Below are 70,884 nucleotides of genomic sequence, written 5' to 3' on the forward strand. Positions count from 1 at the left end.
TTTTCGGCGTTTTTTGCTGTTGCTGGTTTGCGCTGTGCGGCCTGTACTTTGTCAAGCTTCTAATTCGTTTTCTTTCGTACATTTTTTTGTGTACGTTGCTTTTGTTGCCTTTTTGCACTGCTTCTTAAAGTAGTAAAAGCTGCAAATTACAAGAAGTTGTGTGCGATTTCGTTTGTTGTTATATATTTTTTTCGAACGTGCGCTTGAAAACTTTAATTATTTCGTCGTGTTTTTTTTTTGCTCAATCGTACTGTCGTTGTACGTTGATTGTTAGTTACGCCGAATCATGGTTAGAAGGTTCATTAACATTTTTTAGCAATGGCCATGAAAACAAACTATCGCATAATATACACGCGCATTCGGTTCGCTTGCCAGCTCACTCGCTCCGATACACACACATTCAGCAATTCATACCAGTAATTTAATGTAGATTTTGAGGAAGAGAGACTAAGAAATCGCTCACTGTCTACGCTCGTGTAATATGTGCCCATTGTTTCGTTGATCGAGCAAAGCCACATGAATGCTGTTTTTCGTTTCATTTGAATGTTTCTTTTATTCGGCTACCATTTTGCCGTATTGTCTTCTCGCTGGTTTTCACTGTTAATACACCGTACACACTGATTCAAGTTATGATCGTTCATTTTTTCTTCTTATTATTCTTCGTTTTTTTTTCTTTTGGCTACGAAATGGCAAGCAAAATAGCAACAAGTCGAGTGCGTTTTGAATTTTAGGCAATCGAAAACATTTTGGCCTGTGTACAGCGACGTGATGTTATTTGTTGTGAGTTTGACGAACAAAAACAAATTCGTGTTAGACTATATCGGCCGTTTTTTTCTTCTACCTGGGAATGCGACGGCGTTCAATGCTGTTTAGGAAATGATTTCCGAGCAATAATAATCTGTTTTTTTTTTTTTCAACGAAATCATTTGTATGTGAAATAGCTGATGACTTGGCTGAATACGAATGTGTAATCAAAGCCCGACCAACCATTCCAAGTTGAATCAACCACAACAAGCTTCAACTTGATGTAATGATATTCATTACGCATAGCAAACCACACATATATTCTCTCTCGATATAAACTAGATGTATATTGCTTGTGGTTCCGTGCGTTGTCTCTAAGAACGTGTTGCCTGTTTTTGTTTCTCCTTCAATTTCTTGCCATGTTGTTCACATCGCGTTTTTATTTCGGCAAATTTGATTGTGATGTAATTATTTCTAGCACTTGAACATAATAAAGCATTTTAATGGGAAAAAAACATTGAAAGAATAGATCCAGTGGAAAGAAATAGAGACTGCGTAGTTTCTTCTATTCTAAACGCCACAAAGAATTTCGGTTTTTTCGCCGAACTTGTGGATCGAGAAAAAAATGCTTTTGCCGCAAAAAACACGACAACAACTAATGAGCAGATATTTCACTTGAATGATAAATGACAAGAACGCAGAGAATTTGGAAATGAGATCATGATTAGCGTATCAGTTTTTACTTGAAGTAAAATGGGCAGCACCGATGTGACTTATTGCTCTGGCTATTGCGAAATGGGTTTTTTAGTGGAAACAATTAATTACGTTGTGGCAAAGCACCGTGGTTTTTTTTTCTTCTTCAATTTAACTTCCGACACATTCCAAATTGAATTAAAAACTCTTTTTCTTTGCTAATTTACAACATTAAATGATCAAAGATCGAACCGCGCGCCGCAAATTATAATGTAGAATGAATATTCAAAAGAGATTATTGTGGCGAGGTGACTGAATAAAATTGAGCACCTGTATACTAATGCGATTTCTATTGGTAGGCTCCATGGATCTTGGCAAAACGGTGGCAGCAAACGATCAAGCACAGGCGATTTTTCGATTGCGTTGATGCGTCTCTCGTGTAATAATCAAATAGCGATGACTATCATTAAATTAATCATTTGGCAATAAATTTTCAATTTTGTGCCATTAGACAACGACAAAGACTTAACAAAGTAATTCCAAAGCGCAAAAGCAAATGAATAAAGTAGTTTTATGATGGTTGCACATACTGATATTACGCTGGCGATGGAAAAAAAGCGACACAGGGGAAGAAAGAGATCTAAACAAGAGATTACAATTCATTGCGCGTGATACAAAAGCTTAACGGACTTTTGGTCGAAAAGGTCTGGCGCAATAGTGCAATCGTTAGCGATTGCATGTAGATACTGCTGTACAGAATGATAGCTGTTGATTTTGGATGCAAAAAAAAATTCAAGTCAATTTGATAGCGACTCTAATCGAATTCTTGAATTCACAGAGTTTGGTCGTGGCTCCTGAATTATCGCCTTTTTCTCTTCGTCATTCGGCCAATTCGGTGTTCTTTTTTTCACTGTGTAATCGAAATCCGCAATCAATTTACTATCATCTTTTTGTTGTGTGCCTTTTTGTATATTTAAGCGAGCATGTCTTCATGACACTATAAAAGCCACCGAAAAAAACCGGCTTCACAAAATATGCACATTAATGGAATACAGAAAACATGGTAACAAAAACGCACAGCAACGTTGAAGAAATACAAAAATAAATGTGTGTCTTTATTTTATCTCGTCGTCTCGTATGCGTCTAAAATCGCCGTTTGCTACTCGATATGTGTGCTTTTTTTTCTTCCTTCTTTCGTAGTTCGATATTTATGCTTCTTCTTTATTTTTGTTTTGTTACGTTTCGATTGTATTTACCGAATTACCCGCATTTCAAAAGAGCAGTGTATTTTAAGATTCAGCAAAATTCCGCGTACAAAAATCGACCATCATTTTTTTTCTTCTCTTTACATTCAAACAAAAACAGCAATGGCACAAAATACGGCTCGGCTTTGTGTGTGATAAGACATGCGCCGTATTATGGTCTACCATGGCATCCATTACTTACTTACCTCTTGTGCGCATTTATATATTGTGGGTATATCGAACAAACGTTTTTCTGTTGTCCTGTTATATATGGCGACCCACCGAACTCATACGATACATTAATAACCGCGCTCACGTACGCGTTTCGCCTCGTAAAAACAACTGATCCAAACAGACAAGCCACGATGCTAAGCATGAGCATGTCCCTCTCCCTCTTGCTCTCTTTGGCTCGTTTAGTTTTGTGCTGGTCGGGTGTTTATGCGAAAAATAATAATGTAAATTTCGCGAAAAGAAATAATGAAATATCTGAAGCAGTCGGTTGAAAAGTGAGAAGCATTCGTGTCGGAGCCAATTGAGAATTGCTGAGATTTTGTGTTAGAAGGTAAAAATTCCATTTTCGACGTTCCTTTTCGACATTCATCTTACCATATGTAATTTTCTTGTATATTTTTACCTCTTGTTTTTTTTTTCACGTTCTTCGCGCTCGTCTTCTTGAAGGATTCAACAATGACGTTGCATTTTGCGTTGGGCCGGCATTATCACGAAAATTTAAGAGAAAATGATCAAAATTAATTTGATGGCATGATCGTTGAGCGAAAATTTCATGCGATGCGACGCAATGGACTACAACCAAGAATTGGTCAAATGACTGAAAAAAAAAACATTTTTTTTGCAAAAATATTCTTGCAAACAAATCACACTGAAATCGAGAAAGAGACGCGAAGGTAAGCGAATGTGAAGAAAAAGAATGAAAAAAAAGATTGCACAAGCGAAAGATATATGACATTCATATCGTTTCATTAAAAAAATAACCATAAATATTTAACATTACAGGAATACATTGAGTGTAGAATGAAAAAAAGAAGAAGCGACAAATGGAGAAAGAGAGAAAAAAGCACTCTAAAACCAGTTATTACAATGCCGATGTCTTTCTTTTCGTTTCGTCCCGTACATTAGCTTTCGTTCGCAAACCATTCCGTATGACTTTGGATCGGTCTTTTCCGTTGTCTTTTAGCAACAGCATCAGCGGCTGTAACAATAGCAACAACAACACCATCATCAACAATGTTAGCTCCTTTTCCAGCTCTCGTCCATGAATTTCATTCTCGTCTTCGGTTATTTCGCTTAATTTCATTTGATTGTTTGCCGTTGTTCCTTGCAACGATCAGTTGCATTCACAGATTCACTCTGCTGTTCGTGTTCACAATTGAAGCGAGAGAACTGCTGGTGATAGCCAAGCGAATCAATAAAAAAAAACTGGGAAAAGAAGGAAAAACAACAACATCGGTTGTTGCATGCATGAAATTGTCTTGCTTTGATTTGTTACCTGGTTGCGCGAATAATAATAATAATGCATTTTGACTCAAGCCACTTGAAACAAGACTCTATTAACACACTCACTGACTTGCATCGATAGGCATACAAACACCAATGAGCGCAATGAAATTGAAAAATTGTATAATCGGTTGCGGTTCGTATGCAGAAATAAATCTACAACATTGGCTCTCGACAAGAACCCAGAGCAGCAAAAAACAACAACATACAACTAAAATAAATGGAAAAGAAGAAGCCAAGAACTGCCAGTGCCTATCTTGCATACCAAACGAATCTGTCTATCTCATTCTTTAGTGGTTAAGTCGAGAAAAAAAAAATCAGAATCTAAGTACGACGATGCGAAGCAGCGCAACGCGCACGAAAGATCGAATGAAAAATGTACAACTCCAAACATCGTTCGAGTGGTTGGCAAAACATGGAAATGTTGTTATTATGATCATACACAAGAAAAATATTAAATTGGCATGTTTTAAGCGAATAAACGTGTTCGCATACATAAAATGCAATAACACCAGCCAAGCAAAAATATACTTTTGACGATATAAATCGCAAGAAGAGGAAAAAAAAACATACACACAATCACCGTCGACGACGACGGTATACTCGTCGGCACATACGAAACAACCGATCGAAACGATGGTTTATATAAACCACTAAGGTTTCTAACATAAGTTAAGGCTATGTATAATGTACACATAATGAACGAAACTATGCACAACGACCAAGTACACGTTAGGCAAATTCAAATTCGTAAACACGCTAGTTCAGGTTCAGCATTTGCCAAACAACAACATATAATAGAGAAGCATATAGACATAGCGAAACAGCGGAAAAATAATCATTTTTAACCATGATCTTGGCAATGGATTTCAATGTAGTCTCTTGCTCTCTCTCTTTCTGCCTCAATGTAGCCAGCCAACAACCATTGAATCTATTTGCATCACATTGGTTAATGTTCGCATTACTTTTTGCGCGTTCGTTCCGTCGTCGTCGTCGACTACTTCTTCTTTATTTCTTTTGTCTTGTATTTGTTGCGTGATTTTTTTAACTTGCAATTTTGCTATACATACATTACATTCTGTTGAATGTTGTTTCGGTGTTTTGTTTTGTTTTTTTTTTTTTTTCAAAGTAAAGTTGTTCGCATTGTGTTTGGCACTAATGTAAATTTATGTAATGTGCTTTTCCGTGTGTCTATATCTATTCTCCCTTTCAAGAGTCTATCATTTTCTATTGCTTCAATGAGTTGCTCTTGAAAATTACCGTGGAATCGCGCCGCAATATATAACGAAGCGAAAAAAATACAATTAGACAAAAGGAAACGAGGAAAAAGAGAAAAAAGAATCGACTAAGAAATCGCGGAAAATAAAAAGGTGATCGGAACAAAGGCGCTGGAGGAATCGGAGACAATACAACAGTTAGAGCTTGAATGGCAGAAGTGATCTAACTTGTTTATGTCATCGGCATGTATGAACGAATTGAATTCGAAAAAATGATTTTATTCGCGGTGTTTGACGACCAGACGCTCACATATCCATCGAAATGAATACCAGAATGTCAATAGATCTGTGTCCATTTGTCTATAGAATTCCATTTTCATGCAAAAAAACACAGTCAAAGAAAAGGAAGTTTCGCAACCCTTTTGCATTGTTAATTTTCTGTCTGTGCACCGGAGCAAATGGCTTAATACGGATCACTTTGTAGCGACTTAAAAATAGGTCTAGCATGCCAAATGTTTATTTTGCGTATGTATTTTTTTGTCGTTCATCGCACATTACGGCATATGTCCTTAAAGATTGAAAGTGCGCAGTAGCATGTAATGTGCTCCTTTTTCTCACTCAATAAAAGGGTATTTAAATAATGCGTCGTAAGAATGCTTTGAAAACGGGAAATCGAATCCCGTTAAATAGTAATAGGTTGTCTTGTCTGCACACTCCATTTCGTCGTTCAATTCCATTGAAAATGCTGATTTCCCCCTTCGTTTTGCCATATGTATTCGAACATATACAGCCGAGTCATGAGTCATGGACAACAGCAATTGTCAGCTGATAGGAAATTCATTGCTTATGCAAATCTTTTTCGTTGATTTGGTTTTTTTCATTATAAACACTTTAAATTACTTGAATTCGTCATTCTCTCGATGTTTTTGTGTGCATATATTTTGTATTTTTGCAAATACGATGCCAGACGTTATTTTATTGCTCAGCTTATGCACAAAGGAATATTTTTACATAGATACGACTAGCACTGAGTTTATGTGGAATGTGACAAGAGTTTGGTACGCATTTTTTTAGTGTTCATTTTGAAAGTAGATAAACCAGAGACAAACCAGAATAAATGTTGCCGAAAAACTCTTCTACGCATCTTCACCTTTTTTTACCCTTCACAGACATGTGTATAACGTACTGTAAATCATTTAAAAAATATATATTATTTTCGCAGTCATGATAAGCATGTGTCCCGTTTCTTTCCGACTTCTTTGCTCGCTACAATGCTCACTCAACTGATAGTGTGATTTAAACAGCAACGAACATAGTAAAATATATGTTTCTTTTTATTGCCAATTTGTTTGCCAATTTTTACTTTTTTCATTTCTTCTTCTTTTTCGTTGACACTTTGCATTGTTGCCATATTCACTTTTGTTGAGTACCTCTTTTTTTATGGCTTTCAAATATTTTTGTTTACCCGTTTCGTACAATCGTATCTATTCTTTCGCTCGATGTGCCTATGGACAGAAACGAAACAGAATGACAAAAGAGACCAAAGAGTGCCGAAACAACATTTAATTATTCAAACTTAGTTTCAGGCAATGGACTGTTTTTTTTGTTTTTTTTTTTTTCGATTTTCTTTTCTTGCAAAATCGTGTGCCAATATATGCTACAGTGAGTATATGCCTCCGTCTTTGCATGTAAATACTGTCTGCACACGATGGGCTAGAGTGAGTTCGTAATAGTCGAATCAACATGTACTACATACATGTACAGATTGTTAATATGCGTGCACATTTTGCAACACTGTCTTTTTTTGCAGAATATTTGCTGTGTTGTGACGCGCGCAGGTAACAAAAAAGTCAGTCATCAACAATATGCCCGATAAGAAGGATTTGACTTGCAAAACTATTGAAGAAAAAATAAAAGAGAAAAAAGTTTATTGCTTTGGCGTAAAGGTCACGTTGTGCAAAGGGGTTTGTGATTTGCAATTTTACGGTTATTTGTAGTCACACAGACACACACGCGTACTATAGAAAGAATAGAAGTTTATTATTTTATTTATTCTTTTTCTGTTATCTCTTCGTTTTTCTGTCGACGACTGCAAATATAATCCTTTTGTGCATCCCTTCATATCCTTCGTTTTTAAGGGTTTGGCTTGTTGAAGTTTTCCAGAGAAATCCATTTTGACTAATCGACATTGGGCAGGAATTAGTTTTCTAAACAATTGAAAACTTTTCCTTTTAACGGTCATTAAAATCCAGACATGTGAAGATTTTGGTTTTTTTTTATTTTGGTAAATTATGCAATGCAGGCAATTACTGTTAACACAAAATATTCGCACAAGAATAAAGTATATGACTATCGATAACGATTTCAAAATAATGACAGCAAAGAACAAAAGGAACTTAGTATATTGTAGTCATTCATTCTCATCGTAGGTTTTTCAACGGTTCTTTTTTTTCTAAAAGGAAGAGTTTTGTCATAAAAATAATATGTGAGATGAGAATGATGAACAATGTCAAATACAAAAGACATTATATGGATATTTGAGATAAGACACATTTTCCAAATTTGTTGATTGTTAAATATTTGAATAGGTAAATTTATTCTTAAAAATAGTTTCTAAAATCTTGCATTTATCGAAAAAGGCATGGAATGTTAATATCGATTAAAAATAGAAAAGAAAACAGCATTGATTAGTAAACAAAATGTGAAAAAAAAACGAATTTATGATATTATAAATCTGGAAAAAACCGGCAAATAATAACCCGAAAAAAAATTAAATCTAAAACCGTTAAGCAATAGGTCGTTGCTACAAAACTGGTTACCGAAAACATTTGTTTATTGCGACAAAAAAATACGACAAATAACGAAATAAAAAATTGCCCATATTCTTCGCCGAAAGAAAAAAAGAGTTGTTTTCTTCTTTTATTCGTTCTCAGGCGAATTTAAATGTTATATTGCCAGCGAGATTTGTGAGCATTTGGTTTCTATTTCGAAGAAGTTTTTATTCGTCACGCGTATTTTCATCATTTCTCTAGAGATGGCATGTGTCGAGTGTGTGTGTATGTGTGAAGCTGTGTATTGGTTTCAATGGCATTGTTATCTGTTGGTCTCACTTGATTTGAGAGCATTGTACAAAACAATCGAGCAAACAATCTGGAGATAGCGGTGATTTTCGTTTCGTCAATTCAATACGCAAATTGAACAATGTTTACATATAGTCAGTTGAATACACCAGATCGATACACACAGAGTGAAAGAACTTTCCATACAAATCGATCTCACTATCCAAACAAATAATCATGAGATTTATTTCTACTGCGCAACAATCCAATTTTTAAATTCAAAATGTGAAACAGATAGAGCGAAAACGCAACAATCTTTTTGGAATCAAATGCTTCTAGTTTTGCTTTGATTGGCTGATGGCAAATTGTGGGATTCATAATGTCACCATAATGCGTTCAAATGTAGATTCTCTCAGATTAAGACCAAAATTGGTGCCAGCTAAAAGAAATGAACGAGTTATACAAAGGTGAAATTATCGACTTCTTTGTCAGTTTGTTGATCCATCCAATTTCAGGCACACAAAAAGTATTCTTTTGTATTATACTTCAAAAGGCGCTCATCGTTTTATTACACGTGTTTTTTTTTGTTCAATTTCATAATAATCTAGAAATCCAGCAATCTGAGTCAGCAAAACATCATTTGGCGATCATCTTCCGTTCTCACATCTATATCTCTATAGAACGTAAGTATCGGTCGCTATATGCAATAATCTCATTGGGCTTCGAGAACGGCATACACAAAAAAAGCTGAATAGAGATGAAAGAAATGAATAGAAAAGAAGCAATATGTAAAACTACAAGCGCGACATCGTGTCGTACAAATGTTAACGTTAGTTGAATTCATTTTTGTGTCGGCTTCAGTATAGCGACAATAAACAACAAAACCAAACAAACAATGGATATAAAACAGCAAAATCCAAACGGAACCACTGGATTTCGTTCAAAGCATGATGTGATTCATACATGTGATGTTTGTGAGTGTGCGACCGACACGCTCGACTCCGGATCTGTTCCACATGACAAGAGTGAAGTTTCATCACATACTTTTTTTTTCGCTTTTCTCTCTTTCCCTCATCGGACTGCGCCGTACTGGACGAGAGAGTGATGTGGAATTTTACAGTAAAGAGACGTAATAATTAGAAGGCGTCGGCAATATACAAATTGGTCGTACTTTGATTTAGACGATACTAAATGTACAGCAATAAAAAAAGGCTTGAAACAAATAATAGCATGTTCTTTTTATTTCAATAGTAAACTTTGTGTTTCGCAAAACAATTTCAATAGTTTAATTCCTTTGAAAATAAATAAAACAGGTTTTTTTTTGTTAAAACAAAAAACAAACATTCAAAATTTTGCGCAGAATATAACGATCAGGATCACAGGTCAAGTGAGTAATACGCGAGAACCGTCAGAATTGTTGTCAAAATAAATGTTCTAACCTAAAATAGAATGTTCCACAAAGTAAATAAATTTTGTAAATTCGTGATAAAATGTCCAAGCCAAAAATGAGCAACACGAAACTCTTTCGATCATTTTGAATTCCAACAGCAATTTTGAATTGTTTTCATGCTGGAAAATGATGAAATCAGAAAAAAAAGTTTTGAAAAAAAAAAAAAAACAGATAGTTGTCACAGTACCCACATTGCCAATTGAAGACAAAAGAAAACGTTGGCAGCCAGTTTAACTTAAAAATCAATGCAAGCACCCAGCTTGGCTGCTCATTTTTAATGAATCGAAATGAAAATGTTGTGTTTTTTTTTTGGACTGCCATACGGGTTGCGAATATTTAAACAAAATGTGTTGAGCATATTAAATAGAGAGCAAAACAGTGTTGTTGTGACAATCGGTGAATAACACAAATCAACGACCAAAATGAATTAAATCGGCGCGAATACGGTAAGTGTATTTTAACCTAGGCCTTCACCGCAATCGCAACTGAATTCAATTCGGGCATTCAAAGTGAAACATTGATCAGTTCAAAAAAGTCGTTGTCGGTTGTGTCGATTGTGCACCACGAATCACCAAGTCAAAGCCAAAGTCAACCCGAACGAATATGAACACACAGCGTTGCCAGCTTCATTATTGCAAGCCCGAAAAATATCCAAGAAGCGACTTGCGCAATCCATTGTTGCTTGGATCGCTTCGAATCAGTATTCAAAGCACATATATGTGAATAAAAATCAAGGCGCACTCACGAATACACGCCGCTCATTTTCAACATCAAACCACATTGATTCATGTCGACTCGCAAGTTCACAGGAAAACAAAATTACGATTCTTTTTCTTCTGTTTTCTTCTCTTTCGACCTATTGTCGCACAGTCGCCGCGATATATACAAAACGGTTTCGTGGTCTGTTAGACCTTCGCGGATTTCTTCAAGAATCGTCGTATAGTAACATCAACATCAGCACCAAACACAACGACAAAACAAAGCAAAGTCGATGAAAGACAAATGGCGAAGAAAGAAAGAAGCAAGAGGTTAAAGAATAAAAACGAAATGAAATGAGAAAGAAAAGCAATGCGCATGATACCAAATCAAAAGTGCCAGAATGAGCAAAAGTATAATACATCAAATGCACGCATACACACTCACACGAATGGATGTGAAAGGAAAAAAAGTGATGCGAGGTATTTTCAAGAAGAAAAAAAAGCAAACACACACACACACAAACACATTAAAAATGCAGAAGAAGAGGTATAGAATCAGAACTGGTTTCCAACGAAATAACAAGTTTTAAGACGAAAGAAGAAAATTAGCCATTTTCTCTCTATGCCTCAGTTTCATCATTTCACAAGCGTTTGCACAATGCACTCTCTCATCAAGAAATGTGCTCCACACACATGTACACATCACTAAGCACGGGCAAATATTCTAAGCGTTACAAAACAGTACATCAATTTTAACTCGATCCACTCCAAAGCCATACACGCCATTCAACGATTGTGGCGACTTGAAAACGGCACCACTGTAACCGAGAGTACGGATTTGTGTGTCGGTTGTGTTTTCTTTTTTTATTTTCTAAATTTCGATGAATATATGTTAGTTATGGAATAGTTTTTTGAGCGACTAACTATATGGACTATGGATTTGAATAGATTAAGAATGGAGAAATGGAATCAAGACGAAATTAGTATATAGATGTGTGTTAACAACTATAATTATGAGTTCTCAATGAATTCGATAGGTAACAGGCAGCAACAGTCGCGTATAAAACGATTTCAACACTTGCGAAAGGCAAATATAAGCATCACGTGAATCATTCAGATTTCATTTCTACTTGCAACACTCATTATTATCGATATTCATATTCGAAGCAAGTGAAATTCGAAATGTGTTGAAATTCATTCTGTCTTTTGACGTTAACAATGAATAAACAAAATATTTTGTGCTATTTTTTTTCTCTACCTATCGCATCTATAAATAACATCAACGGTTTTGGGATGAAATACGAAACCTGATTCGATCTCCCACCCCAAATTTCACATAGCACCCAATGAATAAACAATTCGATTCTCTTTTCTTTCTCCTTTAAAACCGCAAGCAAATATTTAAAGAATGTCGAAACTCCATAAGGAAATACGTTGAAAAATGACGTTTTATAATATTTAAAATCTTAAAAATCGAACAACTGTCATGTGAGAAAGATGATTAAAGCTGTAAAGGTCGTTGCGGTACATCATCTCATACATGCTCTAATCCGACAAGAAATTATATGAAAGAAACCGAAAATCAGCATGGAAAAAAAAGAAATAACAACTCTGATTCACACATCAGTATACATACAATGAGATAGATTGCAGTGAAGCATCAACAACAGCATCGTCAGCAGCGAAAAAAGGCATACTCGAAATTAATTGTTAGTGATTTCATTTTTTCACCGTTATTTGTGCACGTCAAAATCGAGTGAGCGAGAACAAACACACGCGCGGCATAGCGAAAAACAACAACAAAAAACTTGCTTTGACTAAAAAAAGAATGATCTCATTGGTTGTGTATTCTCATTTCGTTGTGTTTCATTTTAATTTCATTTGTCTCTGTCGTGCGTTCATTGTCCAATGGCATCGCAGAAATACAGAGAATAGCTAGTAGTTTTTGTTGCTGTTTTTTTTTATTTATTTTTTTTTTTTTTCGTTCGTGTGTGCTTTTGTGCTAGAGAAGTGCGCGCGTTGCTTTGCGCATACATGATGAGATCGAAAATATTTATTGTTACACGACAGAGAAAGAATGAGATGAAGAGCGGCCCGTCCATACACATATAGGGAGATATTACGTATATAAATATTATACTATATATATTACGCGATATTTTATTCATTTTCGCAATTAGCATGACTTGTTTTTATTTCTCATTCGCTCACCGTATACCGTTTTCAGCTTCTCGTGCGCGGGTGCGCGCTCGCGCACGTTCGAGTCTGTTTTCTGTATTCATTTACTGGAACATATATTTTATTGAAATTTATTTATTGCGCGGTTATGCGCGAATCAAAGAATGAAAGAAAGGAGATGAAGAGAGACATATGAAACGCAAAGAAATAATGCGAAAAAAAACAACAACGATGAAGTCGACGACGGCGGCGGCAGTGATCATTCTCTGAAAAGAACGATTCTCCAGTGCTTCGTATCTCTTTGAGAAACGCGCATTATATCGACGAGAATGCTTTTTGTTCATATTTCTTCTTCACGCGAATATATACACAAATATCAAGTTTGTTGTTTTCGGATGAGAAGGGGAATCGCGCCAGTGTGTGTAGGTTTCTGTGTCTAAATATGTATGCTCATCTATTGGTTGAGATTATAAGCGCACGGTATATCGCAAACACTGTTCTTTCTAGGTCTTGTTGTGGCGGCGATCCGACTGCGTCAGTGTACAAGTAAGTATGTAAGTAAGTTGGTGATCTAGCAGTACTACGCTTATTCGATGTTGTTGTTGTTTTATTTATTTTATTTTGTTTTCTTCTGTTCTTCTACTGTACTGAACTGATCGATCGGTACTCTGTGTAAGAAAGCGCAAGCGAGACGGTCTTAACTCGCGGCTCATGCACAGACAGATAGGTATGTGTATTAACAGCTAGCTGTATGCTATGTGTAGCGCTTTTTGTGTTACCTGAACTATGTTTTCAATTTATTGTTATTATTATTATTCTCCAGGTTCCGTGGCGTACGTTTGTTGTTGTTGCTATACCTCGTGCTGTTAGTTGTAGTTGTAGTTCTTCGATATTCTTTTGATGCATCATTCATACGATGTTGAGACCGATTTTTGTTTTGTGTGCTCATATACGCAGAGAAATGGTTTGGCAGGCGGCTTAAACGAAAGCACCGCTCGTTCGTTCGCTCTCACAAGAGCCATTTCGCATACGTTGTGTGTGTATGTGTGTGTGTGTATGCGTTATTCTCTGCTATATGTATTCTTTTATATATATATATTTTGTGTGTCGAAGTCGGTGAGGTGAAGAATAACCGATCGTACACACTGATATCTCTCTCTCATACATCGTCTGCGTATCTTTGACTGAATCATACGTAGGAAGTGTGTGTTGTTTTGCTGTACTGTGCTTTGCTATTGTCGTTGTTGCTGTTACTGCTGCTGCTGTTGCTTCAGGTATACCATTGTTACCTTTATTCTCTCGTATTTTTAACACAAATACCAATACATGGGCCGTTATATACCGTTTGTGATGTTGATCGTCGAGCACATACGGCAGCAATGACAGCGGTACGGCGAAGAGCCAAGCAGTGGAAAAGATAGCTGTAAAGTGTTGCAAGGTAACAACTGTGTACATTAGGAGTTGGATAGCTGAAGAGTCTACGCGTGTTTTTATTTTCGGTCTTTCGTTTAACGGTTTTAAGAGAAAAAAAATAGAATCCAAAAGAATAACACTTTGATTTTTTCCAACATAAATTCTTTGTGAAACTGAATAGGAAAACTGAGAGAACTTTATAAATTTTGTAACAAATTGTGAAGCAAAAACAACAAAGCGACAACATTGATCAACTTAACTTGGATTTATCAATCAAATTTTATTGGGATTAAATTTTCGTTGAAAAAAAGTCAACTTCATGAATATCACATTGAACTGTATTGAAAAAAGTGATTTTGACACAAAATGTCATCGTTTAAGTACTTTAAACTATTTTATGTGCAGCTGGTGAATAACTCAGGCGTCTTTGTCAAATAAATTTATTTATCATTTTTTTTTGCAAATGGAAGATTAAGAAGAAAGTGTCAGGCAATAACGAGTTCTCGATGAACAAGAACGACAAACGAAAAAAATAATAATAAACAAACGACGACTACGATTGAATATACTTAAAAACTATTCAAATTCAATTGAAACGCAATAAATAAACAATATCCGATTGGTTAAAGTGACTATACTGAACTGTGGTTTCTAATATACATGTGGAATATTTGTGTGATCATACCAAGTGTGTGAATCAGTTTTAACCAGACGGAATTGAACGAGAGATAAACGGAGTTTACAAAGAGCGAAAAAAACGACTCAAAAAGAATAACAAACACTTGATTTAAATCATATTTATTTTTTCGATAAAAGAGAACACATAATACAAACGACAAAATGCCGAAAATATTTTTGATTAAAAATCGCTTACATCAACAGCAATTGAAATTGCTCGAGTCACAGAATTTGCTTGCGGCAAAGAATGACTTGGGATTGGGTGATCGCGATGAAGATGACTCTCACTCTGGCGATGGACAAAATGAACCATTATCCTTGGTTTCACGTAACAGGGACAGAGATAGCAATGATTCTGGTGAGTATCATAGTATATCATTTTGTCTTCTTATATTTTTTTAATGCACGGGTTTATAAATGTCAATTTCAAAAGAAAAATATTTCAACATGTCAAATTACGCACATCAATCGACGGATCATGGGAATGATTCATGGGATTATTAAAAATTCATTAGTCATTCCATCGGTTTGCCAGATGAAAAAGTGGCTGGCCAGAGCGTGGGACGGTTAATCCAGTGAAACAAAAGATTCAAATGCATTTGATGACTTTTTCAAAATGAAAACGACGAACCCTTCTCTTTGAAATCGCAACCACCCTCGCAACAAAAGCTTAATCATTCCGAATTTTATTCTCAACATTATTGAAAGTCATGGCGGTGAATCAAAAACCAAAAATTCAAAATTAGGAGCTACACCAAAGATGGCATTCAACTTTCTTTCATTTTGAATGCAGTTGAAATTCTGATTATCATTCTCGATTCATTGTGAAAAATTGATTATTTTGCAAACTATCGCATAGTTAATATCTCTACCGTTTTTAAAGGTGGGATGAATCACAAAGCCATTAATTAGATAAATTACATCTCGATCACTATCATTAAGCCATGCATATTACCAGATGTAAATTTTTCAGATCTGGGCGATTTCAATTTGCTTCTTCTTGAATTCATTTAAGGTGAAATGATTTTTTTCTGTTCTTTTCAAAAATCATTAAAAAAAAGACTTTTAATGCAACTTTTTGTGAACAATTGACCACAGGTATCGACACAAGTACACTTCTGCGAAGGTATTTTACTACTTTGAAATAAGTGAAAATGAGTCGAATGCGCGCGGTAACCCAAAAATGAGGAAACAAAAATTTGAAAACCAACTGACCATTTTGCCATTGTTTTCTTTCATTATCTTCCAAATGGAACCCAACCAAATATGTTGCCTTCATTATGAGTCTTAAAATATTTGTATCAACTTTCCTAACTGAAAACATTTCGATAGAATTTGAATGAAAAGGTTTGCAAAACTTATTACCTTTTTTTTGTGAAAATAAAATCACTTTCACCATCGTCAATATAATATTTCTGTCATTTTTTCTTATGTCAAAAATATAAGCAAACGACATCAATAAACGATATTATATAAGTGAAGTATCGACAAATTGCATTGATAATAATTATAAAAATCTACAGTCAAAAATGTGAACTGATTATATTTGAAATGTGCTAATAAGGGAGACCCGTTTTATGTTCGATATTGAATTTGCAGTTTAAATATGACAACAAAAACAATCCAGCATATTTATCAAGTGACGGTCACAAGTGTAATTTACACTTCATCAAAATGCGATAATATTTAGCTCAACTCAAAGCTTCCACCAGTGTATGGTGAGCGCTCTTAAATGTGTGGATAAATGAAGCAAAAAAAAGATATAGAGACAGCGATTGCATAAAATGTCTATTGACCCACGATCAATTAGCAATTCGATTAGTTGACGTGTTTCAATGTAATCGTGTTCGTTCATTCGCATGTGAGATCGTGATCACAAATCAATCAGCGTTGTTCTAGAATTCAGAACGACCGCAAACAACTTTGGCAATCAGAACATGTTAGCGTTTTTGTTCTAGATTGATGTTTCTCTCTCCCTCTCTCTCTCTATCTCCGCATCATTCTAAGGCTCGTTTCATCCGTGCGCTGTCAGTAAAATACAAACTGATGAAATCTTTCTTATCAGATGCAGTCGTAAAAATGATGTATGTAAATTTCGGACGTTTTAAATCCTCAGTTAATGGGATCAGCAACCAATTTTTTTCCGATTCAACACGTGTTACAAAATGTCAAATTAATATGCAAAATTTAAATGTTGAACTTTACCTCATTTCTGGCTTCGGTCTTGTTTTTTCAAACATAGTGTCCAACATAACCGATTTTTGTGCGAAACGAATTGAACGTAATTAATGCGCTATTCAAAAGATACGATTTGAAGAAATCGTCAACAGCATAGCAATTATTCATTTAGGTGTATTAATTACTGCTTAGATCACACACATACTGAATATCTGTGCACACCGCCAATTAAGTATAGTTTTGCGGTGCAATACTAGAACACTTTTTTTGCTCTCTTCGTTTCGAACATTATATATCAACACAAGTGCATGGTTTACACACAAAACGGAGTACAATTGGGCCCGTTAACACATGTTAAAATAAGACAGCGGTATGTAACACACACACGCGCATACAAAAACGTTTAAATATTCATTGAATATTTTTATTCACCTTGGTCTTGGCATGAATTTTCAGTTATTTTTTTTCTTCATTCGTTTGCGATGCAAAATGTTCGTTGATCGTTGTAGTCGTCGAACGACTTTGTCATTACCATGTGTGTATGTGATGGCATCACATGTGTGTGTGTGTGATGCCGCCAAATGTTCTGTGATAATGAAAGCAATTTAGAATTGTGAATATATTTTTGGAAGCTTTAAAAATGACATGCCTTTCATTGATTTTGGATGATGCATGATCAGGCTTAATTGATTACATCACATAAAATTGCATGACAAATGCTTCATTGTTGTCTGTTCTTTTTTCTTTATTGTGTTTGTCAAAACGATTTGCAGTTGCACATTTTCAATTTGCAACTAGTAGACAATATGTATATATTACATCAGCGTCACATTCAGCGAAGACAGCACACACCTGTGTACAATAAAAAAAAAGTGCGAGAGACAAAGAGACTTGTCTTTTGTGTGTTTGAATCAACTTGCCAGGCGGCAGAGTGCAAATTCTCAACACACTGAACGAAATTTTTGAAAACAGCGACAATGGAGAGAAAGAGAAAGAAAAAAAGCGTCAGGCGCATGTCGCTTGAACCGATGACGAGACTTCCACTGATATAAATAAATAAATACTCGAACCACATTATACACAAAACGCATCGATTATTATAATGAAAAACAACAGCAAAACGGACAATTTTTAGGTCAGGGGCAACATGATTATACTGAATGTATACAGCCGTTGCCGTTCATCGTTTTCTTTTCGAACGCTTTTTTTTCTCTGTTTAAACTCATTTTATTCGCATAAAATTGTTCCGAAACGAACTACGCCTGAACAAAAAAAAAAAAACAACAGAAACAGCGCAACAACAGCAGTACTCACCGTTTTTTATTTTTATTTGTTTCGACGCGCCTTTTTCGTCAGGTTTTGCAAAGCAACCGTTTTATTTAAAATATTATCATCAAACATTTTTTTTTCAATATTTTTCGGCAATTTCGGCAAAACCATCCATCAAAAGTGTTGCGAATCGATTAAAGCCAAATTTGGAAACAAAGAAAAGATGAAAGACGAATGAAGATCGCACAAATTGACCGTTGCTTAAAATCGATATTAACATGACATTTTGCTTGCAATATCGAGATACAGATAACGATCGAAATAGATAAATCAGTCAAATTGATGTTTAAGTGAAAAATCACTCTAATTTTCAGATAAATGCTTTTAATCTCTTTCTCTTTCGTTCATCGGTTTAAATGCTTTTGAAGATTTAAAAGAAAAAACGCAGAGTTGTGCTGATTTTTTCGAACGAATCACAATGCAAACACACATACATAAGATCAAATCATTATAATTGTCGATGTTTGAGAAGATTGAAATAAAGCTCGTTTTGCTGAAAAGCGAAAATGATGCGAGCGAGAAAAAGAGGCATGGTTCAAGCGATCGCTTGAATGGGGCCACGGTGATTTTGTTGTAAAGTCGTTGTAAAATCGATGACCGTGAATTAAATTATGCATTTCTCACACGCCACCAACAAAACGGTATATTTATATTGGAATAGCATCGATTGAGTAGCAGCTACAGCAGCGGTGACCGCAACAACAACACCATCGTAAAAACGCGATTTCAAACTCATAATGTAAATGAGATGCAGTGCGCATTTAAAAAAAAGGCTATTCCATTCCACTTAATTATAAGATTTTATTTGTTGGAGAATTGACAAATTGGGTCGATATTTGTATTTAATAGAGTCTCTATTCATCGGCATAATTTTTTAAATGTTCTAACTTGAACTGTTCTAATAATGACTTTGCTGCCCACTGCATGTCTGATTGTAAAACAACTGGAATTGACATACATGAAGCAGAAGGAGGGGAGACAGAGACGAAAAATTAATCGAAAGTTTTTCTAATTGCGTGATCGCCATTGTTGGAGTTTTTTTGAATGTTTGTCCAATTCGATCGCCTGATGTTTTTTTGATAAAAATGTACACAAAAATAAAAGATTAAATGGACTCGATCGAAGAAAAGTCAGTCAGAAGAGCAGACGATTCAAAATAATTACATTTTTCCCTTTAAATATGGGAAATTACAGTTCGTTTGTGTGTTTTTTTCTCTCTCCTTTCCACTTCACGCATTTGTCTCAATAAAACCGGACGAAAACTAGACCAGACACATAAAAAACGATTCACGGCTCATTTCGATTTTTAAAACCAAGCAAGAAGCAGAAAAAAACGTTATCTCATGCGTTACAATAATAATAACCCCACACAAAATACCACCACCAATGCACGCTGGCCATAAAATCGTTTCTCGAAACAGAGAAAAACGTCGACGACGAAACAACCTTATTCACCTCTTGTGTTGGATGATTTATACCTTCGAACGATGATTATTGTATTATAAAATGAAGTGAACGAAGGCGATGAAGATGATGACGATAAGATTTGTTTTTTTTTTTTCATTCTTCATTTTTCCTTTTCCACCGACTAAGCCAACATAAATGCACAGAATAATAATGATTGTGGTCGACGCTTTTGTGAAGCGATATTTTGTTGCTCAAGCTATAAATGCGTGATCGTCGCAAGGTATCAGCTCTCTCAGTCGGTTCTTTATCACACTTGGATTGGTGTTGGTTGGATTGCATTTTTTTTCTTTCTTTCATTCGTTTTGTATGTTTGAACATGCACTTAAATAAACTCTTACAAACACACATGCAGCGAGAGCGAGAGAAGAGAAGAGAAAAAAAAATCCATCAGACAACAAAGGAATGTGGAGAAAACACGATTTGAGCCTTAAACAATTTTATTTTACAGTTTACACAACAACGATCGAATTATGCTGGAACTCTCGTGATGGTTTTGTTGCATCTAAATCTAACCAAAGTGAAAAGCCAGACAAAATAACATTAACACACCATAGAACGAAGCAAAAACGAAGGCAATCGAAAGAACGTGAACCGAATTTCAGAACTGGATCAAACAAAAGAATTTCTACCTGCGCGCTCTCTTCAACACACACACACGGACTTGTTGTGTAATTTGCTTTATCTCTTTCTCACTCTCCCTCGCTTGCTCTATTGCCTTTTTTAATATGCGTGTTTCACTTCATGTCTCTATCTCCGACGATATAGTGTTTCATGCATCTCTGTTACACCAGCAGCGATTCATCATTTTTTATCGTCTTTCTTTTTTTTCTCAATTTCTGATGCATTAAATAATACAGCAGCGTCAGTCATTACCGTATATTTTATACATATCATGCTCCTTAAACGTGAACGAGAAAATAAAAACATGCGAAAATTCAACAAACCGTACGGTTGGCTTTGAGAACCATTTAAACATATTCAAAAGGAAGCTCTAAAACGAAGACCCATACAACATAGCAAAGAAGAGAATAAAAAAAATTCAACGAAGACGAAAAGCTATTTTATGATACAGGTTCACACACACAACGACAAGCATACATTCTTTTTTTTCCACTCTATAGACCTCCCTTCGTTTTTATAATGTTGTGCACTGGGTTAAAAAAAAGAGTGCATTCTCTCTTTTCTTGACTTGTTTTCGCATTTAAAGCAACAGGGCTTCACAATGCTATTGCTACGCATGGTATGCTCTATGTTCTAGATGCATTCCCTTGAAATTAACATTTAAAGTTGTTTGTCATCTTTGATCATTCTTCTTCTTCGTTTCTAAAAAACACATTCATACCTTTAATGAGACAATTTAGTTTGAAAAATCTTTTGTCTGTGAGGAATTCAATAGAAAAGAGATACACACGAAGAAAGAAGCAACATTGTCGATTTAATTGAAAATATTTCTGACCACGTATTCTGACCAATTCATCTCAAATGAAAACAACAACAGCAACAAAACAATCGACATCGAATCCGAAGGTGATTCGCAAAAACGTGTCACCAGCTGCAAAATGCCGATAGATTATTATTACGGTACTTTTTACACAATGTGTATACATGAAATATGTTGAAACTGAATGCGTATTAATGGCAACGGTTGTCGTCATCGTCAAGCCAATGGGCGTATTTTTTTCGCATTTACTTATGAGCATACTGGGCCCGCACATGTGTGCCATTGCTATCCGAGGGGATGATTTCAAGGTAGCATGCGTATTATAATTGTCTTTGTCATTTGTCTCATTTTCACATATTTTTTTCATTTGATCAGGTGTGTATTGGATTCGGTTTCAAGTGCAAATAAGCTGTTCCCATTGTTCAAACGTTTGTCAACAAATGGCCAATGTTTTCTTTTGCATAAATCACAAACTTAAGCTATTTTAACAAATGTTCGACGATTAAAATTGTTCAAATAAAGAAACAAACGTTTCGCACTATTGCTCTAAATTTCTATAATTCAATCACACTGCCTCCAAAGACATTGATTTATTTACGATACAAATGGTATCCAACCGAAATACAAACAGAAAAAAAAATGTATTTAAATATAGTCGAGCCAAAAAAAGGAAACAATCATACCGAAAAAAGATTTAAATATTAAGTATTTAAATTAAAATTATATACACACACGCACACCGACGACGGTTGCAGGTTAATAAACTACTCAGATGACAGTACGTTTCAAGGTCAATAAATGACAATACACTTCACAACTTTAAATGTTGTCAACGCCGCAAATGGATTAATATATAAATATATAGTGACACAGTGCGACAATAAATTAAATAATTGAACAAAATCGGTGTGCGCACACATATCGTGTGCACTGTGTCACATGAATGGCGAATTCAATTTGTTTCAAGTTTAATTATTTAAGAAGAGAGAATAATGTATTGTAAATAAAAGCAACAGTTGGTAGCCATATGCATTGGCTTTGGTCGGGTTGACAGTAACAAAACCAACGGGATACATCATGCGTAACGGAGTGTTCGCTTCGATTGTGTGGGAACACAGTCAACTTTTCGGATATAATGAAGCATATGCGTCAATGAATTCAAAACAACCTAATATGGGCCATTTGATATGTTTTCCTTTTACAGGTTCGCTTAATTCACCTGGTTTAATGATCGGCATGGCTCCTATTTCTTTCTCATTCAACTTGCCTAAACAAATACCCACTTTTTGTTGTTATTTATCTTTCAGTTGAGTGGTTTATTGATCACGAGCAATCGATAAACAAACGTAATTGTAAAATGTGAAATTCCATCGCTTATGAACGAAGAATCTAAAGTATGTGTGTTGTACTTATTTCAAACCTCAACCCAATGACCAAATCAATTACATTCCATTAATGTAAAGCCATTTCAAGAGTACATAAAGCCATTTTTTGCATCGACTACATTTGAGGCGATTATTTTTCGAATCGATTTTTATTGTATTACGACTATTCATTTCAGGATTATGACCGCATTTATCAATAAAATGTAATTACTAAATTGTATTATGTCACACTTTGAGCCAACAATAGTTTCGTCTGTGTTAAAGTTTTTGTGCGGTTTTTCCTGCATATTTGAGTTGCTGGACTGTATCAATTTTACTGGCGACATACAAACAAAAGAGAGAAAAAAACACACTACAACACACGCTCACATTTTTTTGTTGTTGTTTGAAGATTCATTCTACATTAGAATTTTATGGGACTCCATTATTTATTCTATGCATGCATACATCAAAAAGAACATCAAACATTGATTCAAAACAAACAACATGAAATTTTTCGCATGGCAAAACTGAATGGGACGTACACCGAACAAACTTAGCGCGACAAAAATAACATATGCGCCGTGATTGTGTGTACAAAATTTTCGTTTCTATTAACGTACACACTCATCGCGTTTTTTTTCTTTTGCCTCGACTAAACTAACAACAACAGCAAAATTGTCGATAGAATATGTAGAGAGCGAATGAAAATAATGATATATAAAAAATAACGAACTACCGATGTGCACACTGAATGAATAAATAAATACAACCATTTCGATTCCCGTCGTTCCGAAAAGCCATATTCCAAATGGTCTGACGAAAATACAGAGAGAGAAAAAAAAATTGGCAAGAATTAACACACATACATACTCACACACATTGACGCCTCAATCATTTTCATTTATTTACACTTTTGTTTGTTTAAAAATCCACTTTTTTTGTATTCAATTGACATTCCCGAATATAAAAAAAAAATCCGCGTATTCAATATTATATGAGTTTAGTGACCTAAATTAAAAATGTGGCATTTTTTCGTTCCTTTTGTCATTTGGGTTTGGTTTACCGTATAAGCCACAGTACGGGCACGATCCATGCGTTGTTAACGACAGCAGTAATGTTTTTCTGTGACCATAAAAAAGCAGCAACAGCAGCGCACCCGATTGCCAACCAAAATTCGAATTTCAAATTCTTCTCTGGCCACCGCACACATACAAATGAACATTCATCAGTATGTGATTTGCATTAATATTTATCACCCGGAGGATATTTCACCCGAAAAAAAAAACTCTTTTTTTTTTCGACGTTAAGAAATTGTGATCTGTGCTAAAATTTTCCACTGTTCAGAAAAATTCATGAATGTAATTGTTCTCTGTAAAACAAAACAAAAAATCAGTGTCAGGGCAATGAAACGACTCCAACGATTCACATAAATGTTACCACGCAGAAATGAAGGAAATCAGTATTGAGCTGCGTGCGAACAAAGTTCAATCGAATCGTTTCGAATTCTGATTCTATGGCTGTTGGCAAAATCTCCAATTTAATCAGTGCAAGATAATTTATTCATTTATCCCCACATTCGTTTCAGTGTGTCTCTTTCAATCTTTCGTCTTTCGTCTTTCGATTGAACGACTTGGGCTAGTTTGTTGGTTCGTTTGTTCATTAAACATTCCGAAATTCTTTTCGGACAAATAAAGGTCGATAGACTTTCAATCACACGCTCGTACACAATTCCACATAGAACGAACATCATCTCATGAATAATTCGCATTTTGACAGAGGCGATCGTCGATTTTGGTTTAGCGGCCAACACATGCGTAGACCCATAGCATAAAATGTAAATATATCGATTCGTTGTCAAACACATTTTTTTTTTCTTTTTTTATATGTTCGATCATCAAATCGGTAATAAAAATTGCCACACACACCCGACTTTAAAAGTACAAAGACAAACAAAGAATATATACAAGAGAAGATAAGACGATTGATGAGAAAAGGCAACACACCAACAGTGTGTAGCAACGGTTTTATATCGATTGAAATAAAAAACCAACTAAAATGCAAAATGATGTCTCCCAAATTAATTTTACGAAAACCATATTTCGAATACGAATATATTGCATGCAGTTTTTTTTTAGTTTTTGTTGACAAATTACCATTCTATTTTCGTTAAAGTGGAACGTAGTGGAGAAATAAGAAAAAAAATCATCGCTTATCCTTATCACTTGCGTGATATAGATAGAGTATAGTTGAAATGCAGCAGTGAACACTATGGCTATGGCATATTATGAATATTCATTTAAAGTCCACGTGTAGCGAGAAAAAAGACGTTATTACATAGATTTGTGAGTTGAATACATTCAGTTCAAGGTTGCTGACATTGTTGCCGTATGTTGTTTTAAAAGCGAAACACTCACACAAAAAATGAACTATCCAAAAACCCGCTATATTAAACCAGAAACATCATCCACTTTACGAAATGTATACCGATAAAAAACAACATATAAATGGCATCTTATCTCGTTTCGGAACAAAATGTACGATGACAGAGAGAAAAAACACACTAATGTATGGCTAAAATTAAGCGGATCCGTCAATAGAAAATGACCATTGCTATGAATACCATAATGTCTCTTACTATAGAGAGTCAATATAGTACCGTCAGTGCTAATTCACTCAAAAGTCACACGATAAAGCAAATATCATTGTGTATTACATGGTCAAGTCACTGTATCCTACAATTCATTCACCGTATGTGTGTGCGTGTGTATTCAACCTATATGCATTAACATTGTAATCTAATTGCATGGCATGAACGAAAAATCGTTGATCCGTTAGAATGATATATACACCGCTCATATTCAGTCACATGTTTTTTTGATTCTGATTTTGTGTATCTTGTCTGTTTTCATCCATAATATCGAATAGTCATTACAATTCTTGTTCTAATGAATGTATTTGATGAATAGGCAAATTGTAAAGCGTATGATAATAGAGTCAACACGTAATTAGTGTCCATTTAACAAGTGAATAGCCCACCACAATGACATCGCTGTGAACAACAAAATAGTTCAAGTCACAGGTGATAAGCGTAGCTTTTGTGTGACCCAGCCTCAGATTTTGCCTCATTTTACTTTCAATTTTGTTGTTCGAGTTCCGTTTGAAATATTCCACTGTAAAAAGCGTTTAACTGTTAAAATTGCCGACCGATGACGGTTGAAGCAAAAAGCACTTGTAATTCAATTAAATGGAAATCGGTATTACATTTGAATAATCCGCTTTGAAAATATTGCACGTATTCGATGAAAATGTTTTATTTTCGTGCATTTATTAAAATTGCAAAAAAAAAATCAATCAAGATTTTCCGAACGCTGGCAGCGAAAAAATAAAAATAAAATCCGAGGGGGGCAAAGCACATTTTCACCGTGTTTTACAGAAACAATGAATTTGCATCGACAATCGACTATAATTTCAATAATCCGTTCTAGAAATCCGTTTTCGGTTTTCCCGCTTTAAAATCAAACACGTGCCAGTGCCAAACACGAATGCGGGGCACTTAACCGTTGCAATGAATTTGCAATTTCAAGTGAAGATTTCACTTGATTGGCCTGGCTACAACCGCTGTGATCTGATCTCTGTGTGATGTTTGATAGAAGAAGCAAAACAACGAGCACAAAAACACACACACTTCGCACATTATACAATGAGGGAGTTGATTATCGTGATAAGTAATTTTATCTTTAGAACATTTGAGCCGTTAACAAATACAGATTTATGCAACGGAATTTTTGTTTTGCTTCGCTTAGCTTCTATTCATAACGCATCGTGAAGTGATAGAGGGAGAAATAGAGAATAGAAACAGATATGATTCGATTACGTGAGATGTGTTTTCAATTTTTCTCGCTTTTTCTCGGTAAACTCATTTTAAGTAGATGATTACCTTTTTTCGTTTCGTTTCGTTTGTTACTTTTTAGTAATTACGAAAATTATAATTGTTTTTTCATCGATAGGAATTCTAGAACTTCAACACACAGTTCGATACAAACAAGCTTATGATTTATTAGCATTCTTTTGTTCGCAATGAATCTATACTTTGGAATCTCGGCGCAATTTTTTGTTGTTGTTTAAACAAAAATCTGCTTTTTTTTTCATTCTATCGCTTGTGTTTAATAAGCGTTGAAAAGCACAAGAAAAATGACTATTGTGTAACAAAGAAAGAATTTCAAGTAGAAAAACACAAGCATTTCGAACAAAAGCACTTGAGAAAGTCTGTGTTTAATTTTGGACAGTGTTTTTGTTTCTCTCTGTCACTTTTCTTCTGTCAAAGACAATCCTATTTACTTTGGAATATGCAATGTGTTGTCTTTTATTCTTCACGAAAAATGTGAATATACACAAATGTCGTCGGAACGAAAGCGAAAAACAGTCAATTATAATATGAAATATTCAATATTTACACAGAGTTTGCACAGACATACTTATTTTGTATTTATGACAATCTTCATGAAAATGATTATATCACCGTTATGTGCACAATTTTTAGGCGAATCCAGAACGATTTCATCAAAATAAAATATTGTCAATAATAAATTCTGGATTTTTTTTTCTCTTTTAAAATAAAATTGGATTGACATATGATGAAATATTCAAAGTTTCGTAAATCTGATGTGTCGAATTTTAAAAGAAGTAATCAAGTTTATAAACTGGCTGATACCAACCACAGCAAGTGTAATGTGTTTAATCACATGAACAGACGATGCAAACAAAACACGCACAATCAGAATAATAGCGTTAAACAAATAACCGGATTTCTGCTTTAAAATAATTTTCGCGTCTATAAAAAATATCGACCGTAATTTCCATGACAAATGAGCAAAAAAACCAGAACGAAACAAAAGCACCCGTTCGAAAAAGACACAGTGGCTACATGAAAAAAAATACGATTCCACGTGTATGCCAAAAGTGTGATGGTAGTCAGCGAAAAAAAGAACACGTTTGGAACAAATATTCAAAGCGAAAGCAAACGCTTAAATTCTCATGAATTGTGTTTTTTGTTGTTTGAATGATTTAAGTACCAGAACAATTGCTAGTTTGTACAAATGAACATAATTACATTTGTGTATGATACATTCCGTGACACATGACATAAGCGCGAAAAACAATCAACAGCCACCACATACCACAATCGAAGTAATTTATGATAGTCTGCCCATTGTTTTGGTACTTAAATTCATTTCAATTTTGTGGATTCGCTTGGATTGCCACATGAAATAAAAAATAAATCACACCGCACCGCAATTTGAAAAAAAGAATGTTAAATATTCGGGTGGTTTTGAGAAGAACATTTAGAATTTTCGATTAAAACATTCAACAATTTCATGGAAATGTGATTTGAATGGTGAGTGCTTAACCAAACAGGATGACTGGTGTAAGGCGTAAATTTACTCTCTCTCTGCTTCTCTTCAATTGGATTCGAAAATAAGTTTTCCGGATGAAAAATGACAAACGAAAGACATGAACATACACTTTGATTTCGATCACACCGTTTACAAAGCGATAAAATCAAATATAACCATTAGTCAAGCGAATGAAGTACCTGTCTGCATTGGTCGTCACTGAAGTGATTGGAATATTTGAACACTGAATGCACAAAAGGGAATACGGATAAAACGGAAAACAAAAATACAATCAAATTGATTAGGCTTTCGGTTTCGAAATGTGTCTGCCGTTATTTGGCCAGACATAAAAAAATGTATTGACATTGAATTTAAAAGAGCGAAGGAGAGAGAAAAAAAAAACAGCCAACAACAACAAAGTCTCTAAGTCGAACACTGATGCAATCTCACATGTCACGTTGTGTACCCTTTTTTCAGTGTGCTCCTTTCCAAATAATTTGGACAAGGAGAAAAAAAAAGAAGATCATTTATCAAATGGCAAGTTCTAAAAAAGGGGTTTCGCTTGTTCGTTGTTGTTTTTATGTGTCAGTATTTCTGGTCGACGGTGTACGCGACGGTTTCAAATGTTCAAATGAAAACATCTTTACGTTTTCGATGTGCGTCGATTATGTATGTCAATGGGGCCGATTAAAAGTTTATCATCTGCGGGTTGTGGCTAGCAAATGCATTTGCTTTTAATACGACCAGCGTTTTTTTTAAATATTATCGTTGCCGAATTTACCGTCGTCTATATATAGCAGTGAAGCCACCAGTCTCAGATGTTCAAATGCACTTGGTAACAACGACGATGACAAAAAAAAACTGGAGGAAACTGCTTGCCCACATATTTTATCACGTCTTTCAACCGAATGTGTGCTGTGGCAAATTTAGTTTTATTGATATACACATTGCATTGCATTATATAAGCGCGAACGTTTGCATTTTTTTACGATTCATTTTGATCCATGAGCCAACAACAAATATTGTATAAATTGCATTATTATCCGTATCGATGATTGAATGCGCACTCAAAACTATTGAAAACAAACGCGAGAGACAGGTGCACAAACCATCGAAAATTATTCACCGAAAAACATCTTTTTTTGTGTGTGGAATATATCAGTCGCGTCTCTAATGCGAATAGTTAAGATGTTCTCAATCCTTTTGTTCCACTGTCTTTCTATTCGCTTCGGTTATTGGTGCCGAAGGCGATAAAACGAACATATGTAATAAAATTGAAAATTGGTCTAATTTGAAGACTATAATTTTACGTATCGATTATCTAGACTTAGACCACAATTAGCAATGGATTTTTTTTTATTATATGATCACCAATTTGATGTTGCTCAATTTTCGCCTAATGACATATTGAGAATTCGCCACGCTAGTCATAGCTTGTAATTTACTATCGGCACTTTTTTCCGATCCGAGACAACCAAAATGGTCTTTTGTCAAAAAATATCGCTTCGGGATGACAAGAAACGGGTGAAATTGTTGAACAGGTTCATGATTTCTAAGCACATTTTTGGAAAAAAAATGTCCGTTTCAATGCGAAGAAGAATAAAGAAAAATGTTCGAACAGCGTTGAATTGAAGAAACGTTTTCCAATTTAGGGAAAAAAAACCAACAATTTATCTTAAGAACGGGGCATCATAGCAAGCAAACGAATCGAATAAGAAAACGAAGAAATGAAGTGTCATACCAAGCGAAAGATACAGAAGAAAAAAAAGAAAATCCAAAACTTCGTGAAGTGAACACACAAAGAGAGAAACACACGTACACATTAATAATATTGAATAAAGTGAAGAAATATATGCGCGACGAACCGGTTTTCACTGTTAGAAGATTGGGCCGTCGTCTTGGTCGTGCATCGTCAATTATTACTATTATTGCGGCTATTTTGTTGTTGTTGCTTCTGATGTTTTATTTTCATTATCATGCATTTAAATTGAAAATATATGTATTTTGGCTTTGGGTCTCTCACACACACGATTTACTTTTCTTTGTCGATTCGGTGGGTTTTTTTTCACTTCTCTCGTATCTTGCGTCGAGGGCCTACATTTTTGACTAGCTTCACTTCATACATACGAGCTCGATTGTATCTGTATATTCTTTGGATGCCGCTATAGTCGAGAAAAAGATGATATGCCGCTAGCCTCTTGGCAAAGATGAGAAATAAGAAAAAAGCCAACTAAAAGGTATTTGAAGGCAGAGAAAAAAAAATCCCATAAAAAACGAAGAACCGAACGGCTTGAATGAGCGTTCAATATTCGCGTTGAAGGCACACATAAATATGGCATTATATATGATCTGTGTTGTGTTTTACAATCCTTTTTCGATTCTGCGGGCAAACGTGATATTATCTTAATCGTTTCGGTCACAAGCATTCCATTCGTTGTTCCAACAGGACACAAAAATAAAACGTTGTCTCTCTGCATCCCAATCATAAAACAAATGTAATATAATAATATTATTCAAGACGTTCCGTTCCGAACGCAATACATTTGTATGTATTTTCAAGACGGCCGCCGAAAAAGCAAAATAGCACACACTAGTCAAGTGTTAAAACCAATTGCACCATTTGCAAAATAATCAATATGAGCCTTTGGTACATAAAACAGTCCAACCTTTTGTTTGACATGACTGAAATGGCCGACACACGAACCATTCAGTTGTGATTAAACAAGCAAATATTGTCTCATTACGCGCGCACAAAAATCGGCCTGCAGCGTGAAGGAGAAAAAAATGGGCGCTGTCGCCTGTTATTTCATTAAATATTCTCTTTTTTTTTCGACAAAAGAGGCCGCAAAAACGCCAAACAAACAAATATTACAGGGATACAATAAACGCGATTATATATACTAAAACTTGATTTATGCAAAGAAACGATTTACACATCGATACAGCTCAAGATCGATATTGTTTAAGTATTCACATTCCACAAGCCCATTTGCCCATATATCTTTCTGTGGCCAAACGGATGGACGAGTTAAACAAATGTTTGCATTTATCAGCTTCGTAATTAGCGTACTATTGCCATTTTTTTCAACTAATTTCTGTCCATTAACTCACTGACAGTAGGTAAAGCATTTTTTTTTGAAAATATCGTCTCTAATTCCAACTGGTTCGAGGGCGAATATTTAATCTCAATAAGAGATTAATATTGAAAAATGTTTGGTGTCAGGGCTTAAAATTCTAATTACTTTCGTTAAATTTAACATTTCCCAGTCGAAACATCCGCTATGTAGATCGCCTACATTTTGATGCCACAAATGGTAAGACTAGAAATGAAAAGAAATGAAACTATTTCGTAATGTAATAACATTCCAAATCTAGCGTAATAGTTGAAAACCGTAATGCCGAGTCAAAAAAAAGAAAGAAAGAGACATTGAAACGAATGGAACGAGACAGAGAGAGAGAACGAAAAATGCGCTGATTGTGAGAGAAATTCTCATTTCTAATTTGAAGCCAAGGCCGTTGTAGTGAAAGTTTCTGTTTTGTTCATCATCATCATCGTCGTCGTTTCCGTGTATAATAGATGATGTTTTTGTTGTGCCGTTGCATCGACACGGTTTATTCAGTGGAAAGTATAGCATAATATAAACCGAAAAAAAACCACGCCGAAATGAACATACGGCCACGAACATTATGCAATAATTTTCTAGTTGTTGGCGATATACACACGCTGAAAAAGAGAAATTGAATCATTTTCGATGTGACCGACTTTTTCGGTCGCAGCCAGCACATTTTCAACTCGTTTAACTCTATTGGTTCTGATTGAATGTGAACAGAGATGGAGCGCATTACACGTGCCACACAAAATAAATGAATTCATGGTGCTGTTGATCATCACAACAAGCTTATGAAATATTGTGTGCTCTAAATTCGGTTATTCGTTGTTTTCTCGCTTTTTGAATTTCGGAAAAAATCGTTTTTCTGATGTTAATAGCAAAAAATTAAATTATTCTTGAGCGAAGTTCCACTTTTGATGGCTGAAAAGACCATTTGAAATGTCATGTCTAAATTTATGTGAGGATGGACGGCGACGAAATTAGTATTTTTCCACTCATTGATATCGCAAATAAATTTAATCGAAACTAACGAATTCACGATTTAACGATGGGATTGTTCAAAGTTTAAAAAAATAGTGTCTTTTGGCAAAACGCTCCAATCAAATATTAATCAAAGTTGCACAGTGTGTGTCACACGAAAGAGCAAACAAAACGAAGAAGAGAAGCAGAACGCACGCAGTCAAACGCATACAATATACAAACCCAAGCATTAAGCATACACATACACACATCCGTTGTGTGCGACGGAAAGGTCGCTATGACATTTGAAGGTTAAGACATGAACGAAACGAAAAACCCGTGTGCTTCATACAATGTGTACGGTGGTTTGTATTGGTGCTCTGATCTCTGTCTGTTCTGGCTTGAGGAAGACATGTCAATAAAAATCCCAACGAAACGCATAAAATGTATGCACATGTACAGCATAAGATTTATTTTTTATTTTACTAATGGCAGGGAGCTCACAATAAACAATCGCAACTGCTTATTCTTGTGATCAACTTTAAATGATGATTTGCGTGAATGGCCGGAGAGTCTTTCACTGCACACATAAAAAATGAATTGTAAAACGGCCAATTTAATTACTCTATCTTTTGCGTTCGGTTCGCATAAAACTTGATTCACAGTCACAAATTTCGTTAGCACCAATAAAATAAAACAAAAAACTAACCATACAATGAAATGCGATGAAGAATACAGATATATTGTAAATATCGTACCGTTTTAAGCTGTTCTTTTATGACACCGTCAATTGTTAGCTAAGATATATGCGGTGAACTGCGGAACATTTTGTTCCGTATGATGCACAGAAAATGAGAGGCATCGATGGAGAAACTTTTTTTCTCTCCATTTCTGGGTCTTCTTTTCGTTTATAATCAAAACGATATGCACAATGCATAGTGAAAGTAAAGGCAAACCACCTGTGGGAATGTTTGGACATTCTTTTGTTATTTTCCACACAATGCCCGATTAATCAGTTTCAACGATGGATTTTTTCGTTGATTTTTTGAAAGAACATATTGTTCTTTTTTTGTCAATTCTCAAATGGACGGTGCCTGGTCATTTTGAATAAACTCTTTTTTTGGCTTTGGAAAAATCTAGGGAAAAATGAGCGGTTGTTATAATTTAATTGAATTTTGAGAGAATCGTGCTGCCATTATCAAATGAATTACGGATTTTTCAGTTTTCCGACGCAAAGAGTGTGACGTCTTTTGTCATTTTCACCGTAATTTTTCCCAATCTAAAGTGGTCATTCAATTTATTTCGAATTTTTTAATTAAATCAATAGACTTATGAACGTCATAAGGTGCAGCTAACTGTTAACTTAAAATGTTTAACCACTTTTCTTCTGGTCGCATTAATTACCTTTCAAATTTCAATCGATTTTAAGATTCGATCGCTTTAATTGTATCATATATTGAATGTAAAATAATGCCGCTCATTTTAATTGTAATATTCACTTTTATAGTTCGGTATCATTTCAAGATTATCATATGTCACATCTGGGAAAGTAAGTGGACCGAATAATGTCCGAAAAAAGTCATAAAATACACAATTTCAGTATATAATCATCATACGCACACTCGTTTCAGTCAATTAGTTTTTGACGGAAATTTGGTTCAATTTTTTGTGTGAATTCAGATTAACGAGTCAGCCACTGCACGACAAACGATCAAAATCCGTTAGTCGCAATCAATATAAACACTCACAATATGAGCGCGGCATTTTCGTGTGACACTGATGCTGTTGTTCTTGTTTTTGTTATTTGTTTCGTTCTTCTCAGGCCTTAATTAGCTTATCTGGCGTAAAAAGAAAAACAAACCAAGCAAAATGACTTGATATAAAATGCATTTATTATTTTAAGTGGATTCGATGCGAAAAAATAAATGTTTCAACGATTCTTCAAACGGTAAATTTGTATCATACGTTTACCCATTTCGAATATAATAATACCAATAACAATAATATTTGGACGATATAATCGAATCACATGGCAGTGGCGCTCTTGTGTTTGTCAAAATATTCCTGTCATTGTTGTTCGGTGGTGAACAACGTCAATCGTTGTACTACGTTTTTCACTGTTCTCTTTTCACAAATACATGCAAACCAACGACGAATGCGACGACAGCAACGACCTCACCGACAGAGATTTTGCATACCGCATTGAGATAATCGAGTTACAGTTAGTCACTGTGAAATATTCAACCAATGTGCTGGTACATTTATGGCAATAAAAAAAAATCCGTTTGATTGTGCGTAGATTTGACATTTTTCCTAACCAAATTGTTGTGTTTTGTATTTCTTTTTTTTATGTCATCTATGTTAAACGTGTTTTTTTTTTGTAATAAAATTTTCTATGCATTCATTTACAGATCGTGATATATTCAGCGAACAGAATCAACAAACAGAGAGGTCGAGCACATCATCATTGTTGGCCTCACTCAAACGTTCGGCTGAAAGACAGGCAATTGATCCAGAACGACCGGCACGTTTTATTTCATCAATATTGGGTGGTGGTATTCCATATGGTGCAATTGGACACGTGTTGACACAAGCTCAACGTAAATCATATCCAAGCATTCCAAATAAAAGCCACGACAAAGAGCGCAATCAACCGAAATTAATCAAAGAAAAGGAAACATTGCCGACAGAAGACACAATAAATTTAAAAACAAAACCGAAACCATCACGTTCACCATCACCGGAACCCGTAGTACGGTGTTCGGTCATCAAACGTACACCATCATCATCAACCGAAAGTGCATCGAAATTGATATCGGCACATAGCCGAAGCAATCGAAAAGATACCGACATTAAATTGCCAAAGGCAATTGTTGAGCATACAGCACATTCGGAACCGGAACAAGATCAACCCATTGATTATCACATTCCAAAGCGAAAAGACGATTTGGTCGATGAGAAGGAAATGAAATATCGTTTAATTAAACGGACAAGTGCAATAATTTCGCGACCCATTTACTCTATATGGAATTCACAAAGTGATTCAAAAATAATGTCAGCAGCAGCAGGACACGGACGATCAAATGGTCAAGGCGGCGGTTCGGGCCAAGGACAACAAAGTTCAAATGGTGGCAGTAGCAATGGCAGTGGTTTAAACGGATACGGTGGAAGTGGTTTGGGTGGCAACAATGGCAATGTTGGTGGTAGTTTGAACGGGGGTAATGATGGCAATGGCGGACGTGACAATCGTGAAAATCGCTCAAATTACGGTCCAAATAGCCCACCAACCGGATCGTTGCCACCATTCTATGAGAGTCTCAAGAGCGGTAATGGTGGAATTAATGCATACAATGCAGCTAACGCAAATTTCTTGGCACAAAATGGTTACAATACATTGATGGCATCGAATATGAACATGGACTGTGATACGACTCAGGAGCATTCAAGCAATAATTATTCATCGGAATCGACGGCATCATCGAATGCGGCCAAACAATTTTCAATGCTACACAATGCTGCGTATGGTCTCGTTTTGAAAGATGAAATCGATGACGATGCAATGAACAACATCAATCCGAATATGATGCAATCGAATCAAAACTATCCGTATGATGTCAACGATAGTATGATGGGCGAAATGAACAATGGCAACGTGGATCCATTACAATTTACAGCAACACTTACATTCTCATCACCGGCCGAACATGCATTGCTTGACAGTTTAACTGATGCCGTTGATTTGAGTTCATTTTTACAGCGGTTGCCAAACGATGATCAATCAAGTTCGGGCAATGATTTGGAAATTGCATCAACACCATCGCTTACACCGGACTCGGTGTCGGTCAATCCAAATGAAAACAATTGCCTTGAATCATTCCCAGAAATTGTACTTAATCGCAGCTATGATCGTGGACAATTCAATCTACCGAATGGTCATAGTCGCTACCATGAACCCAATCATCCGCCACCATATCAACAGAATCGTGACATTCAACAATTATTCCAGCATCAACATCAACAACAACAACAACAGCAACCACAGCATCCATCCCATCCAGCGCCAATTCAATCCGGTCATCAAGGACATCCGGTACACCATTCGGAACAATTATCGATCAGCCATTATGACATGGATTCACATAGTAATATGTCGTTGCCGTCACCCGGTTCGGTTGAAGCACCCGATGCAAAACCCATCATACAAAGTGTAAGTGGGCCTGTTAATGAAGTGGTTGCTAGCGAAGCCAAACGACGGGTAAGCATTTTAATTGGAATATTGAGATGCTATTTTTGTGTCATCTCGCTGAAAAATATTATGCTTGTGTTGAAATCAATTCAAATGATTTTACATTTTCAATAATTTTTTCCCGAGCCATCACTTGAGTTTCAAATCCAATTCGTATGCTTTCCTCGAACAGTCAATGGCCACGTCCTTTTTTTTTTATTTATACAGAGTAATGGTCTCTCCTCATATTAATCTTTTTTTTTCTTTTTTTTTTCGTAAATAGTTGGGATTGCCACCAGAAGTGCAGCTTGAATTTGTAAACGGTGGTCATGGCTTCAAAAATCCATTGGCTGTTGATACCGTTCACAGTCATCGCATTCGATCAAACGAAGAAGAAAAGAAGGCATCATCCGAAAGCAATGGTCCAAACGATGAGAATAAATTCGCATGCCGACAATGTTCGAAATCATTTGCACTCCAACGGCTACTTAATCGACACATGAAATGTCATTCGGATATCAAACGGTATTTGTGTACATTCTGCGGCAAAGGATTCAACGATACATTCGATTTGAAACGACACACGCGAACACACACCGGTGTACGGCCGTACAAGTGCAATTTATGCGAAAAATCATTCACACAACGCTGTTCACTCGAATCACATTGCCTTAAAGTGCATGGCGTTCAACATCAATATGCATACAAAGAGCGTCGCACAAAGGTAAATTACTTCATCAATATTTGCGCATTGCAATCGTGTATTAAATGTCAATTATTTTTTTAATTTTCAGATGTACGTTTGCGAAGAATGTGGTCACACAACAAACGAACCAGAAGTTCACTACTTGCACTTGAAGAATAACCATCCATACTCGCCGGCACTCTTGAAATTCTACGATAAACGTCATTTCAAGTTCACGAACTCAACATTTGCCAACAACTTATTGGGCCAATTGCCGATGCCTGTCCACAATTGAGCATCGTATACAATCATCGCGGATACGAATATTTCAAAAGAAGAAGAAAAAATCATCAAAAAATCATTAAGGATTTATAGCATCAAAAATTGTTAATCTCTTTTATACTCATCGAAATTGTTTATTAAGATTTAGATTTCTTTTTCAAATGATAATCGGCGCTCATTTTTCGGAGCGCAACAAATTTCGTTTAATTCTTTTTCGCGTGTTAAGGATTCTTATTATTATTTAAATATTGATAGCTCAAAGATTCATTCCATATCGATGTGGTACAATTTTTTTATTCATTACGAAAATTATTTGCTCACTTGCTCTGGATCAAGTAAAGTATGTCAAATATTAAAATTAATTTATTAATCGAACAGAACTGATATGAATATTTTAGGAACGAGTTAAATTGAAGAAATTAATATCACAATTAGGAAATGTAATCGCACTTGAAAGAATTTTCGCAAAAAAAAAAACAAACAAATGAAATTAAAATGAATAGAAGAATAATGAAAAAGAAATTGTAGCATTTGATGAACAAAATGAAGCATATTCCATACATTTTATATCTCATTTTATAAGAATAAAACAAACAACGCAAACTTATACATATATATATTGTTTTTAAAAAAAATGAAGAGGAGATCAAAACGACTGGTAAACTGATTGATTCGTTCTAACGAATGACTATTAACGAACGTAAATAGTTTTTTTTTTTGTTTACGAAAATTTCATATTTTTATGGATATATTTTTACACAAATTTGAGAAGAGAAAGAAAAAAATCAAACAGGAATTTTTATAAAATATCAAATCGAAGAATTTTGGTGATCAAATTCGGACCAAGTCCATATGTCATTCCAAATTAAGCACCGATTAAATTTTAAAACAAAACAATAAGTGAACGAAAAGAAGAAAAAAACAAATACAGAACAAAATTTAGAGCAAAAATACAAAACAAAGTTCATTCATTCAGATTCGACATCAATCAGTATTGAAACTCAAAACAAAGTATCGGGTTTTTTGTGCAATCTGGGTGATGGTTAAACTGGGGTTCATTTATTATTAAATCGTTTTATTTTAATCGTTACTACTACTACTACTATTAATAATAATAATATTCAGTTCCATTGCGAACGTTTTTTTCCTTTGATTTAAGTTAAAATTTTAATTAGGTTTTACTGAGACATTTAAGTTTAGACAATATTAATTGAAGAATACATATGATAATAAATGAAAAGACAATTAACATATTTTGATAAATTAAAAATTATATTGTTTGGAAATTCGAAAAAAAAAGGAAAATTCGTTCTCTTTGAGCAGAAAAGCGAAGAATTTTTATTGTAGAAAAACTTCATTTGTCCTACGATTCAGTCACTTGACAATGGAGTGCGGATTTTTTTTGCCCTAATTTAGAACCTAATCTAACAAATAACACGAATTGCAAATTGGCGCTTCCAAATGCTTTGTAGTTTGATTGAAAGAGAGAGAAAAAATACTAAACATCTTTTGATAATAAGTTTATTTTTTTTATTAATTTTTTATACGACATACATTGAGATTTTAAATGATGTTTGAAACAAATTCCAGAAATGAAAATTCCCTTCTGTATTTTCACCATTTTATTTGGTTTTCCGAATGGTCAAATGTCCAATATTGATTTTGATTGAAAAAAATGAAGAAATAAATGGATACTATTTTTTGGAAATATAAAATTGTGTACCAAGATCAAAGTAATAGGATTAGTCACGCACAATCACAATCAAATTCAACACATTAGAATTACCGCATTCTATTCGATGAAAATAAACTGCAGAATATCTATAAATCAAAATTTCTAAAATCATTTGTAACTGTTAAGCTCGAATTAAGCATATTTATTATATCCATTTAATATTTTTTATGGAAAAATCTGTTCTACACACAACACACATCAAATTATTAAAGAAAAATAGATCAATAAAATAAATCAATTGAGTTTTTTTTAAGCATAACATTTAACAGGTGGCAAATCAAGAAGCGTATGATGATAATAGTCAAATAGTTATTCTACCCAAAGGCAACACTTCAAACGGATGTAAGGGTCTTCAAAATCATGTAATACCTGAAGATACATTTCAAACACTGCAAATAGTATAGGTAAAATGTAATGTGCAAATTATATATTGTATCGGAATAAAATGCTTACCTCTGCAAACGTTTCCAAGTTCAAAACAGCAACGTCCATTCCATGAAAATAAAGTGGTCTCTGCGTATTTGCAATCATCAAAATGAAATACTTTTGAAATTGAATTGGCTGATTTTGCCAATTACTCTGGTACAAACAATTGATCACGTTTTAATGGCTTTCTGTGGCCCTTTCGCCAAAGAAGCAATACAAGATAAGACTTGATGAAACATCGATCGTTGCGAGTACACGTGTCAGCAAATTGAATTCACACGCAATAACTTTCAATTTAAAACACATGTTATGATCGTGTATTCATTCATAAGGCAATTTTCTTTCCAGATAAAAATTATAAATTATTATATTTGCGAAACTTAATGGAATTATTTTCATCGAGTATAGCAAAAATTTTGTATATAAAAAAAATAACAACAGTTCTACAATTCAGTATATCTTTTCATCACAAAGTAACGTGAATTAATAAACTTAACTAAACGAGACATTCCTAACAAAATTTTGCAGTGACAAAATGTTAAAATACAATTTTTTTATTTTAATTTTTTTTGGAATTTTTATTCCGAATATAATAAAAGCCATGCCAAAAAATAACGAAGACAGGTGCAATTTGATCAAAGCTTTATACAACTTGAAAAAAGAGGAGAAAGCATTGATGGTTTTTCAAGGAAAAGACAAAAAGAAAAATGATTTAGTTAACTACTATATAAAATATGTACCCGAAATAAGTTACAATGAAGCAGTCGATTTTATGGAAAAAAATTATCTGAGAGATGCACCAACCTTTGGTTCTTTGAGTATGTATATAATATATATATTTATTTATATCGTTATTTTCGTTAAAAAAATTTATAAAAATAATTCCTATAGATGCAACTGATGTAGTGCAGTTTCGGGAAAGTTGGCTGGATGAACTAAATTATGGAATGTCTGTGGCGTGTTTTAAAGAAGGATCAAAAGAAATTATTGGTTTAAGCATACTGTATGTAAGTGAGAAAATTGAATTTAATTATGAACAAATTGTATGAAATTCATTTTTAATATAAAGAAAAGAATCAAGTATCCTTGGGATCAAAGTCCTCAATTAACTAATGGATTTAATGTATTCGAACATTACGGAGTTAGCGAATACTTAAGAGGCAGTGGTATGGTCGTTTCGTCGGATTATCGGGGACGCGGCATTGGGAAGAAGCTTGTTGAGTGTCGAGAAATAGTTTGTAAAGATCATGGTTTAACAATCACATCAAGTTTATTTACAACAAAGTATTCAAATAAAATAGCCAATGATTGCGGATTTGAGACAAATATAGTCAGAGGGTAAATTACTAGGAGGATACAATTTTTTGATATGTTGCAACTAATCTTTTTAATTACTTACAGTTATTCTGACAGTGGCATGGAAAATCTTTCGATTTTGAAATCAAAGCGGTATAATTTTGCATCGAGTTCAAATTCTCAAAATAATCGACGAAATATAATGTGTTTTTAAATTTTAAATAAAGTAAAACACCTTTTTGACTTTGCATATTCGATTGTTACGTTGACGTTGACGTCACATTCGCTACTTTGCGGAGGAGACTGAAAAAATAGTATTCTTCTCTTCGATGTAAATTCAGCTGTGCATACATGTGTATTGTGTAATTGTAATTGACATTGCTAAAGTTCATTTTTAAGAAAAGAGTTCAGTAATATAAAACGTCTCATTGTTTTTGGCAAACTCAAAATAAAGGTGTTATATTTCAAACTTTAATCTCAATAATGAAGATCGTTTTAATCGATATAATCTGGATTTTTCATAGGATATTTGATTCGCTTGTAATATCTTTCGTAAATTATATAAACGACAGACAGCTCTGTTTAACTCTGTTTAAGTGACAAAATGAAAGCAACACAATATCTACACAAATTTTTCCAAGCAGAATGGATCTATGAACAAAGAGTTTCGCTTGCAAAAACTCATGTGATTCATTAAATCTGGGATAGATTTCATAGAATGATTGCTCAGTAGTATCAAATGAATTAATCATAACGATAGACGCTATCCCTTAATGAGACATTCATTATTTAGAATGAATTACTAAAATGAACATCATCGATTCGCCATTGGAATTTTAGTTGTTGCATGCGTGTTCGAATCGTTCATATGAAAATCACTCGTATTATTGTAATCGCATAATGTTCTTTCAAATAAAAAACATACACGAATACAAACCAACACATTACTACGTTGGGGGTTCTTCCATTTATGCTATAAATGATTTAAATTTACCAGCATGTGTTAAGAGATACGATACATTTCTACATGTTTGTTGTATAATATTTGTACACAGGGGTTGGTAATGTTACTTCAATATATAAAACAAAGTCTTCATCCAGTTTTCGATTGTTTCACTTGCTCGGCGACGGCTTTTAACATTGATGCAAGCAAAACAATGCACAAGGGATGAGCGAATTAATGAATTTTTTAAAAAAAATTGTGATGAAACGTATCACATTAATGAAAAGTGATGAAAAAATTATACGCTAATGGAAGTCAATGAGGGTCGACCGTCGACCGACATTGTTTACATAAGATACATTTTCATTGATTTTCATTGGTGCTTCGTTATTTTATTACTTTTTATTAAATGTACATTTCCGAAGGCAATTCCCAACTTGAACTGCATGACATGATAGCATGTGTCTAGGGAGACATATATATATTTAACAAATGAACTGGTTATGAAAATGTTTGCTTTCGTTTGGTACATTTTGTCAATAATACTTTGAATCGAAAAGAGTTGTTTTGATTTATTCTTGCCAATTTTAATTCTAAATTTTGACAATTTATACACTTTAGGTAATTTCAACACGAAATAGAGGCATAAGCAGCAAAAAATATTCATTGAGTTTGAAACAATTTTTCGAAATAATTTATAAGTACTAGCCATAAGATACTCACAATCACTCCAAAATTTGTATATTGGAACACTCCAAAGTGATATAAAACTTAATATATAAACCACCCAGGAAAATGATACACGTATGCAAAATTATTATATGAATTGGGTAAAAGACACTGGGAAACTCAGAACCATACTAAAATACGGTGCACAGAAACACCTCACTTTATTTGTTTCATTAAATCCCCACAAATAACATGCAACTAAAAAGAAGTCCAGCTCATTTAAAGGAATTAATGAACGACCATGAAAACATATGACGCTTTTAATACCATTAAATCATGCATGTGCTTTCCACACGGCTAGTCCTTTTCAAATAATACAAAAGTTAAGTTCCCACTATGACGCAATATTGCAATAAATGTTCTGATAAAAGTATTTAGTGACGCGTTTTTATTAATATATTCAGACATACGTGCAAAGTCGGAAAGGTCGAAACCTAATTTTATTGCAAATAAGTCAGCCATCTGGATTTTTATTTCTTTAGCGCATATGTAGAAGTGACGCAAAAACATATGCATATGTATTGCGTCACTTGATGGATTGCCGTTCCCGGTGATATGATATGATACGTATAATATTTTGTGATGGTATAACGGGGGGTTTCGAAAGGATGAATAACAAAATGATTACTCAGGTCAAATTCAAATTAACGTAATCATTGCGAACACACTGTTATTATGAAAGCAAACAATGCTTCAGTCTCATCGCACTCACCCTTGAATGTGCACTGTGCAGGTTCTCATGAAAAGCTGAAAATTGATTAAACATTTAAATATATTTACATACATCATATTTGGTTCGGGGCTGTTTGAGTTGATATGTTAAGACGAAATATAAATACGGCATCCAAATCCGGTCTCATTTTAAATTTAATAACTTTTCGGTTGGTAAAATATTGGTTTAACTTTGTTGAGCATAAAATGAAAATGACGTGGTGTTGGCTTTTGTTTTCTAAAGATTTATTCATGCTGTATACGTTCTGTACATTTGAAAGAGAAATATCTACTTAGTGTTTGGTTCTAATAAGTTGTCTCTAAAAAAAGTTTTATTATCAGTTGGGCCAAGTGCCGTTTGTGCTACAAATTGTTGTTTTGAAGGCTAATTTAGAATCGATGTTTTTTAGAATATAGAATTTTGATGAGGCAACTATAATTTCGAAGAATGATATGATTGTATAATTCACTACTAAATTCCGTTGGCAATCTCAAAAAGATTTAAGTCAATTTTTTGTGTTTTTTTTTCTTTAAATTTATTGTTCCCTAAAGAAATTAAAGCTTCTAGAATCATAAGTTATGAAATTCATCTAAATGAACTAACAGTCTAATTGAACATTGCTTTTATACTGGAATATTTTGTGAACATTTACACGGGAATGCCAGTCCTGTCTTTTATTTTTCCCATAACCGAACTATTGGATCGAAGTGAGTGTCGTTTTTCACCGCCAAATGCATCGTGTCCACTGAATGACAGTGTTGACAATGAAGATTTGATCTCCTTCTGCGAATGACGTCGCGGTATCGAATTGTCCTGTTCATCTCGTGATGCATCTTTTTTACTGGTCTTTTGAATCGACAACTTTTTCAACTAAAAGAAAACAAACATTTTTGGTGTTACATTTGTAACTGTTATTTAATTCTAGAGAGTGTAAATACCTCTTCATCGATCGCTTTGAATTGCCATGACCAATTGGCTCGATAGAGAAATGGCCGATGATCAAATCTATTGTCATCGGGACTGTATGACTCTGCATGCACTGATGGAGTGAGAACGGTCATTTTATGTCGGTTGATGGCGTAGCAACGGAAGAAGTGTTTGACCTTATCGGCCACCTCCTTGGGTGTACAGTGGCTTCCCCAAGTTGACACTAAACGACAGAACATACTGTACGGACCGCAATACTGTTGCTTCCGTAATCTTCCGAATTGGCTCAATTCAACATAGGTCATTCCCATGTCTTGTTCGTCCGTTTGACTGATTTGGCCATCTTCAAGGGGTTCCAGTTCAGCAGTTGGTGGCTGATCAATGATTTCGGTAATAATTGGTATATCAAATTTCGTTTTGGCAAAATTCAAAAATGATTTTAAATCCGTCTTGGAGATGCCACCAATCGGATTGATATCTGCACTTGAACAGTCATATTTGGTCATATAACCTCGCAGCGATTCATCAACATTGGCTGATCCCAAGACCAACAATCCACCGGGACGATTTCGCACCCATAGCATAAGTTGTGCAAACAAATACGCTAAAACCATTCGAATTCGAGCTTGGATATTCTGCAGTGCCAAGTTTTGTCTGGCACATCCACCATGCCTACGAAACTTTGGCGATGTTCCTGTAGTAAGTTGGAATATACTCAATAAGGCACTGATGGCCGAATCAATGTTTATTTCCAAGTGATAGCTTCCCAACTGGCTTGCCTAAAGTATAAATAAACAGAAGAAATTTTCATAAGACACTTGCACATAATCGATTTACTGTGTATTCATACCAGTGTGGATGCAAATTTGCGTGTTTTTTCACTTGAATTTTGGCCGCCCATGTAACATGTCACCAACAATCGATTGCACAAGGCGGCTGCATTTTCCGGCACAAATTGTGGATCGTTAAGAATTTTCCGTACATCGTCAAGTACTTGTATATCGCCGCCTTGAATCGAGCTCACAATCATTCGGCACATGGCATGTACAATTGTTGCCGTTGAACTCGAATCAACGCCACCGCTCAACGGCAAGAAAAATCCACCCTGTCCGCTGCGACGCAGATAATCCCAACTGTAAACATACCATGAAAAAAAGGGAAAATGTATATTTGCATGCTTTCAATTATTAACATAATCATAATTAATTCAAAACGCATACAGCCAAGCTCCAGGCCCGTAGGCTATTTCCTCTTCGGGAGTGTGATAGATCCAATCCATAGGTGCGCTCGTCGACGTAAGTAAATCATAAGGTTTTGTTAACTCGAAATCAATATTGACTCGTGGATAATTCACTGCTGACGCGGCTGATTGGCATCGCGAACGTATCGCAATTCGGTATGCACGTATATCTTCCAAATCAAACGTTGCGCAAGTCACTTCCTACATATTAGAATAAAAAATTGATTGCATTTGTGATTTAGATAATGGTAATGCGATTAGTATCATGGTTTTTTTGCAGCACAATTTTCAATCAGATTATATTTTTTTTGTCTGATGGTGAAACAAAAACACATGCAAGTAATTTCAAAAACAAATTACCACATCTTGCAACGAGAATTGCTTTCCGCGCGCTATTATATCGCCATTCAAAGCGACTGCCGAACAACCATTGAATAGCATACGTTGACCATCACAACCACGTAAATTACTGTATAAATATGCACCGCCCGCTTTTGAACTGGCCATTTTTACAAGATCAGTTACCACATACGCTTTTCGCAATTGCATATAGCTTCCGGAAGGATTTACAATGATTTCAGCACCAGCTAAGGACATTTCAATGTGTGTACTTTTTACATTCCATAATTCTTCGCACACTTCATGTCCCAAACATGTATCACGAGTTGCGACTAATGCATCACCAATTGGACAAGTTTCTTGGTCTATTTTTCGTGCAATCATGCGAGGCAAGTAGAACTCTTCCAATTGAAAACGCTGAAATTGGGCAAAAAATCATATTATTAAAATCGAAGGTAAACCAAAAAAAAAAATTGGATTGAATCCACGAGAAATGACATAAATTACCTTAGCCCAGGGTGTAAACCATCTTGTTTCACGATAGTTTCCATCGTCACAATTCGACAATTTCGGTCGAATAAAAATGATTTTCTTGTTGAGAAAAAGAACCCGGCAATTGTATGACACATTACGATGCTGTATCGGCATACCGACGTCAATCAACATATTCTGACTGCAAAGCAAAAGTATTAAACGAATTTGTGAAACATTTGGTTTTGACATTTACAAACAAGAAAAGAAACATTTACCATAACGGTGAGAGTAGTAATTGTAGCAGAACTTCCCATGAATGCAGAAATGTATCGGGCTCGAGAAAATGGTCTTCGCATGAATAACCGCTGTGAAATGCGTAAAAGTTAGTTTGGAAACTCAACAAAAATTATGCGTCAGTTTTGCATATATACATATTCAGACTTAAACTAATGATATAGAGAAATGAAAATCATATTCGGCGCTCTAGAAAATGATGAGATTCAGCATCGATTTGGCCGCAAATCACTTTCGAGCGCATCAAATCACATTCGGTAAATTGTTCATCATTTTGGACCAATCATTTTTTGGTAGCAATACATTTTCGGAAAGTACTTACGTAATTTCTAATTCGGGTCCAGTCCGATATGTTGCGCCCATCTCACGCGCTTCGATGATTGATTGTAGTATACGTGAATGGTTCCCATCAAAATCCAGAGCCCATTGATTGAGCGTTGAAACGGCAACTGTTACTTTTCGACCCATTTTTGTTTACAACAATTTTCCAATCAATTTCCGATCACTGCATTCAGAACGAAAAAAAAGAAAACAAAATATCAAATTTCTGCTTCGGATGCATTCAGAATGAAAATAATAGTAACTTTTTTTTATATAAAATGAAAATGTTCTTGATGGTTTTTGGTTGATGCAGTAACTATTTTTGTCGTATTTTACAATGATAAAAAGCGAAACAGACAGTTAAGAGAGCGAAACTGCACTTTGACTGGATCATTTCTTTAGAAGCACAAAAAAAGCATTCAATGGTTAACGGTTCGGTATGAAGGATTATTGATTTAACATTCGACTATAGTAAGTTGTCGTCGTGACAACCGAAAATGCATTAAATCGCATCGTTGTTCATTTAAACGTCAAGATATATTCCAATGCTCAAAAACCAAATTCCAATTTAGTTTTTACGTAAATATTCAAATTCATGCAGAGCGAGAGACTGTCAGAAAATTCGATTTTGTGCTGTCAATGGATAATCCTTCAATTGAATATCCATTTGTGAGGGAGCAATAAGATTTTCAATTTTCCGTGAATGAGCCAACCAAGAGAGAAAAAAATGTAAACTTTATATGTTGCAATAACATTTTGTTATATCGTTACAATGACGATTCAGTGTGAGTTGATGAATTTTTTAATATTCAAAATGGATTGGCATGAGTTCGATGACTGTTTCTCTTTATTCGTTTTATATGTAAATCGTTCAAACCTGGTTGAATTTTCCCATTAAAATCGATGTCCGAAATAAACGATAAACGGCTTAAAAATGAAGAAATACAAATGAAAATTGTGTTTTGTGTTGCGTGTTGTAAGTAATGAAATCAATCAGCAAAATACAACATTTATGAGAGAAAATGTTTTGATGACGATATGAAAATTTGTGGAAAAACCATTGATTGATAATAACAGCGTTCGACTTGATCTTGGTAAGCAATCGGAAAACGTGTTTGTATTCACATAATGAACACTACTATGATTTAAAGTGGAAAATGTGTACGACTTTGAGTCAATGAACTGTAAACACAAATTTTCTAGTTTAATCGTTAATTTGAGCAATTTATCGCTAATCCTGAATTCGATACGTTTTCATTTCATGAATATTAAATTCAATGATAGCAAAACGATACGGTGCGTGTACAATCATGTAAATTGCGAAAAAAACTTTTCGTTCTATTTACTTTTATTTTCACGTGCATTTGCAACGAGCGTTCTCAGTCGAATCGGTGTTCCTTCCATTTTGATGGCGATGTATGAATCGGCATGCCGTTAAAAACCAAATAAATTTTGCATGAATGTTTGCCAGGGCAACAAGACTTGAGAGTGACTGTTTGTTTTACCTATTGTCGTCAACATTATTTATTTTGTTTTTATGTATTCATATGAGCACTGTTGCCGCGTATTTCGTTCCCGAAACGAAAAATAGAACAGAAATTCTGTATATATGAATATGATATTTTGAAAACGTTTCCCCTGTTCATTCATATTAACATGCATATTTGTTCAGTTACATTAGCTTTATTGGACTTTTTTGTTTGCATAGAGCGAGAAAAAAGGTGGTCGTCGGTGAACTAGGTTCATTCGAATGTACTGCGGTTTGGCTTGGGTTTAACTGGTTCGTTGGGTTCCTTTTGATATATTTTATTCAGAAAAGATTCCATTACATCAGTCCGTTTTGTACAGTCTAACTGTTTCCGTTGCCATTGTGATTGTGTGGCTGTTTAGTTTCTGTTGGCTAATGTGTGCCACGCATTGTTTCAACCGCCCAATTAGTTAATTATAGCTTCATTTAGCGTGAATTCGTGGGCTATTTAGTAAATAACAGATGAAATTAAGTGGCATAATTTTGATGAATTTGAGCGATTAACGGTGACTAACAGCTGACAATTAACAGCCAAATTACAGCGCGGAACATACTATGAATTTAAATACGAAAACTTTGGAACAATTGATTTTGGTTTGTACTTGGAAATGGATGCCTTGATCAACGAGGACTTATCGGAAGGTAACATTTATATGTGAAAGAAAAATATTTTTTGGTTGTGAGTTTTAATAAGTTGAAAATCGATTTGTGAACCAAACAAATAAATCGAGCAATCCAAGTATTTCTATTATATTGATATCGTCACAATATAATGTGCTTCACATTCTTGAATCCAAAGACGTAAACACACAGGACTCAAGAATAGCCCGTAAGCAAAATCAACGATACGCCATCCATTGAATCACAATTTAATATGTTTCCATTGTTTATTGATTGAAAAAAGAAACAAAGAGCATTTTCAGTGTTGTTCGTCTTTTTTCCCCCGTTAGATTTAATATCTAACAAAAGTTGAAGCATACACACATACACATGTCTTGATTTTGAATGCGCGATCCTTTGGCAACCGGATTTCGTTGTGGTATTGAATTGAATCGGTTAAATCATGCAACGGTTCCTTATCGCTCGAAAATTCAAATGAATTTCGGCAAATCGAAATGAGTCACGGAGCGCAAAACCATCGTCAAACCAGCCAGCCACAAATCGATAAAAGCATTCCAATTCTCGGAAATTCAATGTTTATTTCGTCTCTTCGGTTGCACTTCATTCGAATTCCGCAAAACGACTGTATCGCACACAGAAAGTTTCGTGCAATATCCACTCGAGTGTCCTTCAATAGTCTTCTTTTTTCCCTTCTCACAGAAAAAGTGTATTTTTTTTTTGGACATTTTCATTGTAAAAAAAAATTGTACTGTAAACATGCTTCCTAAATAAGTGATTCGTTCTCGTTGAATCGCACAGAATATGTGGCAGTTTTTTTCGAGACTCCGTGCGGAAATCAACATTCAGTTCAGTGCGATTCCAAGTGATATCTTTAGCGATTTTTTTTTTCATTTTGATATTTTGTGTGGTGAATTTTTGAATGAGCGGAAAGATGGGTTCTGTGTCGGAACAAGTTCAAACATTGCAAGTGCAGCTATTTCCAGTTTGCACACTTCCTGATCGAGGTACATTAGTTTTAGATAAAATTCCATAAACTATTCGATTCTACATGAAGAAAAAAACCGGACTATGAATGCCGAAAAATATGTCTCAACTTTCCAAAGTGAGCACACATGTGTCAAACTATCATGAAAATCCATACTATGGATTCCATAGAAATACTCCGAAAACGTTTTCGCTTAAAACAATGTTGAATGGTTGTGCTTTGCATTCACCGACTTTCGTGTAAATCGATCGAAATAAGCGATTGTATTGCTGTCGATTTGAATGGAAGCATTGAAATGCGTTTCGAAGTTTTAATTATGGTGCGACCATGGCAACACACACACACAAAATCTAATTTGCATTGAAAAAAGGGCGATCATGTCTCACGCATTTCGTTTTGACTCACATATACCATACATTCTGAACACTATATCGCTTTATCGGTTAACCAATATCAATGCTTTGATGTGCACGCCCCGCGTCGTGATGAGCACTTTTCACTCACAACTATACATCAATCAGCAATTAATTGGCTTGTGGTACATTCGAAACATTTCCAAAACACATTTATGATCAAATATTTTAATTATTTGTCGTCCAAAATACGTTGTTCATTATCTGTGTCTATTTGTAGTCAACGCAAAGCAAAATAAATGCTTATTTCACATATTGTTTTAATATGCTATGCGCGCTTCTATAATATTTATGTATAATTTGCACGACTCCTTCGAAATAAACAATAAAAACATATCAACAAATAACATTTCGAATGAAACGAGTGAGTAATATTTAAAATAGCGAACAAAAAGATATGTTTGCTACAAACGAATTGAAGTTTTTTTTTTTTTATTATTTCATAACAAACATTTTGGCTTCGCTATTCGACGAGCACGATTCGGCTATAAGCGTTTCGGTGTATGTGTCGGTATTTTTCTCGTTAGCGTATATTCTTGTGCCGAAAATATATAAAACGATCAGTGTTTGCACGAAGAAGTGACGATTTCTTGCTATTAATATGATTCAACTACATAGATAAAATGAAATCATCGCGAATATTACAGTTGTTATACAGCAAAAAAAGAATGATGTTTAACTGCATCGTGCCCAGCTGACAAAGAGCGCGCTCGAGTCAGAGATACTTGGTTGTTAGCTGTTGTAGGTGTGCACACATTAAATTGCCTAGTCGATTTTCCTCGGAAAATATCAAATATTAACTGTGTATATTATGTATGTACTCACTTTGCTTGAGTGTGCTATTTGTATTCCGTTTTCCGAACGAAAGGAGTAGCAAAACGATGAATTAAAAATCAGTCATCTCTTGTGTTTAGCTTGAAAATAACATATCAAGCTGGCTCTACTGCCATTCAGTAAACATAAGAGAGAGAAAGTGAGATTCGTCGAAATAGATAGCAGCAATTTTCTTTTTTTATTGGATATCGGTACACAAAAAAAAACCATTCAAACGTTACATACGCAGCATAAATTATAGCAAAATCCATTATCACAGAAGTGATTGAACAGCTCGAACGATAAAAGCACAGGTAAAATTGAAAATTCAAACCAAAAATGAAAATCTATTAGAAACGATGAGAGAAACAACCTAATATATTCCTTTGTGGCACGTGAATAAATAAATTGCTCATTCAAGCAGCGGAAAAATGGTGAAACACACCGATTTTCTTTTAAATTCTCAATAGGGACTATTATCTAAGTCGCGAGGTGTATAATCATTTTCCCGAAGCGTTTTTATTTCACATTGAATACCATGTTGACACTAGAGTGTCATAGCATTTATGGAAAAAGAACCGTTTTAACTGTGATACAATATATTTTGCATGTTAAACGCAACAAGCGTGCTTTTGAGAGGCGACATTATGAAAACAAAAAACAAACAAAAATATTTGATCAACGTCTACCAACATTCTGACGATGACGGCAATATTATATCATATTTTACTATGTTCACACGGTTAGCCGAGGGTGTCATCCGCCCGTTTTGCTCTTTCACGTCGAAAATTATTAACAAAACTATAAAATAAATGTTTTCGATAAAAATCGCTACAATATGTGACGCCAGTTGGACGTGTGCATCATTGTTCAATACACAAGCTCATCCATGCTGTGTGTGTCATGTCAATTTACCCAAGCATTTTTCGTTTTATTATCCACCAGTCGTTTTAATTTACGACAGCCAAAAGCATATACAGAGAGGAAAAAACACACATTATTTCGAACTCATTCCAATTGCAACACGTATTACATTTTAAATAAACATAAAATGTGGTGCGATTTTTTTAATGCGAGTTTATTTTTTAAGTGGAATTAGAAATTCGGATCAGACACTGCGGTCATGAGTGCATATACGAAAATAATTTTTAATAGTTTGCTCTCTATTTTTTATTAATTTTTAGAATATTTTTCTTTCACTGAGGCTGCAAAAATAAATGCCATTTTCTCTCACTTATATAAATTGTTCAATTGAATTTGTCACAGGATTCCTAGGTAGCTTCCTTTCAAATAATCTGAAGACCACTCAGCTGGAAGTGAATACTGATTTGCAAACATCACGAGCGATAGCTCGTCTGAAGGAGCCACGCAATCTGTTTGCCTTGCCAAAAGATAAGGACAATGAGTGTTCACAGCAGACCGCCCGATGGCCTGCCGAATGTCAAGTAAGTACAAAGCGATTTTTCTTTTTTTTATCGTCATTCACCTTCTCGCCCTCTCATTCACTCAATTGCAGGTCAATGTTTAATAATTGAAATTCCTTTGTTGCATTTATTATACAACACACACAAAAACCATGAAATCACTTTGGCTTCCTTCGGTGCCGTTTTTCTCAATTGATTCATTTCATCTTTATCTCTTTAGATTTTCATATTTTCTGCATCTTTTCATTTTAATATTAGGTTCTGGACGATCGAGTCTATCACATTGCATATGTTCCACCAGCACCTGAGCCGTACTATAAATTCACCGGCCAAGAAATCCAACCACGGCCAGTTGGCGAAGAAAATGGTGCAGTCGTTTTTTACTATAATCCAATAAGTGCCGTAAATTATGTGAGTATTTTCATACTTTACACACGATTTCGTCGAGGTGAATGAATGCACGCTAAAAAAAGAACTCGAACGAGAAAAGAAAAGTCGAGTGATTTTGCAAAATCGAAAATAAAATTTCAAATCAATATCGCATATACAAATGGCTTTAGTCTTTTTAAGTAGCAGTATTTATATTATTTTTGTTCACGGCATTGCTTCATACGAATAGGTGAATGCTTACAAGGGTCAATTCATTATAAATAGAATGTAACCGTTGTTTGGTGTTTTGTTTCTTTCTTCATTTATTTATTTTTTTTCTGTTCATATGTCAATGACTGAACAGAAAATAAAAGAGAAATAAGTAGCGCTTATGGCACAGTGTGACGAATCGGAACAGATGATTTTGTATTATAAATGTGCCTTTTGCAAAAACGTGCACGATCTTCAATCAAAAATAAACTTGCATTTTGTGCGTAGTTCAAGGATACAGATGTTTGAGCGCGCTCGCGCAACAAGATGTGTTAATAGCGCATCGGAAATAAAATTATGAACATTTTCAACAGTTCATTGAAGGCCAATCACAAAACTATATAAAATGAAAGAAAACGGGGAAAAAAATTGAAACGTGTACATTGAAAAATGGTCAACACATTTTAACACATTATAATGAAATGACAAGTCATGACAGTGTGATACGCTCATTGAAATCAGCGAGCGCACTTAAATAAAAACAAACATTTATGCCGGCTGTAAAAACTTTGCTGACGGACTGACTGACTGGCTGAGTGAGTGAGTGAGTGAGCGACTGTTTAAAATATTTCGAGCGCGAAACGTGAAAATAAATATTCACTATCTTCTTGGCTTAGTGTCAACTGTGGTTGACGCCAAAAATAAAAAAAACCAAAATCGTATGGCAAACGTATGGTATGTGAGAGAAAACCGAAAATTAATTTGAAATCTATCATTTATGTAAATTAATGTATTTTTCGAAAAAGACATCCGTCTGAGATGCCCATGGCTTGGCTTCCATTTTGATTATTTTATTTCGTTTCCGAAAGATAAACAAATTGTTTTTAGGAGAGAAGGTGGCTGTCAAATGCAATTAATTTTAATTTGGGTTTCAAATGACGTGTTGCATCAAATCAAAGTCACATAATTGCTCTCGTGATTCGGTTTAGAAGTAGTGAGATGTGCCGTGCCATCATTTGAAACCGGACGCAATATGCACAAAGATGATATAATTTAATTTCGATGTTACTACTGTATCGCCTGTGTGTTTATGATTAATTTGCAGTTTTATTAAATTAATATATATTCGTTTGTTTTTTTTTTTTTTTTTGTTTTGTTTATGCTTTTTCCCTCGTCTATCGAATGTCACACACCAGAATTCATTAGACGAATGTCAAGAGAATGTGCCAGCAAAAAAATCACGTCGTCATCGTCGGCGTACACGTTCCGATGATAGCTCAAATAGTTCATCAGACGGTGAGTGCTTGTCGGACGATTCTTGCGAAAAAAACGATGATGCACTCCCTGATTATGAAAACGGTAAGCATACATGCGAGCTAAACAGTGAAGATATGCTGAACATCGATGTACTGGCCAATTCATCGTCGACTATGACGACGGCGACGACGACGACGACGATGGCTACACCACCACATTTTGATTGCAATGCCAATAAAACACTCAATAAAATCAATAGAGAAAGCAAAAGTGTCAGCGGCACCAACTTGTCACCATCGACACAAATTGATAACAATATGGCACCTGCACCGACACTGGCACTGTTAAATACCAAACATAATTCCAAAAACACTAGCAACAACAATAATAATAATATCAACATTTCATATTATAAATCATTTGGGGATTGTCTTAATATGACACAGTTTAGCCGCTCGTGTGTTGGAAGCTCCAAGTATTTGATGAACGCACATCTGAATGTCGTGTCTGATGATGATTTAGTGTTCGAGTCACGCTTCGAATCCGGCAATCTAGCAAAAGCCATAAAAATTACGCCCGTTTACTATGAATTATACTTGCGACCAGATTTATACACCAACAGGCATATGCAATGGTTCTATTTTCGTGTCACCAATGTGAAGAAGGGTATCACGTACAGGTATTTATCATGTATATTCAATATAATAAGAGAGTGAACAAGACATTCGAGTGTAAGAGCTATTTTGGGCTGGTTTTTTTTATTTCAATTTCAATTTTACTTTGGGCATAGCATAATGGATGTCATTGCATGACAAACAAATTGTTGTGAATTCAATTTGATAAAATATTTATATATTATGCATTGTTGTGTTCATCGTTTGCACGAATATTTAGATTATCGATCGTGAATTTAGTGAAATCGGGTAGTTTGTACAATGAAGGAATGCGGCCGCTCATGTACTCGGAAATCGATGCAAAAGAATCAAAAATCGGTTGGCGACGTTGTGGAGAGAATATTGCATACTTTAAGAATGAAGACAGCTCGTACGTATACCATATTTAACTTGTTCATTGTGTCGCATAGAATGACAGCTCATGTGAATCACGATGACGACAGTAAATTTTGGTTTTATTTGGCATGTTCGCTTTTTTGTTTATCGATTTATTAAATTTAGTCCAACAAACGACGACGACGATGAAAATAGCACATATACCCTAACATTCAATATTGAATTTCCACATGAAAACGATACCGTTTATTTTGCACATAGTTATCCGTACACTTATAGCGACCTACAGGTAGTTATGATAACGATAAATATGCTCTTTCGTTATTTGTTACTTATCGATTGAAGAAAATGTTTTTCATTGAATTTCGCCCGATAGGACTATCTAATGTCAATACAAAAACATCCGATAAAATCAAAATTCTGCAAACTGAGGCTTCTTTGTCGATCACTTGCTGGCAATAATGTTTACTGTTTAACCGTAACAGCACCTGTTGCAGACGATGACTCAACAAAGGTATAAATAACATCGACGACCATATATGTACATTGAAAATTTAATTTTCACTTTTCATTGTGCCGTTAATATTCCGTTTTCCCTTTTAAAATCAACCCTTCGATTGAAAGAAAATTCACCCCCATTCACGATATTGACACATTAACAATGTATGTCTCCGTTCTATTTCCGTTTGATTTTTTTTCTTCTTTCGTTTTAAAGAAAAAACGTGCCATTGTCGTCTCGGCACGTGTTCATCCGGGGGAGACACCAGCCAGTTGGATGATGAAAGGGCTTATGGATTTTCTGACGGGTGATTCGTTAATCGCAAAAAAACTTCGTCATAAATTTATATTCAAATTAATTCCGATGCTAAATCCGGATGGGGTCGTTGTGGGAAATACACGGTCAAGTTTAACGGGAAAAGATCTCAATCGACAATATCGTACCGTTATACGTGAAACATATCCATCAATTTGGTATACAAAAACAATGATCAAAAGACTGACCGAAGAATTGGGTGTTAGCTTGTATTGCGACATGCACGCTCACTCACGCAAACACAATATCTTTATCTATGGCTGTGAAAATAAGCGCGATCCGGACAAAAAACTTGCCGAACAAGTATTTCCATTAATGTTACACAAAAATGTAGCTGACAAGGTTTGTTTGCATTGATAAGATCCACGTGTACCGTACAGTAACTACAGTGCACGATTCATTCATTGCCATATCATCGTAATAAAACTGATATGCGTTCAATTTTTCTTTCAGTTCTCGTTCGAAAGTTGCAAGTTCAAAGTTCAACGAAATAAAGAAGGAACGGGTCGGATCGTTGTATGGATGCTTGGCGTTACAAATAGGTGCACATCTACATACAACTAAAAACAAAACAAAAAATGCGATTTCTTATCAAATAATCTCTTTTCGCTTGTTGTAGCTATACGATGGAGGCAAGTTTTGGCGGATCGAGTCTTGGCAGTCGGGCAATGACGCATTTTTCAACAGCCGTAAGCGAGACAACCTTTAACCAATTTGATAAATATAATGTGACCAATAATAATTGCATTGGAAATTTCATTACAGGACTTTGAACAAATTGGCCGAGCATTTTGTGAGACGCTCTTGGATTTTTCGGATGAAAACCCAAACAAAGTAATGAAACGCTTGAAATTGAAAAAGAAAATTAAAAAAATGCGAAAACACGAACGCCTACAAAGGCGTGCTGCCAAAGCAATTGTTACAAATGATGATGATTAATTTATTTTTTTCATTCACCGCACATCCAATAGTGTTCAACAATAAAAAAAAAATATGTCCCTCACTTACGTACATGAACTTGATTGAAATGCTTCTGAATGATTTGCTTTGTTCGTTTTTTTATATTAAAAATGTTTTGATGCGCACATAAACACACTGTATCATATAATAAAGTCGCACGATTGATTGATATTTTTTTAAGTTGTTGATAACGTTTTTTTGTTTTGTTGGCAAAATATTTATGACACAAATGTAGATCATTGAAAACCAGTAGATTAAAGAGGTATCATATGTAATATTATACCTTTTTATTGTCAATCTTTGACAGAGTCAGAAATACAATTTTACTTAATCTACATGTATATTATGGTTTGTATAGGAAAAACTTCGCATGAAAATTTTAAGCAGGTTAAATGAGGAAGGGTCAAATGCTGACGAACCGTTGAATATACCGCTATCGGATTACTCAAGGTACATGGATACTCAAGCTGAAAAATTGACTTGAATTTAGTAAAATGACTTGAAATGAGCCTAAGCCACATATGGTACTATTTGATTTGCATATCATTTACAGTGATGAGGGCGATACGAGCAATAGCAGTTGCTCTGAAAATGAATTAAATATTCTGAACAGCGACGAAGAAGGGTTTATTTGTTGTCAACCAGTGCCATTAGTTCCACCATCATCGCCTGTATCGCCGTCTAAAAATAGGCTCAATAAAAGGGTATATACGAAATACTTGATATACGAAAAATAAAATAAAATATTAAGCTATGTTTATTTTGTTGCGCTTACACGAATTAACCACAACAGTTACAACGGACGAAGGGAAAAATGACCGGTCGACCGACGATATCAACGCTAAAAAAGTCACATAAATATCATCGTTCAGCTATCGATTTACCGACGGCTGAACCATATTTGGAATGCACTAGTGATTGTGAAGATTATATTGATAGTCGCATGACCTCGGCCAAAAATAGCTTTCGAATGCAAATAAAAACTGGGCAACGCTCACAAATTAACGAAAAACCAATGACCAACGAATTGGTCATTATGTCTACGCAAAGATCGGACTCAAACACTGAATCGCCGGATGCGTCGAAAATAGTATCCGAAATCAAAGAGAAATTCAATACCATTGCCGTATCCCAGTTGCCAGCTATCAAAGGATCAAAACGGCACAGCACTTGGCAAAATATGAAAAAGTATTATTTTCATACATTATTTGTTTACACACTTATAATTCATTTCAATATCTTATTCTTTTCCCATACACACACACGAACGAATGAACGAACAACAAAAAAACATTCAAAATCAAAACAACAACAGAGTTAGTAATGTAGACTATCAACAAACGGTTGAGAATTTGAAAGTTAAATTATCGCTGAAAAAACAAGTTTGGAGCGGTATGTCGAACTCATACGATTCAAATCAGCTAACCGAGACTAATAATTATCAGCCGTTATCGTGGGGCATATCGGTTGTGAATAATAAAAAAAAGCAACCAAAACTAGATGCCAATGAGGAACTATTTGTGTAAGTGTGTCTGATTCCTTGATTGACGCAATGTCGATAGAAATTTTTGTTTTAATCTATGCTATTTGCGTGCTAACCTTAATTAATATTTTTGTATCTACAGCGAATGTAGTCAAAAATTAATGATATGGAAACAAGACGAGAACAAACGAAAAAAACGCGATAAACGAAAAAATGTGAAAATCAGCAACATTCCAAAAATTATCGTAACCAGCGAAAAATCATCAAATATTGATTATTTGAAAAAATCCAGAAAGAAAAAGTAAGCTTTTGAAATTTAGAACATTTTTGTTGCCAGTTAAAAGTAATACAATACAATTTTCTATTCATATGTTTACATATAGACTACCCGCACTGAATCGTTCAACGTCCGAATCGCCCGAAAGCACATTTACACAAAACGCAAACGTTAAACCGAAAGCAATCGTTCGCTCCAACACCGAGATTATTCAATCGAAATCGAAAAGCACATCGAATAAAACGCACCATAAATTTAAAACGGGTGGCATTGTTGCTACGACAGCGGTATGCTTGAAACCGGTGAAAAAATTAAAAAAATTATCCGATTTTACAAAAGCGGACTATGTCACAAATAAAACGAGTTTGGGACCGACCGATTCACCGATATGTGGAAAAATGACGCTGAAGAAAATCAAAACAAAGTTCAAAAAGAAGAGAAATGATGACGAACTTTTATCCTCACAACAATCGATACAATCAACCGACTGAATATGGTGAATAATCTGATTTTGCTCTCATCTCTCCATCACCTGATGTCAACTATTTGAATATCGTTTTTTTTTTCTATTTGAACAAACAACAAAAAAACTATCTGAAATGAATTGATATTGTTCGTGAATGAGTTATTATTTATGGTTGTCACTCAAACACGAAACACTTGTTTATTGTCATATTGTTCATTTGTTATCTTCATCGCTTGTATTTCTGTGATTCATAAATAAAGTTAGAGATAAATTGGTAGCGTAAATGCCAAATAAAAAAATCAATTAATCACCCGCAGTTAAATCATTATTTGTAAAACCAAAAATATTTTTCACCAAAAACCAGCCTCTTCCGGACTGTCATTTTGCGAGAGAGAAAAAAAACAATAGGTCTCTCTTGCAAACTGATAAGTCTTCTCTTTTCAAATATTTACAACAATGTCAAACAACTTACAAATGTTTATGCCACAATCGGTACACACAGCCAACTGGATTGTGTTGGCCGTTATCACAAGTGAAAAAAAATATGGTATTTTTAACGATGCAGCTAAAAATGTATATTTACAAAATCGATGTCGAGTTTATTGCGACCACTCAGTACAAAAATGCATTGCAGTGGAATTGTTGTTGATTCTTTTTTTGGACGTTTTGTGTTTTTTTTAATGTTCGTGTTCGGTTCCCCAACACAATTTGGTAGCTTGTCACTTGAGAGACTTTTATTCGGCTCTAACACATGCGATGCACACATGACACTTTGCTATTTTTCGCCATGCAATTCACTCACTCACACAACATTTGCCCAAGTGAGAGTCGTGTGACGCATAAAAACTAGCTACTTTGGCGCCTACTTAATTATTTAGACAGTTGTCGACACAGAATTCAGTGTATACGTACATCAATGTATTGGTATGTCATGAAAACGTAATGAACATAACCTAAAATGTCAAAACCGATATTGCATCTGCGCTTCTCAAACTACTTTTCGAACATCAATATTTCGTCATGATTTGCAAATTTTCGTATGATTCTTATTCTATTTATAAATATTTATCGCGTCCAATAAAAATCATTTTTTTTTTTTTAAAACATAAAAATAATGACGAACAATCCGGTTTGATGTTTGTTATCCGGAATCGAAAATTATGCGCATTAGACACACTCGAGTATAAGCAAAACAAGATTTGACATAAACCGTTCATTATGTCTACGATACGGTTACAAGCGATTGTGTTCCGATGAATGAGATGTTGTGTGAACGGTATACGTATAAACACACACGTATACAAACAGTGAGGTGAACAAGTACATAGCATATACGAGAGCTCGCACATACACGCAAATCAATACATATGCATGTCTGTTACACGCGCTTCCATATCTGCAAGCGCATATAAACGGGCGAAAGGCCGAAATACAAAAAAAAAGAAAACGGCTCACCAATACATGGATGGAAAAACCCGCTGTTTGTGTCGATTTGTGTGTCGAGTCGCGCATTTAACATTCGAGTCATCGAAATGCATACATGAAATCAGTGAGAGAAAGAGAGAAAAACACATATTCATTCATTTCGCCTCGATTCGTTGTTATTTTGTGATGGAAAATATATTTTTCTAGACCAACCATACAGACATAAAATTCATGCTCACGTAGTTATTCATGTAACGAACAGCAAAGCATATAGAACTCGTTCAACCAGGCAAACAGTTCGACGTTTCATTTTTGTCGGTGGAATTTTAACAAATCGATAGCATTGAAAGTGACGACGACTACTACGACAAATCGAAAATTATGATTAATTTCTTTTGTGAACATTCGACGACGCATTTTAAACACACAGTTCAACAAAACCAGATGACTGGTTTTACAAACGATACAATTTGAATAAAATTCAACAACCAGCCAAGCAATTAGTTATATTGTGAAATCGCTATTATTATTTTTCCTTCTCTTCTCTTCATTTAGTGGAAGTGATGATTTTTTCCTCTCGTGCACAGTGTGTGAATACAAAATAAACAACAAAATGTCGTGTATTATGTGAACCGAATGGAAGAGAAAAGAGAGTGTGTGCCTCACACAAATATATCGACAAACGCATTTTGAACGCGCAATATATAACAATATTAAATTATATATTTATTTTTTTTCCTTCTCTGTAATAAAAAAAAGACGACGACGACCACGACTATTCAACTACGAAAACTACGAAAAGCAAATTAAAATTGCATGTACGTCGTTGTTCCCTTCAAAAGAAAATATATACACACAGGCAAAGATAGAGAGATAGTGAAAGACAGAGAGAGATAAAGAGAGTGAGAGAGAAAAAGAAGTCGACTGTGATGAAAGTGTTTTGTGGCCAGATTTTTTTGCGTTCAATCGTTTGTTTCAGCGTATTGCGAAAGTCAATTGAAATTCCGTATTAAAAGTTATTGGGAACGCGTAAGAGGTGTGCTGGGAACTAGCACGAAATGTGCCGAACATAAATATACAAAATACGATTAGGTGTTGTGTCAGAGGAAAAGAGAGAGGAAACAAAAAAAGAGAAAAAAAAAGAAAGGTCGAATTGAAAGTAGTGCGCATTCAGTTTTTTTTTTCGTATTGCATTCAATATAATTTGCTTGTGTTTCTGTGTATACAGTTATTAGTGGAGATTGAAAGATGAGAAGTAACTGTGTGTGAAATTAAATTGAAAAAAAAAAAAATTATGCCGACGAAGGAAGAAAAACACCACAGCAGCAGCAGCAGCAGTAGCGGCAGTAGTGGCAGCAGCGGCACCGAAAAACATAAATATTGTTTTCTATGCAACCGCAATGAATTCACTCTTAAATCATTTGACCCGACCATTGAAAAGGATCTGAGAGTCATTTACAACACAGAAGTAATTAAATTTGTGATATACAAATACATAAATATTGTCTACGTTTGCAGTCTGCATTTTCTTTTTCGAAATGTCGACCAAATGTCAAATGACCAATGCTCATTGTTTCGTATTTTTATTTCTCTTTTCTTCTTCTTCTTCTTATTTTTATTCTTCTTATGTTTCTCTTTCGCCGTTGTCTTCCGTCACTTGTGACTCGTCGACCGACTACGTTTAATATTGTTTGGTGTGGCTTTCACAGATAAAATTCAAGGAAAACCGAAAAGTATGCCTACAATGCTTGCATGTGATTACATTGCTGAAGCGATCAATCAGAGACGAGAAAAAACACAATGAATGTTGCAAGGATTTCTTTGAAAATGTAAGTATATCCATCAAAAAAACTAAAAATAAAAATCAAATATATCTATAGATAGTAACTAACATCATCTGAAATGCATGTGAATGGCATTGTGTGTGTGATTGTAATTGTGCTATGTATAAAACGTTCGCTCCAGTTGACTTTTGAAATGATGAAATTTCTAGGTCGCATTGACCGACACGAAAGGGTGACACATTTCATGTGTACGCATACACACACAGACACGCCGACATTTTTATGAAAGAGAAAGACAGAGAATGGATCCGATATCATTGGTATTTGCATAATGAAGTACTCTATTTTTGGGCGGAAAATCTATAAAATGCCAGCTCACCAGTCAGAATAATTAATTTGAACGCATACAAAAGAAACCGCTTTAATATGCCGTGCGCGATAGTGTATTGTAATTTAATTTGTTGTTTGTTATTTGTTTTTGGTACAAAAACAAAAATTATTGTTTGTTTATTCGTTGTTCATTCTAACGTCATGAAACGTTTATTCTGATTTCGTGAACATGATTATTTTTCTTTTTTTATTTGCTTTTATTTACCAAATAAACACAATTTAAGAAATGCATGCACAAATTTTACTGCACTGTTTCCCCCAACACTTCTCATTCGTTTTGTTAACCATGCAGTAATGTAGGCCGATTTTTTTTATATCCGCACACAGACGCTCCAATTAATCTAAGTCATCGACATTTTTTCTCTCTGTTTCGTATGAAATTCAAAGCTTATGTTTGTTTTTTTTGTGAGCATAATCTCGAGGTGTGTTTGTTAGAAGATTATGTGATGTAGAATTTTGTGACGAGTCTGTGATTTGGGCCCTTTCAAAAACTTTTATTCAACAAGTCAGCCGTCGCCAAAAAGAAATGTGAAACCAATGGAAGAAAAAAGACAGCTCATAATCGTCATTAATGTGCGCCCATCCGCACTTTTTCCGTTCGTCATTTTAGTAATGTTTCACAAGATATTTACACTGTGTTTTACAAGATGTGAAAAGTATGTAGAAATGTGAACGAATTTCAAATAAATTTCAAACTAAAACACATCATCCGTGCCTCAAGCGAGAAATGAGAAAATAAACTCGAGTTCATTAAGTCACTTGAGATGTTTTAGCCGACGTCAAACGCATTTTTTTCTTTTTGCAAGTCGGTGAGTGAAGACGGTATAAAATTTTGTGGCTCTCAAAACAGCCGTTAGATGAAAATTTGGCAGTTGGAATGTATACAGCAATTTGCATAAATAATTGTAGTTCATCAGTTTCGATATTACATTCGACCGGAATTCGCGATAAATGTCGGTGCCATTCATTTCAAGTGTTTCATAAAATCCAACACGGTTCGGCTTAAGTTCTAATATTTGTGTGTTGCTAGGATGTATGTTTTTCTGTTGTTGTTTTTTTCTATTTTTTTGCTGTTTTATCCATATCGACAAATCTTTATTTGAAATGTAAATAAACATTCCATACAACGATGCATGTGAAGTCATATGGCTTTTTCTATGCGGTGAACACGCCTTTGCGAAACATTTTATTTGGTAGTCATCGTACACAGTCATGAACAACATAGTTCATGGATGCGCGCATTGCCTGCCCATGCAGTCAGTGCATTTAGTCATCATTCTATAAACTTATTTCATTTCTTTTTGTCTCTCTCTTGGATCAGTCGCTTCATTGAACACTGTTGTATGTGTATTTAGTGAACCGCAGAACCGTCCAATTCTTTTTAATGACATTTTTTTTCAATTCTAGTTCCTAGGCAATTGACAATTTATATGCTTAGTTTATCTTATGTTATGTTGTTTTGAATTGGTTTTTATGTGCGTCCCACAAAGTCAATTGGTACGAACGATATTTTGTTTCTCTTCCAAATCGAAATTAGTAGCATTCAGTTCAATCATTCATAGCATGCATTTCAATTGAAATCAATTTCAATGTTTATTTTTCGACGAAAATTACATTCAAGCAACAAAATTGATGGATTATTATTTATCTTATCATTTTTTTTTCTATTTTGATATTTTCTTTGTGCAGGTGACGTACTTACATGAGCTACGCAACAAGTACCAGCGGTATGTCAACCGACTGATTGACAGCCGAAATAAAGATAAAGATTCGCCGAAAAAGGCAGCAGATCCACAATTGAATCAATCCACCCCCGTAACATGCTCACCTGTATCATCAGTACCCTATACCTCAGCGGATGTCACAAACAATACAACGCCCAAACCAAGCATCAAACCGTCACAGCAGCAGCAGCAGCAGCAGGTCCAACAACAACAGCCGATTAAACTTAATGATAAACCTTTAAAAACGAATGCACGCTCAAATGGAAAATCTTTGGCTGATACAAATCATTGTAAAGGCATCGAACGTTTGCAAAATGTCAACCATAGATTAGTCAAAGTAAAAGATAAAGAAAAAGAAAAGGAAAAAGAAAAGGAAAAGGAAAAAGAAAAGGAAAAAGACACCGTTAAAAACAGCACAGTGGGTGGTACAAACAGCAACACTACCGTCACTACCACCGCTACCACCAGCAGCACGACTAATATCGTCAGAAGTAGTAGCAGTAGAAGCAGAAAAAATAAATATTTAGCAAGTTTGACATTGAAAAAAGATGAAGTTGCCGTTCAAGACAGCGAAAAACAACAACAAAAGTCACCCGCCAAGATCGATTCAATGGCTAAAGAAAAACTCATCGAAGAAGCAACAAAATCAAACGATGTCACATCAAAAAGCAATAAACGTCGTTCGCAGGATCGAAAAACGGCAGCGCCGGAGCTTAGTAGTATTAACGCAGAAAGTGAAATAAAGACAAAACTATCAAATAGTTCAAATAGTAGTATTGTAAATAAGGCTTCGCTTATCACTGAAAACACACAAAATGAGACGCTAATTGTTGCCAAAAGTGTGAAGTCCACCAAGATACCGACAAACACGAAGAAAGCAAGGGTACAACGGTCGAGCTCACCGATACAACAAATCGCAATTACACCAACACGCCAACAGCGACACTGCACATTTGAGCAAGCGCTCACACAAGTCGAAACAACACGCTCAAAAACACGAACACAAACACAAAAAGAATCCGTCTTGACACAAACACCTGATACATTGGGACCAACCACCAATTCTGAAGTAACAACAGAGACCGAAAATGAAATGGAAACAAACACCGTGGCAGAAGATGTATCGACAAATGAACCGGATAGTAAATTGACCGACGAGAAAAATGTGTCGCCGAAAGCGCCACCGGCAAAAGAACGATTCGAATTCACCACAATAAATGGAAAGCAAATTGAAGTGCCAGCACGAGTTAAATTTGATATGAAAATGTTCAATTGTTATGTTAAACTAAGCCGAAAGCAATTGTATAAGCGAAAATTTAATGGCTCACCGGAAACTTTATCATCACCTCCAATGAAAAAGCGAAAGAGAACTAGCGTACGGAATTATAATGAGTCCGAAGTTGGACCAACTGAAATTGAATACAATGATGAATTGTGCAATACTCAACAGCCGCGAAGTATTTTACAAAAAATGAATCGCTCAAAAACACCGGTAAATGGTCGAAAACGGGTGTCATTCCTCGGTGTTCCATCGTCACCACCACAATCATCACCCAAACCATCGAAATCATCAACCACATCCGAATCACCATCATCAAAGGAAAAGTCTGAACAACCGAAGCAAAGTCATGAAAATGATACTACTACGATAATGAGCGTTAAAGAGAAAGAGGCTAAAATTGAAACGCCAAAGGCACACGAAAAGCCAAAAGTCGCTGAAAAACCAAAAGACGATAAAACACCGAAAGCTGATGTAGCTTCGAAAGTGGATAAAACACCAGAAGTTGATAAAATATCGAAAATCGTCGAAAGCCCGAAATTGAAAGACATTAAGAAAGTGAATACAACGGTGAAACAAAAAGAAACGCCGAAAAAGGCAATACAACGGCCAAAGAGGGCTAAAAAGTGCATTTCAAATGAAATTTTATCCAGCAATAATATCGTAGCAAGCGTTGTGCAATCACCGCCAACAGTTTCCAAATCAAATGACATTCTCATTACAACAGACGAACCATGTGATAATGTCGCGGAAGAGTATGAAATTGAAACGTCAAACGCATCATGTTCTGAAGTTCAATTGAATTCCACAACCGATGAAGCGATTACAAGTGCAATCACCGCGGAGACGGAAAATGTGAACAGCGATGTTTTAGAAACGGTTAATTTAGTCGAAGAAAATGCAATCATAACCGAGTCTGACGATAATTTGCAAACGACGACAACGGAACCAATCAAGAAAAAGGGGAAACCATATCAGTCACGCATCAAACCGACAAATAACATTAACGTTGAGCCGGTAAAAGTAAAGGAAAAACAAGCGACAAAAAGACAGCGAAAACAAGTAGATAAAGTTAAGAAAACAAAATATGCAGCAATTGAGGCTAAGGATGACATCGAAATTGTCAACCTAGACGATATTAAACGAAATATTGTCATAGAAAATGTTGCAGAAAGTGTACCCAGTCCGCTTAAAGCAGCCGTCGATGAAACGGACGAGGATGAAGTGAAGCTTTTGATTGAAGCCGATCCGCTTGCAATTGAAACGGACAGTGGTTGTATGTCACCGGTGGATACACCAATATCGGTTCCCATATCGATTCCAATATCCGTAATGTCCACACCAGTATTGACACCAACAACAACACCGACGCCGACACCGACACCGACGCCAACACCGACGCCAACACCGACGCCGTCGCTACGAACGCAAAGTCCGAAGCCAAAACATGATACAACATCAGAAGAAACATCATTAAAAGTCATGACGCCCACAGCCACATCGATTCCACGAAGCCATGAAAGTCCGTTGAAAATTAAAATTTCAAACGGTAAAGTTGTACAGTCAGAAACAACAAGCCCACCGCAATCAAGTCCTTCGAAAAGAAATTCAATTTGTACAGAAAGCTCACCGAAAGCCGGTGCTCGTTATCGCACGAAACGTGTACGCAAGAAGAAGTATTTATCTGCCGACTATGTCGAACATGATGTAAATGAATCCGAATCGGAAGAATCACCGTCACAAGCACCGATAAACGAACGCAAAAAACGTAAAGTGACACCATTATCAAAACGATTGAAGGAAAAAGAGGTCGAGGTATGTTCGCCACCCGAAAATCCATCCACAAATGTCATCGAAGTTGAAATGTCTGTTGATCAGACAATGTTGGAATCACAACCATTACAACCAACACAACCATTACAACCATTACAATCATTACAACCATCACAACTATCACCGCAAGTTGGTGATCGTGTTTACCGGGCATATGTTCGCCTTGATAAAATTAATCAACAAAACAATGGCTCTGAATTGGCCATTTTGGAGGAGGAGCAGCAGCAGCATCATCATCAACAATGTGGACCAATGTCTCAGCAACATCCGGCCTATTCACAATCGGTAAATACACAAACTGAATATATACTGCGGCCAGCAACGCAAATCACCCAATTGCAATCAATGTCACAAGCCAATGAAAACTTACTGCACATGAACAATATGAATGGAAATAACGGTTGTGTCACCACTCTCATACACAATGTCGTTGGAAATATGGAAATTGTTGAAAATGAAAGTGAAGCGCATACGATGAACGTCATTCAGAATTACACAAATGAAGGCATGAATAATGACGGCATGTACGAAATGCAAGAGACGACAATTTGTGAAAATGGTGAATCACCCACTGTGCCAATAGTGCAAACCGATAATACGGGCACAATTATTGGTTTTGAATCGCCCGCAACGGTTGATTCAACAACATCGGGCTATTCAAGTGCAACCGCTACATCTTCAGTTTATTTGGTTGATACACAATCGTTGAATCATTCGATTGAGGTGAGCAATGGTTTTAATAGCGATTTTAATATACAACAAATGCAATTGGAAACATTTCCATTTGTTGAAATTCAACAATCGGACATTATTGATATTTTGGGCAAACCAAATGATTGCAATGATGCATTGAACATGGAAAATATTAATTTGGAAACGTCGGCCAATACAACAGACACCCGAACTTATTATTTAACCGATGAGCATGCAATAAATACATTTAACGCCATAAATACGATCAATACGGTAGCAACTGTGACTCAAGCGTTGCCAACATTAACAACTGGTAATATTTTAGGTGTATTCCGAACCAAAGCCAGTTTGAAACAAATCGATCCGCCGCCAACAATGCATTTGCTCACCGACAGTCATGCTCATATTCAGCACCATCCACATCATCATCATCATCACCATCTTCATCATCTTCAACATTCGCATATGCTTGGCCACGGCTCATCTGCCATTCCAAATGAATTAAGTGGTAAAATGCTACGAACTGATAATCCAATATTGAATGCCGTGATCAGTGGCAACGAAGAGTCGTCGATGGAAATGCAAGATGCAAACGATTCATTTTCAATGACCGTCGATTCAATGGTCACCAGCAGCGATACAGTGCAAGCAACACAACGACGTCCCGGACTGAATGTTGTGTTCTCCACACCGTCAAAGCGAAATAATGTTTATCTCAGCAATGAAAATGTATCAATCGATGATTTTATCAGTGACAGCCAATCATTGTTAAATCCCGACAATTTCCCAACGACCACCACAAATGAAGAGTCCCATCTGGATTTCTACACACTTGGCATGTAATTAACTTATTAATATCAATTCAATCGATAGAATGTATTACAATTAACTAATAAATCCTTTAGAAAAGGATTGTTTGAAAATCGAAAGATAAACACACAAAACAGCAGAAAATGGAAATATATACTTTTTGTTTTAGTTTGTAGTTGACATGATTTTGCTTTTGAAACGGAAAAGCATGATACCGATTTTGAGATGAATAGAGAGATTTTTATTTGCTTTCTACGTAGAAGCAAAATAGTATATAATATAGCACACCACACACAAACAGTATGAAACAAAGAAGAAGAAGAAGAAAACAACAAATCTATAAGACATTCGTAACACGAGATTAGATATATGCACACATACACACACACATACATATTCAACATATAAACACAAACATAAACGTATATTTGTAATTTAAAAACATAAAAAAACACTTGAAGACAAAACAAATCTGATGTAAATGAAACATATTGCGATTTAAAACAAAACAACAACAAAAACATATGTCCAACCCAATCAAATATAAGACAAAAATAAAAGAAAAAAGTGAAAAAAAAAATTATGAAAAAGAATGGGTTGAAAAGTGATTCGTATATTGAAATAAAATGACATGATATTGATATTATATTGATATTTTTCTAATAAAACAAAAGCAAAGTTCTACAATTCAATCGCTTGTTTCATTTGTCAATTCTCGTTACTTTGTTTGCAGCGCAGCGCGGTGAGTGAGCGAGTGTAAAAAACAGAACACTTTGACATACTTTGCACAAAAGCTTACATTCAATATAAATGCGTAAGTATGGATTCACATTGAATCGTTAACGGTTTTTTCGTCATTGGATACGTTTATGGCACAGCAGCGGTTATTCTCTTAATTCCATGAACTGAACTTTCACTTGAATAATGTTCGTCGAACCGAACATAATATTTTTTCGATGCGAATACGATTACAAGTGGTAAGTATCATCATTATTATTGCTGCCGCTTTCCACATCACGCACGTCACAAATCCAATTTTATTCTTATGTTAAAGCGCGCATTTGGTATCTATACAACGCCTTTTGCCAAACCGAGAAGAAAAAAACAACCAACAACAACACCAACTCCAATGACGACAAACGGAGAATGAAAAACGATGCTGTGCGCGGTGAGCGAACGATAGATCGAAGTGTGTGTGTGGAAATCGTAATAAGTTGACGAAGTATTGAGATGAAATTTTGGTGGTTTGTACATTGAATCCACAATCTATCTATAGAACACAGTGGGGATTTTTGGATTTAAAAGTATAGCGGAAAATTTGTCATTCATCGCCGCTATTACCAGTCTCTACGTTGTTTCACTTCACGCGCGCATTCAAACTAATGTGATTGTGCGGGCTATGGGGCCAAGAGAAAAAAAAACATTCACTCGCTCTCGTCTACTGTACAGTGTACACAAACGACGAAAAAGTCAACATGGACACAATGGCATTCAATGTGCTCATATCATGAATAGCACAAAACAAATACGTACGAAGTGGATAGCTTACGACTT

At 35.2% G+C, this 70,884-nt stretch overlaps 5 protein-coding genes across 8 annotated transcripts; 4 read left to right on the plus strand and 1 right to left on the minus strand.

The window, feature by feature from the left end:
• Positions 1–14,244: 14,244 nt before the first annotated feature.
• LOC116343159 (transcriptional regulator ovo) lies at positions 14,245–39,295 on the plus strand. Of its 3 annotated transcripts, none has more exons than XM_031771072.1 (4): positions 14,245–15,247; positions 34,546–36,389; positions 36,643–37,083; positions 37,154–39,295. In XM_031771072.1, the coding sequence occupies exons 1-4, from the start codon at positions 15,052–15,054 to the stop codon at positions 37,337–37,339; spliced, it is 2,667 nt and encodes an 888-aa protein (XP_031626932.1). In that variant the 5' UTR covers positions 14,245–15,051; the 3' UTR covers positions 37,340–39,295. The 3 variants fall into 3 exon arrangements, with proteins under 3 accessions (XP_031626932.1, XP_031626933.1, XP_031626934.1); XM_031771073.1 differs by having other exon boundaries at positions 34,546–36,341; XM_031771074.1 differs by lacking the exon at positions 14,245–15,247 and adding an exon at positions 34,315–34,425.
• Positions 39,296–39,921: 626 nt separating this feature from the next.
• On the plus strand, positions 39,922–41,267 carry LOC116343167. 2 transcript variants are annotated; one of them, XM_031771085.1, is made up of 4 exons: positions 39,922–40,305; positions 40,379–40,490; positions 40,562–40,825; positions 40,889–41,267. In XM_031771085.1, exons 1-4 carry the CDS (start codon positions 40,023–40,025, stop codon positions 40,995–40,997), a joined length of 768 nt encoding a protein of 255 aa, XP_031626945.1. In that variant the 5' UTR covers positions 39,922–40,022; the 3' UTR covers positions 40,998–41,267. The 2 variants fall into 2 exon arrangements, with proteins under 2 accessions (XP_031626945.1, XP_031626944.1); XM_031771084.1 differs by having other exon boundaries at positions 39,924–40,305; positions 40,379–40,494; positions 40,557–40,825.
• Positions 41,268–43,390: 2,123 nt separating this feature from the next.
• LOC116343160 (glutamine-dependent NAD(+) synthetase) lies at positions 43,391–60,273 on the minus strand. The gene is made up of 9 exons (XM_031771076.1): positions 59,865–60,273; positions 46,764–46,946; positions 46,423–46,512; positions 46,181–46,346; positions 45,695–46,090; positions 45,315–45,535; positions 44,945–45,227; positions 44,106–44,873; positions 43,391–44,037 (listed from the first exon to the last, which is right to left on the minus strand). The coding sequence occupies exons 2-9, from the start codon at positions 46,907–46,909 to the stop codon at positions 43,816–43,818; spliced, it is 2,292 nt and encodes a 763-aa protein (XP_031626936.1). The 5' UTR covers positions 46,910–46,946; positions 59,865–60,273; the 3' UTR covers positions 43,391–43,815.
• LOC116343158 (cytosolic carboxypeptidase Nna1) lies at positions 48,837–59,695 on the plus strand. The gene is made up of 17 exons (XM_031771071.1): positions 48,837–48,932; positions 52,389–52,567; positions 52,805–52,957; positions 54,322–55,061; positions 55,277–55,426; positions 55,558–55,681; positions 55,769–55,906; positions 56,108–56,548; positions 56,660–56,748; positions 56,826–56,895; positions 56,972–57,040; positions 57,525–57,616; positions 57,720–57,870; positions 57,960–58,354; positions 58,482–58,688; positions 58,792–58,950; positions 59,033–59,695. Exons 1-17 carry the CDS (start codon positions 48,899–48,901, stop codon positions 59,415–59,417), a joined length of 3,576 nt encoding a protein of 1,191 aa, XP_031626931.1. The 5' UTR covers positions 48,837–48,898; the 3' UTR covers positions 59,418–59,695.
• A 677-nt stretch (positions 60,274–60,950) lies between the features above and the next one.
• On the plus strand, positions 60,951–69,484 carry LOC116343156 (mediator of DNA damage checkpoint protein 1-like). The gene is made up of 3 exons (XM_031771070.1): positions 60,951–62,285; positions 62,527–62,646; positions 64,681–69,484. The coding sequence occupies exons 1-3, from the start codon at positions 62,112–62,114 to the stop codon at positions 69,361–69,363; spliced, it is 4,977 nt and encodes a 1,658-aa protein (XP_031626930.1). The 5' UTR covers positions 60,951–62,111; the 3' UTR covers positions 69,364–69,484.
• Positions 69,485–70,884: the final 1,400 nt, after the last annotated feature.

The sequence above is a fragment of the Contarinia nasturtii genome, unplaced genomic scaffold, assembly GCF_009176525.2.
Source record: "Contarinia nasturtii isolate CC-2019 unplaced genomic scaffold, AAFC_CNas_1.1 Cnas_scaffold_993, whole genome shotgun sequence".
In the NCBI taxonomy this organism is placed as follows: domain Eukaryota; kingdom Metazoa; phylum Arthropoda; class Insecta; order Diptera; family Cecidomyiidae; genus Contarinia; species Contarinia nasturtii.

Excerpts from the sequence above, each read along its gene's own strand:
- LOC116343158 (XM_031771071.1), top strand. The coding sequence starts at position 48,899 with ATGGATGCCTTGATCAACGAGGACTTATCGGAAG. Across the intron at positions 55,427-55,557 it reads TTTAAGAATGAAGACAGCTC|TCCAACAAACGACGACGACG; the intron begins GTACGTATACCA and ends TATTAAATTTAG. Across the intron at positions 56,896-56,971 it reads TGACGCATTTTTCAACAGCC|GACTTTGAACAAATTGGCCG; the intron begins GTAAGCGAGACA and ends ATTTCATTACAG.
- LOC116343159 (XM_031771072.1), top strand. The coding sequence starts at position 15,052 with ATGCCGAAAATATTTTTGATTAAAAATCGCTTACATCAACAGCAATTG. Across the intron at positions 15,248-34,545 it reads CAGAGATAGCAATGATTCTG|ATCGTGATATATTCAGCGAA; the intron begins GTGAGTATCATA and ends ATTCATTTACAG. Across the intron at positions 36,390-36,642 it reads CTAGCGAAGCCAAACGACGG|TTGGGATTGCCACCAGAAGT; the intron begins GTAAGCATTTTA and ends TTTCGTAAATAG.
- LOC116343160 (XM_031771076.1), bottom strand. The coding sequence starts at position 46,909 with ATGGGTCGAAAAGTAACAGTTGCCGTTTCAACGCTCAATCAATGGGCT. Across the intron at positions 46,513-46,763 it reads GGACCCGAATTAGAAATTAC|CGGTTATTCATGCGAAGACC; the intron begins GTAAGTACTTTC and ends CGCATTTCACAG. Across the intron at positions 45,228-45,314 it reads TACGGGCCTGGAGCTTGGCT|TTGGGATTATCTGCGTCGCA; the intron begins GTATGCGTTTTG and ends GTATGTTTACAG.
- LOC116343167 (XM_031771084.1), top strand. The coding sequence starts at position 40,023 with ATGTTAAAATACAATTTTTTTATTTTAATTTTTTTTGGAATTTTTATT. Across the intron at positions 40,495-40,556 it reads TTGGTTTAAGCATACTGTAT|AAAAGAATCAAGTATCCTTG; the intron begins GTAAGTGAGAAA and ends TTTAATATAAAG. Across the intron at positions 40,826-40,888 it reads GAGACAAATATAGTCAGAGG|TTATTCTGACAGTGGCATGG; the intron begins GTAAATTACTAG and ends AATTACTTACAG.
- LOC116343156 (XM_031771070.1), top strand. The coding sequence starts at position 62,112 with ATGCCGACGAAGGAAGAAAAACACCACAGCAGCAGCAGCAGCAGTAGC. Across the intron at positions 62,286-62,526 it reads GAGTCATTTACAACACAGAA|ATAAAATTCAAGGAAAACCG; the intron begins GTAATTAAATTT and ends TGGCTTTCACAG. Across the intron at positions 62,647-64,680 it reads GCAAGGATTTCTTTGAAAAT|GTGACGTACTTACATGAGCT; the intron begins GTAAGTATATCC and ends TTCTTTGTGCAG.